Source organism: Schistocerca cancellata, chromosome 8 (genome assembly GCF_023864275.1).
Source record: "Schistocerca cancellata isolate TAMUIC-IGC-003103 chromosome 8, iqSchCanc2.1, whole genome shotgun sequence".
NCBI lineage: Eukaryota > Metazoa > Arthropoda > Insecta > Orthoptera > Acrididae > Schistocerca > Schistocerca cancellata.
The window spans coordinates 561,361,759-561,433,847 of NC_064633.1; positions in this window are offsets into that span (position 1 = coordinate 561,361,759).

Consider the following 72,089-nt stretch of genomic DNA (forward strand, 5'->3'; position numbering starts at 1 on the left):
ATTCGTACGGTCTGTATTGCCACACATATTCGTACATTTGCCTCGGACCCAAACTGATCTTCCCTGATTTCGGCTTCTATTGGTTTTTCTATTCTTCTGTAAATAATTCGCGTCAGCATTTTGTAATGATGACTCATTAAACAGATAATTTGATAATATTCACACATATCAGCATCTGCTTTCTTTGGACTACCATTATTGCATTTTTCTTGATGTCTGCGGCTGTTTCACTCGTCTCAAATATCTTCCAGACCAGGTGGAATATTATTGTCATGGCTGGTTTCACTATCCTCTTTTTGGTCTCCCTGCAGACAGTGTCTACCTTTCCCGAAGTTATGCATGCTTCTACACTCTGGAATTTGTGCTGTAACTATTCCTGCCTATCCATTTTGCACTTTCTGCTATCCCATTGTACAGACATTTGTATTCCTTTCGCCTGCTTCCTTTATTTTATTTTTATATTTCATCTCTCAACGCTATCCATCTGTGTTGTTTCCTAACATACGCAGGTTGGAGAGAAACGGTCTATTAATGTGAAAAGTGATAAATTCTTCTAAATAATCCTTTATTAGTCAAGATATAACACTCCTGTCTGCTACTGCTGTACCATAACATCAAAGCTGGAAGCAGGTTGTGTAATCAAACTATCTTGTTAAAGCAATTATGGTATAAAGCAACAGAGCAGTGTTACCCTCTGGGAGGAATTTTGTTACATTGACCGTGTTGTACCTACCGGAGGTGGCTTATCGGAAATGAAAGTCACAATTGTAAATGTTTGAACAGTAACAAACAAAATTTTGCCTATCTGCACTGCTTAACTGATAAAGAAAAACGGTCGCCAGCCTAACTAGGCAAGAGAATGATTAACATTCTCGTTCAAGAAAATAGTTATTAGTAGCTTTAATGGATAAACACAACCTATACTTTGTCACACGCGAGTGCAGTGAACTCTGACACATACATACGTTTATGGTAAGATTGAAACTAATAGTTAGAGAAGCACAAACTACTTGCAAAATTATAACAGTTACCGAAACACACTATTACTTTCAGGGCTTACACAAACTGAATGGTCTTTATAACATTACTATTAACATTCCCTCCAGGATCATAAATTGGGCATAGGTTAAGTCTCTCTCAGTTAAATACTTTACTATTTGAAATGGAAGTTAATTGGAATCCACTAACAGGTTGCTTCTCACTATCACTTGAATGAAGAAATTATGGTTTTCATAATTAGTGGTCCCTCCATTACCTGTTACCGAGCATTAACACAATAGACAATCTGTGGATCCTTTTATACTATTAATATGCACTTCTAATACACAAGAGAGACAAACACTTAGAAAACATGAGTATATAACGTTTCACAACTGCAGTTTTCCACTTTTACTGCAGTGAGACACAAAATTAACATATATGTAAGATACTGACTCACCTTCTGCGATTTACAATAGGCAGTAATGTGATCATTTACTAAGCAAAACTTTTAAGTCTCAGTCTTAAGAACTTTTAATTTGAAGTTGGCAACAACACGTTAATAATCTGTTTTACTAGGAAAATTATTTTCAGCAAGCATAATTAATTTTAACTCACTCTCTTGCCACATTAACTTTAACTTTCTCTTTACTATGTTCAAGAGGTATCAATTAGCAAAACACTGGTCTTTAAAGTTCTTTCAGTAAGGACACTCGGAAATCACTTTAGTTCAAACGGAGAGGAACCTGAGAGGTGTTATGATAAGGAGAAAAATCAAGGTAGGCACATAAATTCAGTTATAAGTTACCTTATATTTGTGCACATTAAAACATCCAATGAGCCGATCCTTCACTGTACATTATTGTAGCATTCCGATACAGTGATTGCGCAATATGGTGGCAACTGCATGTTGGTAGGTGGATTTTCAGGCAGAAATGCTGGAATCTGTCCCTTCTTGGTGGCGATGGTGAATACCAATTCCAGAATCGTTCCAGCTATATATCCATCCATCCGAGGCATGGGAAAGTGGCAGAAAAAACCTCTCTCGGAACCAGCACAAGCTACAACACTAACATGGCAGTGCACAGTTGGGTAGCTCGTCCCCGACTCCTAGCTCGTCCCCGACTGATTCTTGTTCCACCTTTTCTACCTAGGCCAACCACAATTTGCGCGCAACACAGTTCCGTTCCCGAGGGGAACCACAAAAACCTTTACATACAGAATAACTAAGAACTCTTAGTGAGGATCAGCAGTTTACATAGCAGCAACCAAACACATTAAATAAAACAGAACATTTGCACATATTGACATTTCTACCAAAAATTATTCACACAAAATTACAATTATATGCAGTAAGTTTTGTGCCCTCCAAATGGGACAAAGAATTTAAATGACAGATATATTACATTTCATAGAATCAAGCCATGACATCAAAGTTTTTACAAAGAAAGGAGTATTCAGTTTTATGTTATCGTTCAATCAAACAATATTTCCCGAAGCTCAATGATGTAATATTAAATAAAACAAAAGCAAAATAAATCAGTAGAGTAATAGAGCTATGGTGTTACAAAGACTGCAGAAATTATTTATATAACTAGTTTCGGCAAAACAGCTAGACATCTTCAAATAAACATAAGACAAACATTGTGATGTCTAATCACTAAGCCTTTAGGAGAACCATTGTCATCAATAACTTATACAGGGTGTTACAAAAAGGTACGGACTAACTTTCAGGAAACATTCCTCACACACAAATAAAGAAAATATGTTATGTGGACATGTGTCCGGAAACGCTTAATTTCCATGTTAGAGCTCATTTCTTGTAATTTCTTAAGTTTTAATTTCATGTTAAGCAAATATCTGTTCTTTTGTCATTCTGTTTCAGTAAAAATCGCATTAAGTTTCATATCAATATGTCGCTCTCTCCACGAATTCTCAAACCTAAAAATGAAAGTTACATATTTATATTTCGAGAAGTATTGTAGATGATTCAGTATGCGTGAGGTATAAAGGGTTGGGAGTTTTATCCCTGTAAGGATAAATGTATTCTCACTAGATGAAAATGTATTATTTAGTGAGACGTAATCTTCTATGAAATATTGATAATTTATGACAGATTACTGATATAAATCACCTTGCGCTCTCTAAGAAGACTCCAGGCGATTTTGCTTCTTTAGAGCAGCACTTGACATATTAATATAGGGAATTGATTCCTTCAATGAGCCTGCGATTTGTTAGATACTTTTTGAGTGAAGGTGTCGGGATTGTTTAAAGTATTTTTTGTGTTTATAACATCGTTTCAACTACTATAATCTCACAATAAAAATGCAGAATTTTTAAAGCGACGTTCAATGCCAGTTTCAATAAAACTTGTGACCCTGTTACGCATAAGTTTTTTTTTTTAAACGAAAACTGATGGTGAACATTGTTTTACAAATTCTAAATATTTGACCTGATGAATTTTTGAAAATGTGAAACTGCCTCCGCAGCGGTTTGGCTGACACACGAGTAACACTACCCGGCTCTCTGCCCTGAATGTGTTGAAAGCAGCGAATTCGCTTCCTACTAAAGGCGTGACTCGATCCTGTCATCACATCCCAGTGGTGTATGGCAGCCATTATGATAGATTCAGGACGAAAGGGGTAGCCAAAACTTGCTTATATAAAGGTCGATTACCGGCACAATTAAATATGTATAGTTTCATTAAAATCTAAAGATACGTTAATAACGAAGGTTATACGAATGGACAAAGAAAAAGAGGACTGAAGCAGGTGGCAAATTGGCTAGGCTCGAGATAGTTTTTAGTGGATTGAGAGACAGCACTCGGTTAATAAAGACACTTATAAGTAATGAGAGGAGACGCGCTAATCGTCGAAACGAATCATTGAAATCGAGCAAGAGAGATGAATGTCGTGGTAGTAGAAAGTTGTAGATTACATTAGCGGTGGGATGGAGGAGTCATCGTGAACAACTAGGGAGCAACGATATCGTTAACAGTTGCTCCAACTAACAAGAAATCTTTCGTCGACTAGTTAAACTGTATCAACACGGCGTGAGAAGAACCATTAAAATCTAGCACAAAGAGCTCCTTTACAACGAAAAACGCAATCTTGCCACAAATTACTTGCTGCTGCATTAATTGCAATTACGACCAGCAAACATTATAGGCAATACTTGCGTGCCGCGCGGGATTAGCCGAGAGGTCTGGGCGCTGCACTCGTGGACTGTGAGGCTGGTCCCGGCGGAGGTTCGAGTCCTCCCTCGGGTATGGGTGTGTGCGTTTGTCCTTCGGATAATTTAGGTTGAATAGTGTGTAAGCTTAGGGACTGATGACCTTAGCAGTTAAGTCCCACAAGATTTCACACAATTTGAACATTTTTTTAATACTTGCGTACTGGGCATCATTAATGACTATGTGGTACCTCTCGTACGCCTTAACAACAAACCAAATTACGGTCAAATTTAATTCATATTGTAATGTCATAGCTAGCTGTACTTCTCTTGAGGAGATAACAGTTTGCCGCCTATGGAGAATGTGATATGACAATGGCAGTAGCGGAAAGACGTTATAAACAAGAAATGTATTAAGCGATGTGGACTGTTTTGTTCACAAAATAACAAGACCAGACATTATCCGCAGCTACAGCCAGGGCTGCCGGCCTCTAATGGCGCGACGCGCCGGCCGGGCGACCGCGCCAGGAAACGCCCGCGGGCGTCGCGCCTTAATCAAGTAGCTGAGGCTGGGAGGCGGCCGTGTGTGGCGGGCTGCCTAGCTGCCGGGGCAGACGTCGCCGGCGGCCGACACGGCGCGACATGGCGCCCATTAGCGGCGGCGGGGCCCGGCTGAGCAGCGGGCGGCCTAACGAGACGAGCTCAAGGCGAAGCCTGTCTGTCTGTGCCGGGGTGCCCCCACTTCACCCCGCCTGACATCAAACCTGATCCCAAGTTCTACCGGCCTGCGGGCGTGCGTGGCAGCTGCGTGCTGCTGCAGAAGTCGTCCGTCAAACGAGAGCCCTAATCCAAAATAATGGCAACGGCTTCATTCACTGATGTGATATTTTTGAGGTGTCTCTCCCTTTACGCACAGCTTGAAACGGTCACTGCCAACTGCTTCCTCAATAGTTTCCTTAGGATCAGTGACTATCTCTGCTTACTTGATTGCTGCCCCACTCCAGACTCCTAAAACAGTACTGGCCATTAAAATTGCTACACGACGAAGATGACGTGCTCCAGACGCGAAATTTAACCGACAGGAAGAAGATGCTCTGATATGCAAATGATTAGCTTTTCAAAGCATTCACACAAGGTTGGAGCCGGTGGCGACACCTCCAACGTGCTCACATGAGGAAAGTTTCCAACCGATTTCTCATACACAAACAGCAGTTCACCGGCGTTGCCTGGTGAAACATTGTTTTTGATGCCTCGTGTAAGAAGGAGAAATACGTACCATCACGTTTCCGATTTTGATAAAGGTCGGATTGTAGCCTATCGCAATTGTGGTTAATCGTATCGATAAATTGCTGCTCGCGTTTGGCGGGATCGAATGACTGTTAACAGAATATGGAATCGGTGGGATCAGGAGGGTAATACGGAACGCCGTGCTAGATCCCAACGACCTCGTATCACCAGCATTCGAGATGACAGGCATCTTATCCGTATGGCTGTAACGGATCGTGCAGCCACGTCTCGATCCCTGAGTCAACAGATGGGGACGTTTGCAAGACAACAACCATCTGCACGAACAGTTCGACGACGTTTGCAGCGGCATGGACTATCAGCTCGGAGAACATGTTTGCGGTTACCCTTGACGCTGCATCACAGACAGGAGCCCCTGCGATGGCGTACTCTGCGACGAACCTGGGTGCACGAATGGCAAAACTTCACTTTTCGGATGAATCCAGGTTCTGTTTACAGCATCATGATAGTCGCATCCGTGTTTGGCGACATCGTGGTGAACGCACATTGGAAGCGTGTATTCGTCATCGCCATACTGGCGTATCACCCGGCGTGATGGTATGGCGTGCCATTGGTTACACGTCTCGGTCACCTCTTATTCGCGTTGACGGCACTTTGAACAGTGGACGTTACATTTCAGATGTGTTACGATCCGTGGCTCTACCCTTCATTCGATCCCTGCGAAACCCTACATTTCATCAGGATAATGCACGACCGCATGTTGCAGGTCCTGTACGCGCCTTTCTGAATACAGAAAATGTTCGACTGCTGCGCTGGCCAGCACATTCTCCAGATCTCTCACGAATTGAAAACATCTGGTCAATGGTGGCGGAGCATCTGGCTCGTCACAATACTTCAGTCACCACTCTTGATGACCTGTGGTATCGTGTTGAAGCTCCATGAGCAGCTGTACCTGTACACGCCATACAAGCTCTGTTTGACTCAATGCCCAAGCGTATCAAGGTCGTTATTACGGCCAGAGGTGGTTGTTCTGGGTACTGATTTCTCAAGATCTATGCACCCACATTGCGTGAAAATATAAACACATATCAGTTCTAGTATAATATATTTGTCTAATGAATATCCGTTTATCATCTGCATTTCTTCTTGGTGTAGCAATTTTAATTGGCCAGTAGTGTAGAAAGAGACAGGGCATGACAGTAACAAGTAGCAAAAGCAACTGCAGGACCTCAATAAGTAATACCTCGCTTACCCCTGGTTACTAGTTTTAGATGTATCTTATGACACAGGCAGATCATGGGCAGTTCTGATCAGTCGGTGTTTGAGAACAAGAATCTTACAAATGATTTTAGGCTTTTGGCTTCAAGCCACAAGTGTGTTGGGTCCTCGTGAAGGTTGAATGCAACTGAAACCTCACGCGCCGAAACAACGTTCTGACTTTGCTGTTCGGCTTCTGACAGTTATCGAAATTGATGTTATGTCGCCTGGCGTTGTTCTATGTGATGACAGGCAGATTTTACACTACCGGGCACAGTGAATATACAGAAATGCTGAATCTTGGGTACTGTTTAACCACGTGTCGCCCATGAAGAGCCATTACACTCGCCGTATGTGGCTGTGTGGTGTGGATTCACAAGCACCTTTGTTCTCGATTCGTTCTTCTTCGAAGAGAAAACACCTGTCAGGGGTGCCGCGACCTCTGCACGTTATCGATATCTCCTTGTACAGATGTGATTCCTGCTTTGAAAGAGCGCAGCTCTGTGGAAACCATGCAAAATGGGGCAACAGCTCATGATGCTCGCTCCAGTGAAACATTTGTTTAATGCAACCTCGCACGGATGTCTTATCTCAAGTTTTCCAGATGCATGGCCTGCAAGATCACCTGATCTGAATCCATGTCACTCTTGGCTCTGGCGGTATCTAGAAGAGCGCATTTACCAGGAACACGTTCGGTCTCTACTTCGTCTGAAGGCCAGTGCACAGAAACATGTTGCAAACATTCCACCGGAACTGCTGCGAACAACTGCGGATCACTTGGGTTTACGGTTGCAGCATGTGTCGACGTCTCCGGTTTGTGTAAGTGGTGCTTAATAATAAAATGGACAGTATGCCTTTCTCACTTGTTTGATCTTTTCTGCCTACCGCCCAGTTCCTAATCCATGACACATAGAAACTTTGTTTTTCTCGTATCGTAGAGCCAGATTGGATTTGGTGGCCAAATTTGGAACTAACTTTTTTCAGATATAAATCGGTTCGGCATTAATGCTTTAGAATATCTATGAAGTTTCGCTGTCATACGATAATTACCGCCCACACTGGACCTCTGTTAGTAGCTGCACTTTAATTATAATCACCTGGTACGTTTATAAAGCTGTATCACCATTGTCCTCAGCAGGGACAATCATTTACGCCATGTGATCGTACTTTTGCCCGAATTGAGAAGATGAAAAAGAAGAAAGAATACGTTTCCCCTCCAGAAGAATGGCGTTTTATCGTGTCATCACTATTATGTAAATAATCTGTAGTGAAAGTGCAGTAGAACATTATATTCGATTTTAAATCGCATTTTGGGACATTTTCAATAAGGTGACAAACAATGTCACGAATAATTTACGATGAGTAATATCTCAGACTCATCTATGGAAGGAAGAAGGTGTTCGTATCCACTACTCAGAATACTGTTCTTGGGTTTTTAAGAGCAAGCAAGACCCATTGTTACAAGAGCCTCTGCGTGATTACTCTGCCTCTCAATAACAAGCAATATGGAAATTAATTAAACTTTCAGAAAAGTGTTTACGTCCGTATACTTAAGACCACCGATTTAAAGGTAGTGATGTAGGATCCGACAGTGATGAAACATTGGATGGAGTTTCAACAGTTACTAGGTGTAGATGTTTTGGAAGTTATTACATACGATACATTTAGGATACTTTTGCACTAAAATATAACATGAAATTCCGCTCAAGGGATCTTGTGTTTAACGCGTTGAAAAGAGGAGCGCAAGGAACAGATAGTTCCACCGCACATTTCTTTCTTTTATAGTCCTTACGAACAAGACAAGGGGTAGAAAACACACCGTTGCTCATTTTGGGTTACATCCATGTTGAATGCATATAATTCACGAAATGTTTGTTGAATATACTGATAAATGTTTTTCTCATTTCTCTGAACTTTTTTTGATTATTATCCATTTCTTGCACTCAAGTCTTTAATTACCTACGATAGCACTCTAGTTGTTGTCGTTGCAGATGTTATAATCTTCAGTATGGAGACTGGTGTGACATAGCTCTGCAAGTTAATCTAATCTGTGTGTGCCTCTTTATCTCTACATAACTGCCAGAAACTGACTCCTGAAGGTGTGTCCTATTAGTCGAACACTTATTTTAGTCTAGCTGCGCCATATGTATCGGTTCAGTACCTCCTCTTAGTTAATAGATCTATGAATCTAATCATCAACGTTTTCCTGCAGCAGTACCTTTCGGAAGCTCTACATTATTATTGTTTTAACTGTGTATTACCCGTCTCTCACATCCTAAAGGGCTAAACACAAGACAAATAACTTAAGCAAAATTGTCTAACACTTAAATTTTTATTAGATGTTAACAAATTCCACTTTTCTAGAAATATGTTTTAACAGTTTTATTCATAAATGCTTAGCAACGCAAAGTTTAATTAGACTACATCCTATTACATTCGTTTTAGATGTGATATTACACCTTCTAAGTACACTGCTGGAATGAATAGTGTATTAAAAAGTGATCATACCAACTCCTCTTCCAACTCTTTCGCTGTCAGTAGACGAATTACCTTCTCATCGGAAAACCTTCTAACGTCTTCTCCTTGAACTCTAAATCACCCTTCATTTTTGTCATAGGTTTCCTTTACAGTTTTCCCAATGTATAGCTTGAATGACACATGGGCTAGAATAGAGCCCTTGTGAGCTAATGTTTTGCTTTCATTCCCTGCATAGCTGCAGCCTGGTTTCTGTGCAAGTTGTACATAAGTGTTTACAGTTTTTTGCTAGGAACCACAAAAAAATTCACTGTCAAGTTATAGTTTAACAGCACAGCACTCTGTAGGACGTGTTGGTGGCTAACTCTTCTTACGCCATCGAAATGTTTCCTGACACAATGAATTCAAATATGTATTGCTGGTAACGTCACACAGAATATGTGCTGCATAATCTGCGTCTCAAATGTAATAATGCATGAAAAGGAAGGAACAGCTGCCGGGAAGCTGCAGTACGTCTTTATTTGTCTGTCAGTTTCAACATCATCATCATCTGCTCAGCGTAAATGAGTCATGCTGGTGAACACTGAGTCATTAAACATTCAATAGTTAACCAGATCGTGATAATATAATGGAAACTAGTCGCTGAATAAATTCGAGCCGTAGTGTTGCTTCCCGACGCTCAGCTCTTCAATTTATGCATAGCTGTGGAGCACCACCTGCGCAAAAGATGCGGTATTATAATACGTATAACTCAATACCGTATTTTTGTTTCATTCGGACAGTGCTTGGCACTATCGAATTTGACTTGTTTTTTATACATCTTACAGTGTTTGTATTTACATCTCAGTGCCAAAAATTTTATTACTTTGTGAATGAAAATGAAGACAGACGTACTCCTTATTCTGCTTCCATGATGACCATTTCACCAAGAAATTGGAGAACTGTGTCCAGGCACATTAATTCTTGTGCGCAATGTCTACTGTAAATTACTGTTTTTTCATCATGTTCTGCACCCACTAGGGCCTGTTTACAGAGCATCTATGAAAACAACTACGCGTGTAATCTAATCTAACCTCTATCTAATAAAAGATGTGATTACTTAGAACTGTGTTGCAGGAGTTAGAAGTTGAGGTCATTGCAAAGGAGTCTGATGTTCTGCGACACATATTACGGAGCGACCAGTAGGGCAGCTAGTTGGACTATGAGGTTTTAATAAAGTCTTTGGAAGTGTTGTAATCTTTGATAAATTCAGAGTTCATTGCAAGGTTTACGTGGCTAGTCGTTGGTAGATGTCATTTTATGTTTATCTTCCATTAACATTCTTAGCGTAATCCGTTTCTAGTATGAGTAGTAATAAGGAAGCCATTGTCTCCGAATGCATGGGACCAGCTCACATTCCAGCACAGTTGCGCTGATGATAGATCGCCATGTGGAGACTGTTCCCCAGCAGACTTTCAGCTGACTGTAAACCTAATTCTATCTAAACCTACGTATCTACCAAATAACCGTGAACTATGCAGTTGCCAAATAGCACGGCGGATCTAGAAGGCCTCAGAGTCTGGCACGGTCGCTTCCTCGTTTGTTGTTCTTGTTGTTGTGGTTTTCTGTCCAGAGACTGATTTGATGCAGCTGTCCATGCTTCTCTATTCTGTGCAAGCTTCTTCACCTCCTAGTATCTACTGCAATCTACATCCTTCTGAATCTGCTTAGTGTATTCATCTCTTGGTCTTCATCAACAATTTATCTCTCCACGCTGCCCTCCAATACAAAATTGCTGATCCCTTGATGCCCCGGAATCTATACGGCCAACCGATCCCTTCCCCTAGTCAAGTTGAGTCACAAATTCATCTCCCCAATTCTACTCAGTACCTCCTCATAACTTACGTAATCTACCCATCTGATCTTAAGGATTCTTCTCTAGCACCACATTTCGAAAGCTTCTAACCTCTTCATGTCTAAACTATTTATCGTGTATGTTTTACTTGCCTGACTACACTCCATACAAATACTTTCAGAAAAGACTTCCTAACAGTTAAAACTGTATAAGATGTAAACAAATTTCTATTCATCAGAAACGCTTTCTTTGCCATTGCCAGGTCTACATTTTAAATCCTGTGTACTACGACCATCACCAGGTATTTTGCTCCCCAAATAGCAAAGCTCATCTACTACTTTAAGTGTCTCATTTCCCAATCTAATTCCCTTAGCACCACCTTTGACTTAATTTGACTACATTCGATTATCCTCGTTTTGCCTTTGTTGATGATCATCTCATATCCTCCTTTCAAGACACTGTCCATTCTGTTCAACTGCTCTTCCTGGTCCTTTGCTGTCCCTGAAAGAATTACAATGTCATCGGTGAACCACAGGGTTTTTATTTCTTCTTCATGGATTTTAATTCCTATTCCAAATTTTGTTTCCTTTACTGCTTGCCCAGTATACAGATTGGATAACATCGGGGATAGGCTACAACCCTGTCTCACTCCCTTCCAAACCATTGCTTCCTTTTCATACCCCTCGACTCTTGTAACTGCCATCTGGTTTGTCTGCAAATTGTAAGTAGCCTTTCGCTCCCTTTATTTTACCTCTACAACCTTCAGAATTTGAAAGAGAGTATTCCAGTCAACATTGTCAAAATTTTTCTCTAAGTCTACAAATGCAAGAAACGTAGGTTTGCCTTTCTTTAATATGTCTTCTAAGATAAACAGTAGGGTCAGTATTGCCTCTCACGTTTCAACATTTCCACGGGATCCAAACTAATCTACCCCAAGATCGGCTTCTACCGGTTTATCCATTCGTCTGTAATGAATTGGTGTTAGTATTTTGCAGCCGTGATTTATAAAAGTGACAGTTCGGTGATTTTCACATCTGTCAATACCTGCTATCTTTGGGATTCTTCTTCAAGTCAGAGGATATAAATCTTGCTCACCATATGGAAGATTTTTGTCAGGGTTGGCTCACCCAACTCTATCAGTAGTTCTAATCGAATGTTGTCTACTCCCAGGGCCTTGTTTCGTCTTAGGTCTTTCAGTGCTCTGTCAAACTCTTCACGCAGTATCATACCTCCCATTTCATCTTCATCTACGTCCTCATCCATTTCCATAATATTGCCTCAAGTACATCGCCCTTGTACAGACTCTTTATATAGTTCTTTCATCTTTCTGCTTTCCCTTCTTTGTTTAGAACTGGTTGCCTCATCTGAGCTCTTGGTATTCATACAAGTGGTTCTATTTGCTCCGAAGGTCTCTTTAATTTTCCTGTAGGCAGTATCTATCTTACCCCTAGTGATATATGCCTCTACATCCTTACATTTGTCCTCTAGCCATCCCTGCTTAGCCATTTTGCACTTCCTGTCGATAGCATTTTTGAGACGTTTGTATTCCTTTTTGCCAGCTTCATTTACTGCATTTTAATATTTTCTCCTTACATCCATTAAATTCAATATTTCTCCTGTTACCCAAGGATTTCTACAAGCCCTCGTCTTTTTACCTACTTGATCCTCTGCTGCCTTCACTATTTCATCCCTCAAAGCTACCCGTTCTTCATCTACTATATTTCTTTCCCCCATTCTTGACAATCGTTCCCTAATGCTCTCAATGAAACTCTACAACCTCTGGTTCTGTCAGTTTATCCAGGTCCCATCCCTTTAAATTCCTAAATTTTTGCAGTTTCTTTGGTTTTAATCTACAGTTCATAACCAATAGACTGTGGTCAGAGTCCGCATCTGCCCCCAGAAATGTCTTACAATTTAAAATCTAGTTCCTAAATACCATTATATAATCTATCTGAAACCTTCCAGTGTTTCCAGGCCTCTTCCACGTACACAACCTTCTTTGATGATTCTTGAACCAAGTGTTAGATATGATTGAGTTATGCTCTGTGCTAAATTCTACCAGATGGCTTCCACTTTCATTCCTTACTCCCTTTCCATATTCATCTACTACTTTTCCTTCTCTTCCTTTTCCTAGTATCGAATTCCAGTCACCCATGACTATTAAATTTTCGTCTCCCTTCACTATCTGAATAGTTTATTTTATCTCCTCATACATTTCTTCAATCTCTTCCTCTGCAGATTTAGTAGGTATATATACCTGTACTACTGTGGTAGGCGTGGGTTTCGTGCATATCTTGGCAACAATAATGCGTTTACCATGCTGTTGACAGCAGCTTACCCACGTTCGTATTATTTTATACATTATTGGAACTACTCCAGCGTTACCCCTATTTGATTTGGATTTATAACCCTGTGTTCTCCTGACCGGAAGTCTTGCTTCTCCAGCCACCGAAATTCACTAATTCCCACTGTATCTAACTATAACCTATCCGTTTCCTTTTTTAAATTTTTTAACCCACCTGCCCGATTAAGGGATCTGACATTCCACGCTCCGATCCGTAGAACACCAGTTTTGTTTCTCCTGATAACGACGATCTCCTGAGTATTCTCCACCCGTCCTCCTTACGGCTTCTAAAATGCTCTCCATGTTTCACTCCCTGATGAGTCAGGGCCTCGTTGCAGAAGATAAAGAGGACTGGCGTAGTGGTAACTCTGAATACGGGAATTAATAGAGTTTATGGAAATTGTGTTGTATGAATAATTATCGTATGTACCAAAAAGATTATATTGTGTTTAGCAATACGTAATAATAACATATTTATAAATAACCTAAATTTCAACCATCTGCAGTAGCATGAAAGGAGGAAGGTGATGATCAGGGCCCATTGCTGGGAAGTACACGGGCAATGACCTATGACACTTGTCTTGAAAATCAATGTCAAACATAGCGCAAAAACAGATGAAAACACTCTAAGAAGAAAAAGAGACAGACGACGCACCACAGCACAGCATCCACGGCATTTACAACACAGAAGTAGCTCGACGACATTCTACTACCCGTTTGGTTGCAATTCTTGGCAAGCCATGCTCGACTTACATTTCAGCAAGACAATGCCCGCCCGCACACGGCGAGAGTTTCTTCTGCTTGTCTTCGTGCTTGACAATCCATGCCTTGGCCAGCCAGGACGCTAGATCTCTCTCCAATTAAGAAAGTTTATATAGAATTGGATAGAATTTGGGACCAAATTTCTTCAGGATGACATCCAGGAGCCCTATCAGTCAATGTAAATCCGAATACCTGCCTAATAGCGTCCCGGGGTGGTCCAACGCGTTATTGTCTTGCTCACCCTGTGAAGCTCTTTCCCTTGAATAAATAATCCAATATTTTATGAATTTGTAATCATCTGTTTGTCTGTACACGTGCATCACATCTACCAATTTTCAGCCCATTCGGCTGATTCCTTCGTGGTGAGTGGATTTCCTTGTCTTGGAGTGTAATTAACAGTCCTTAGTCTTCAACACAATGACAGTATGTACTGGCTCGCATTCACTTGAGTATTTTGATTGAGTATTGTCTTAGAAGATACCCAAGAAAGGGAAAGCGTTTGCCAGAGTTGAAAGGAAAGCAATATTTGGAATTGTGATGGTTGTTGTTGCTGTTGTTGTTGTGGTCTTCAGTCCTGAGACTGGTTTGATGCAGCTCTCCATGCTACTGTATCCTGTGCAAGCTTCTTCATCTCCCAGTACTTATTGCAACCTACATCCTTCTGAATCTGCTTAGTGTAATCATCTCTTCGTCTCTCTCTATAATTTTTACCCTCCACACAGCCCTCCAACGCCAAATTTGTGATCCTTTGATGCCTCATAACATGTCCTACCAACCGGTCCCTTCTTCTGGTCAAGTTGTGCCACAAACTCCTCTTCTCCCCAGTTCTATTCAATACCTCCTCATTAGTTATGTGATCTACCCATCTAATCTTCAGCATTCTTCTGTAGCACCGCATTTCGAAAGCTTGTATTCTCTTGTTGTCGAAACTATTTATCGTCCATGTTTCACTTCCATACATGGCTACACTCCATACAAACACTTTCAGAAACGACTTCCTGACACTTAAATCTATACTCGATGTTAACAAATTTCTCTTCTACAGAAACGCTTTTCTTTCCATTGCCATTCTACATTTTATATCCTCTCTACTTCGACCATCATCAGTTATTTTACTCCCCAAATAGCAAAACTCCTTCACTACTTTAAGTGTCTCATTTCCTAATCTAATTCCCCCAGCATCATCCGACTTAATTCGACTACATTCCATTATCCTCGTTTTGCTTTTGTTGATGTTCATCTTATATCCTCCTTTCAAGACACTGTCCATTCCATTCAACTGCTCTTCCAATTCCTTTGCTGTCTCTGACAGAATTACAATGTCATCGGCGAACCTCAAAGTTTTTATTTCTTCTCCATGGATTTTAATACCTACTTCCTTCCCAACTGCTGCTTCCCTTTCATGTCCCTCGACTCTAATAAGTGCCATCTGGCTTCTGTACAAATTATAAATGGCCTTTCGCTCCCTGCATTTTACCCCTGCCACCTTTAGAATTTGAAAGAGAGTATTCCAGTCAACATTGTCAAAATATTTCTCTAAGTCTACAAATGCTAGAAACGTAGGTTTGCCTTTCCTTAGCCCGCATCTCGTGGTCGTGCGGTAGCGTTCTCGCTTCCCACGCCTGGGTTCCCGGGTTCGATTCCCGGCGGGGTCAGGGATTTTCTCTGCCTCGTGATGGCTGGGTGTTGTGTGCTGTCCTTAGGTTAGTTAGGTTTAAGTAGTTCTAAGTTCTAGGGGACTTATGACCACAGCAGTTGAGTCCCATAGTGCTCAGAGCCATTTTGAGCCTTTCCTTAATCTTTCTTCTAAGATAAGTCGTAAGGTCAGTATTGCCTCACGTGTTCCAATATTTCTACGGAATCCAAACTGATCCTCCTCAAGGTTGGCTTCTACCAGTTTTTCCATTCGTCTGTAAAGAATTAGCGTTAGTATTTTGCAGCTGTGGCTTATTAAACTGATTGTTCGGTAATTTTCACATCTGTTGATACCTGCTTTCTTTGGGATTGGAATTATTATATTCTTCATGAAGTCTGAGGGTATTTCGCCTGTCTCATACATCTTGCTCACCAGATGGTAGAGTTTTGTCAGGACTGGCTCTCCCAAGGCCGTCAGTAGTTTTAATGGAATGTTGTCTACTCCCGTGGCCTTGTTTCGACTCAGGTCTTTCAGTGCTCTGTCAAACTCTTCACGCAATATTGTATCTCCCATCCCGTCTTCATCTCTGTCATTTCCAGAATATTGTCCTCAAGTACGTCGCCCTTGTATAGACCCTCTATATACTCCCTCCATCTTTCTGCTTTCCTTTCTTTGCTTAGAACTGGGTTTCCATCTGAGCTCTTCATATTCATAAGAGTGGTTCATATGTGATGGTAGCAACTATATAAAACCAGGAGCCACAGGTTGCCAACAACGTGTACAGAAATCAGACTCCAGTCATAGGAGTCAAAGGACTTAAGAACGAAGTAAAAATTGAGAAAGGAGTAGGCACGACTTCGGTCTGTTAACGATGTTACTCTGTGTGTGCAGTGAGCACATTGTAAAGAAAATCAAGCAGCTATATGGGAAAGGAATTAATCTCCAGGCAAAAGAAATAAAACTTTAAGGTTGAAATGCTGCAATTATGTCAGACACGGCAAAGTACTTGGTAGAGTAGCTGGACGGAATAGATGGTGTATTGAAACATGTTGTAAAGTTATACATTATCTTGTACAGAGGGCAACCGAAGCCACAGGTAGACATTTTGAATAACAATGGATTGGCTGATTTTTTAATAATTTATTTAATGGCCGGTTTCGTACCCTGGATGCCCCACCATCAGGTTAAATATGGGGAATCACAACATGAAATTTGCAACATGTATGGAATCGAACATCCCTTGTCTATTTATTCATAGGAAGCAATGTACTCTCTCATCCACGTTACAACTTTAATGTCGTGATTCACTATGTTTAACCTGAAGACGTGGTTTCTCGGCTACGAAAGCAGTCAAAGTAATTATTTACAAGTGCAACCAAATAGTTATTATTCGAGAGGTTATAAAGGAATATCAACAAAAATAAAACAAAGGTAATGGAATGTAGTCGATTTTAATCAGGCGATTCTGAGACAACTAGAAGAAGAAATGATAGAGTAAAATTAATGGATGAATTTTGTTGCTGAGAACGCAAAATAAGTAGCCATGGTCGAGGCAGAAAGGACATTAAATGTAGACTGTCAACAGCAAGAAAAGTGCTTCCGTTAGAAGAGAAATTTTTAGTGGATGTAGCCTTGTATGGGAACTAAAGAGGGGCAATAAATAGTTACGACAAAAAGTGAATAGGAACTATTGCAGTGTGGTGCTACTGATATATGTTGAAGACTATGTAGGATTGTCAGATATCTAATGTGGATGTATATTATCGAGTTTGTGAAAAAGAAATTTATGACACAATTTGATTGAGAGAAAACATCGCGTTTTCTCGCTGACTGCCTTTAGTTTTGACAAAATGTATTATGCAGAGGAATGCACACATTATTGAGCACGTGCTCTTTCCCAAAAGAAAATTTCGAGGGCATAAAAGTGCTGTGAACTGATTTTTGTGAAGAGAGACAGCATGTTTTAGACATTCTTACATTGTAGTGGAAAGGTTCTTTTATGTCCAAGTACAGACGCCTTTCGTGTGAGTGAATATAGCCCAAGGAATCATAGCCTTCCTTTTAATCAAAAAGCAAACGATGTGTTGGCTGGTATCGATCAATAGGTGTTCGGGCGAGTAGGTTCGAGATATTTATGTCACGGTACTACGACATGAGGGTGGAATATGCTTGCTTATTAAACAGTGGCATGCATGTACAACATAAATTAAGATCGTTTTCTGCCACGACTGCAAGTTTCTAGACTAGGAATATTATTTATGGCTCACACGAAATACCGCAGAATGTTGTGCTACATGTTTTCAACAACCAAAATACCAAAGCTTAACCAAATTGGTGGTGCCGCCGGTGGACAATTTTCTGACGGTAAATACACCGAACTGCCGCTTAGTAAATGTCGTCTTTCAAGGTCGTTCATTCACATTTTCAGTAGAAACCTCGTAATGTGTAACAAGTCATAGTTCACTATGACAAAGAGCCACAGGCGTTACAATAATCCTGGCACTCAGTGCTAACAATTAACAGACCCTGAACATGCACACCATTTGTAATGTATGCCAAAGCCATTAAAGCACAGAAAACGACTGTAGAAGCCGCGCCTCCTGGAGCTTCGCTACGCCACCGCAATAGATGGTCCATTTACGGCTGAGCGCCGTCATTAATCAAGACGACAGCATAGTCCAAGATACGCCACCAGTGTACTGAACGTCTTAGGCAGAATATTATGTCAATTATACTTCAGGTGAAAATACTTGTAAATTTTTTATCAAGCCATACTTTAAAATTAAGAGCTAGTTGTAAATACTCAGATAAATACTCAGACCATGCCTATGGAAATGGATTGTACGAAGTTACGAAAATCTTTATGTCTACAGGGTGGTCCATTGATAGTGACCGGGCCAAATATCTCACGAAATAAGCGTCAAACGAAAAAACTACAAAGAACGAAACTCGTCTAGCTTGAAGGGGGAAACCAGATGGCGCTGTGGTTGGCCCACCAGATGGCGCTGCCATAGGCCAAACGGATATCAACTTTTTTTTTTTTTTTTTAATAGGGACCCCCATTTTTCAATACATAGTGGTGTAGTACGTAAAGAAATATGAATGTTTTAGTTGGACCACTTTTTTCGCTTTGTGATAGTGGTGCTGTAATAGTCGCAAACATATGGCTCACAATTTTAGACGAACATTTGGTAACAGGTAGGTTTTTTAAATTAAAATACAGAACGTAGGTACGTGGACCACCCTGTATATTGTAATGAAATGCACATATATTTTATGCAGTTTAGTTCCGCGTACCTCTTCCTGGAAAAAAAACAAAGAGCTTGGCGTTGTACCAGCGAATGCATTTTCGTCCGCCACAACATATGGTACATTTCATTTATTTATTGTTTCTTTACAAATATGGTCTATATTTTAAAAGCAATTTTGTACATGTAATTCACAATGCGCTGACGAAAAAAAATATTAACAGTAAAAAATTTTTAATGTAAAGTACTGAAATTTCGGGAATACTTTTGTCCACGTTAAATGTGTGAATCATTAACGTTGGAAGATCACAAGTTAATATAAGCGCGAGCTGAGCTACTGCAAATGTGAAATGTTCACAGATTAGTAACCAGTGTATCTGTCAGAATGCTGACTGCAAGCAAGCCAACTTGCATCCATTGTGTTGTACAGGCAGTCGGACAAGACAGATTGTGGGTGACGCTGGAGCTGTCATCTGATGATGTTCATATATGCTCGACTGGACACAAATCTGTTGATCGAGCAGTCCAAGGCAACATATCGGCACTCTGTAGGGTTTGTTGATTTACAACAGCTGTATATGGGCCTGTGTTATTCTGTTGGAAAACACTTCCTTGAATGTCTTTCACGAATGGCACCATAACAGATCAAATCACCATAAATTTGATGTCAGCGTACTCGCGATACCGACAAGTGTGCTGCTGCTGATATACAAAATCGCACCCCAGATGATAACTCCAGGTGTAGGTCCAGTGTGCTTAGAACACAGGTAGGTTGGTTGGTGGCCCTGAAGTGGCCTTCCCTAGCCCAACACCCGACCATCACTGGCACCGATTCAGAATCAGTTCTCATCAGAAAACACAAGAGACTTCAGCCTACCCTCCAATGAACATTGGTTTGGCACCACTGAAGTTGCAAAAGGCTGTGATTTGGGGCTGTGGATCGAAGCTGATCTAATGAACTAATAGTTCGAACATAACGTACTTGAATTAAAACCAATTTGGAGTATTTTTTGCACGTAACTGGCTACCAGTAAAGAGAAATAACTTGATCGTACCCTACCGCCGTTCATAAGAAAACCAGGAGAGAAAATTTAGTATATAGGATATTGATTTCTTGCAGACGCTATGAGACGTATAACGGCGATTAACGGAGTCCACATGATCACCTGATATAATAGAAGGGCTTTAACTTAGCATAATGTAACAGTGAATGCGACTGCAAGTAAAATAAGGCCAATGAATACAGCTAAATGCGACATCAGTACTACATAAAGATATAATGGCTGTTGCCGTTCCACGATCTATCCGAAGATGAATGTGTCGGTATTTGACGTGAGTCCGGCGTACACTATCTGATTAAAAGTGTGGGAATGCCTACTAGTGGCCATTAATGTAGGGCGTGTCCTTCCTTTACCTTTGTGGCGACCTTAACTCCTCTGGGGACATTTTCGTTTAAGGTGTCTAAATGTCCTTCGAGGAATGGCGGCCCATCCGTTCTCATGGGTCGAAACCAGATAAGGTAGTGACGTTGGACGCTGGGGTCTGGAGGTATGTTGACGTTCTGACTCAATCCAGGGGCGTTCAGATGAGTTCATTCCTGGCCCTGGGCGCACCAGTCCACTTCAAAAGTGTTATTTTTCACAAACCATTGCTTCACCGATGCTGCTTTAAGACAGGGGCTTTGCCATGCTGATAAAGAATCATCGTTTCCGAACTATTCCTCCACTGAACGCAGTACGCGATGCTATAAAATTTGTTCGTATCTGTCCACTTTAGCGTTTTGCTAAGCGTAATAGGCGGTACACACTGTAACTACGAAAAACTCCTTGATATCCTAACAGCACCTCCTCTGTACTTCGTTGTTGGCACTAAATGAGAGGCCAGGTTACGTTCTATAAGAACCGGCCATACACAATCTTCTGTTACTTCTTTTCATTTCTTTGATTCTTTGGAAGTGTTATAACAGTTTTTCATCCCTAGTTATAGCAGCTTCCTTCTCTCTCTCTTTCTAGCCTCTTCCTCTCCCCTCTTAGCCTCTTCATCTCTCTTTCTACCCTCTTCCTGAAAGACTAGGAGTCGCTGGAGATCGACTGATGCCAGTTTCCTTGTAATTGTAGGCATACACTAAGTCATCAGTTGAATAACGACTTGCATCCTATTATGACATCTTTAACAAAATACTCACTTAAACAATACTGTGCTCCGTAAAGATATGCCATTCCAAAAAAAAAAGGTCAATATGAAAACTGCTCATCCAGAGTGGTGGGAGGAAACCGTGTCACAGTGTCAACAATCTGCATCACAGTTCTATATGAACTGGCCATACACAATGTTCAAAAAATGGCTCAAATGGCTCTAACCACTATGGGACTGAACATCTGAGGTCATCAGTCCCGTAGACTTAGAACTACACTCCTGGAAATTGAAATAAGAACACCGTGAATTCATTGTCCCAGGAAGGGGAAACTTTATTGACACATTCCTGGGGTCAGATACATCACATGATCACACTGACAGAACCACAGGCACATAGACACAGGCAACAGAGCATGCACAATGTCGGCACTAGTACAGTGTAAATCCACCTTTCGCAGCAATGCAGGCTGCTATTCTCCCATGGAGACGATCGTAGAGATGCTGGATGTAGTCCTGTGGAACGGCTTGCCATGCCATTTCCACCTGGCGCCTCAGTTGGACCTGCGTTCGTGCTGGACGTGCAGACCGCGTGAGACGACGCTTCATCCAGTCCCAAACATGCTCAATGGGGGACAGATCCGGAGATCTTGCTGCCCAGGGTAGTTGACTTACACCTTCTAGAGCACGTTGGATGGCACGGGATACATGCGGACGTGCATTGTCCTGTTGGAACAGCAAGTTCCCTTGCCGGTCTAGGAATGGTAGAACGATGGGTTCGTAGACGGTTTGGATGTACCGTGCACTATTCAGTGTCCCCTCGACGATCACCAGTGGTGTACGGCCAGTGTAGGAGATCGCTCCCCACACCATGATGCCGGGTGTTGGCCCTGTGTGCCTCGGTCGTATGCAGTCCTGATTGTGGCGCTCACCTGCACGGCGCCAAACACGCATACGACCATCATTGGCACCAATGCAGAAGCGACTCTCATCGCTGAAGACGACACGTCTGCATTCGTCCCTCCATTCACGCCTGTCGCGACACCACTGGAGGCGGGCTGCACGATGTTGGGGCGTGAGCGGAAGACGGCCTAACGGTGTGCGGGACCGTAGCGCAGCTTCATGGAGACGGTTGCGAATGGTCCTCGCCGATACCCCAGGAGCAACAGTGTCCCTAATTTGCCGGGAAGTGGCGGTGCGGTCCCCTACGGCACTGTGTAGGATCCTACGGTCTTGGCGTGGATCCGTGCGTCGCTGCGGTCCGGTCCCAGGTGGACGGGCACGTGCACCTTCCGCCGACCACTGGCGACAACATCGATGTACTGTGGAGACCTCACGCCCCACGTGTTGAGCAATTCGGCGGTACGTCCACCCGGCCTCCCGCATGCCCACTATACGCCCTCGCTCAAAGTCCGTCAACTGCACATACGGTTCACGTCCACGCTGTCGCGGCATGGTACCAGTGTTAAAGACTGCGATGGAGCTCCGTATGCCACGGCAAACTGGCTGACACTGACGGCGGCGGTGCACAAATGCTGCGCAGCTAGCGCCATTCGACGGCCAACACCGCGGTTCCTGGTGTGTCCGCTGTGCCGTGCGTGTGATCATTGCTTGTGCAGCCCTCTCGCAGTGTCCGGAGCAAGTTTGGTGGGTCTGACACACCGGTGTCAATGTGTTCTTTTTTCCATTTCCAGGAGTGTACTAAAAAGCAACTAACCGAAGGACATCAGACACATCCATGCCCGAGGCAGGATTCGCACCTGCGACCGTAGCTGCAGCGCGGTTCCGGACTGAAGCACCTAGAACTGCTCGGCTACAGTGGCCGTCCATACACAAAGGCTTCATCTGATTGTAACTGGGTACAGAGTGATTCATCACTGCAAATCACCCCTCATGCACTGTCAAGTGGTGTCGGCCTTTACGTCACCTCAAAAGTCGGTCGACACTGGCCACAGAAATGTGCGGCACACGAAGAGCTGCTCCACCTCTGTGCTACATGGACTGCTGGCAGCGCCTAGGAAGTCACGAATGATGCGTTCCGCAGTTTCCAAGCTACTGTTTACAACTACCCCCCGCAATATGCGTCGGTGTTGGTCGCTGTCCGTCAGTATATGAGGTACGCCTGATCTTGGTTCAGCAGTGTTTGTTGCTTCACCTTTTCACGTCAGAATGACGTTACGAACTGTCGGCTTCGGGAAGGTTTAGAAGCACTGAAATGTCCCTCATGAGTTTGTTACTCAAACGACATCCGATGACTCCGCCCACTTCAGAGTTCAGTAAACTCTTGTGAGCGACCAGCACTCCGTCTTCAGGCCACGAGTGGACTACCGGGACCATTCGCCCGCTGTGTCATCCTCATTGGATGATGCGGATAGGAGGGGCGTGGGGTCAGCACACCGCTCTTCCGATCGTGATGATTGTATTCTTGACCGAAGCCGCTACTATTCGGTCGAGTAGCTCCTAAATTGGCATCACGAAGCCGTGTGCACCCTGAAAAATGGCAGTAGCGCATGGCGGCCTGGATGGTCACCCATCCAAGTGCCGACCACGCCCGACAGTGCTTAACATCGGTGATCTCACGGGAACCGGTGTAACCATTGCGGCAAGGGCGTTGCCGTGAGCGACCAGGCCTGCTGTTATTGCTGGTCTACTGACAACATAGCAATCTCTGCCTCCTTTTATACTTGAATTATTACGGTGAACTTTAATAACTTTTCTGAAGTCTTGACCACTCTATTTGTTATTTCCAAAATAATAAAAAACAGTAAAACAATTTTAGGAAATAAAAATTTGCCAAGACATCAAGAAAGTTATTGAAGTGCATCCAAACGGCCGCCTCGAATCATAGCATTTTCATACAAACTGCAGTTGTTTGGCGTGAAAGGAATGGAAAGGAAACGCCTGGGTAAGAGCTAGGAAGAAAGTAACGACATTCAGCCGCACAAGGAACTGTGGCAATGCGATGGCGACAGTTGAAAATTTGTACCGGAGTGGGATTCGAAATCGAATGCTCCGCCTTTCTAGATCAGTTGTCTTACCCGTCACGGTCATCTCCACAGGCATCCCGTCAGGCGCAAATACGCGACATGCCGCCCGCCGGACCGCATAAATCCCCGCCCATTAACCACTTTGAACCGTAAATTTACGTTTTCAAAATATATTTTTTTTCTTTACTACCGATTCATCAAGTACATTAACACATTTAATCACACTAGGTGAGCGTGGAAGTAGTTGCCAGGAAGTAACTGAGAGAAAATGAAATTACTTTTAACAAATGTGAATTTTAGTCCTAAAAGCTTTTTCAAAACAGATTTAAAAATTTATAAGCAGAAAAGCACCCTCCAAATATCAAGTTACAATTTTATTTAGAGGCAGAAAGAACAATATTAACAGTATGAGCCTTCGGTCTGAGAAGCTTGCCTGCTCCCTTTCAACACTGCCGCAGTTATGACCGCTCACAACAACCTCTGAAAGAGTATACTGGTGCAAATATGCAACACACCAGGTTACTTTAAACAAAAAAATTTTAACAACTCACACGAACACGTAAGCTATGCACCCCGTAAGAGGGATGGAAATGGCACAACACTCAAATTATTTGCCACGGAAGTTCAATTTTCTTTTTTTTTTCTTTTTTTTAAGGACTCTTACGGTGGAAAGGTGGCAACCTTATGACCTAAAATGACTATTTAAATAAAACCCACAAAATGCTGACTTACATAAAATGTACAACATGCTCTACATTACACATATACCATCTCACAAGATGATAGGCAAGGTAAAAACATATTTCAAGAATTCAGCCTTTAAGCAATAAATTCGTTAACACCGAATCAGACAAACATGACACAAGCAGCTACTAACGCACGGCAGACCGACAGACGGGCACTAACTGCCTAACAAATGCGGACGAGAGCCAGACGCAGACTAACTTGGCTGACCAACTGACTAAAATTTAACAAGTAAATGAACACCATATCACCAGTCACTTAACTTCTAATAAACTGCGTTTTCAGGCGAAGACCTGGCGCAGCACCCGCAAAACGCTCTCCCGAACCGTCCGCTGCCAGCCGCTTCAACAGACGCAGGAAGGCGCGTCGATCTCCCATCATACGGCGTCGCAGCTCGCCCCTGCCAGACCGATGTCGTGGGTTGACTCCTGTTGCTCTCGTGTCGGCCGCGAAGCCACTATGCCTCGATATACGGCGCGGCCACTGGACTCACGTGGCGACCTCACATGCGCTGACGCTCCAGGCGGACAAGTCATCTTGTGTCCCAGTGCGCGACCGAACAACCCATCGATCCAACCGCCAATGCCCATTGCCTGAGCAAATTCGAGCAGACTGGCAGCCTATCACACACTAGCACTCCGGGCGGCAGACAGACACTAACCGCCTCACCAATGCGGACGAGAGACACACCCAGACTAACTTGGCTGACCAACTGACCAGACTCGCCCAGACTCAGACTGCCCAGCCTCGCTCCGACTGACCAACCGCCTCCGACTGAGTAACTGACTGCCAGACCGCTCTGTCGAGCTTATAGCGCCCCTGAAATGCACCTGAACAGGCAACCATTCCCCTTTCATACCAGAGGGAGACGACAAATCTGCGATTGCCACAGCGGCGCCTCCGCCAGAAACGAAGTGCGACTGGTTCACACTACGCGCTGCGGCGCGCTCTTAAAAAATGGTTCAAATGGCTCTGAGCACTATGGGACTCAACTTCTGAGGTCATTAGTCCCATAGAACTTAGAACTAGTTAAACCTAACTAACCTAAGGACATCAAACACATCCATGCCCGAGGCAGGATTCGAACCTGCGACCGTAGCGGTCCCGCGGTTCCAGACTGAAGCGCCTAGAACCACACGGCCACTTCGGCCGGCCGCTCTTCAAAACATCAATTTCTGATTTCCGTAGAAGTTCGAAGGTTGGGTGTTCATCTGCACTGGAACCTTTTTCATCAAACAGCTGTTGCGTCCATGTCCAACACAACAGACACCATCCATATCTATAATTCTTTTACACTGCCGGAAATGCAATTAGTACACCATTTTCGAGATTGTCAGCCCACTCAGAGTTTATTGTTGTAAAAGTGCATATGGGGTATATGAAATTATTACATTTACAGATCAATGGAACAATCGGTTCTGAGGTACCATACTGCAACACCCATATTAGTGTGTGGTGTAACCTCCACGGGCAAAGATGCAATTGTTGACTCTGGCATCCACTTGGTCGTACAGATGGCGAATTCTGTCCTGGGATATGTTATGTCACACCTGCTGGACCTGTTCACATAGTTCAGCAAGAGTTATTGGTTGACGAGCCACATGAGTCACTTCTCGTCCCTTCATATCCTAATGTGCTCGATTCAAGACAAGTCTGGAGGTCGTGCTGGCCAGATAAGTTGCTGTACGTCTTGCAAGGCACGTTGAGTTTCACAAGCAGTGTGTGGGCCACCATTATGCTGTTGAAGCAATCCGTCACCGTCCTGTTCCAAGAACGGCAAAAGAACTGGTCCAACAACATTCTGCATGTGCCAAGGCTGGTTAATGTCCCCTCCAGAAACACCAAGCTGCCCGAGAGTTGCAGCTTGTCGCACCCAAGACCATAGGGCCTGGAATGGGGACTGTGTGTGTCTTAGAACGAATACGCTACGCGAGGCAGTGCTCACCGGGTATTGTGTGCTGGCAGAATCCGCTTTCATCATTGAAGACCGAGGCGTGCCATTCCATCTCGCAAGTTAACTAACGCCACCAGTCGAGCCATTGCGCATCGATGCTGTGCGTGCCAGTAGTCTCACTGCTAATACAGGGTTCGCCACAGTTCCTGTTGACACAGTGTGACTGGAAGATAGGCTAGAGGTGTGCGTGGTGTGCCCATACTCGCGATGCTAATAACTGGTCAGAAACAGTTCTTGTTGACATATATGATGCCGGCCGGTGTGGCCGTGCGGTTCTAGGTGCTGCAGTTGGGAACCGTGTGACCGCTACGGTCGCAGGTTCGAATACTGCCTCGGGCATGGTGTGTGATGTCCTTAGGTTAGTTAGGTTTAAGTAGTTCTAAGTTCTAGGGGACTGATGACCTCAGAAGTTAAGTCCCATAGTGCTCAGAGCCATTTGAACCATTTATGACATATATGAGCTCACAGACACAGTATGATTGGAAGATAGACTAGACGTGTGCGTGGTGTGCCCATACTCGCGTTGCTAATAACTGGTCAGAAACAGTTCTTGCTGACACATATGAGCTCACACGTTGTGGCCGCTGTACGGCCTGCCACTGCTGCTCTTGCAGTGTGACCACCCCGGCGAGCCGCTGTGCGGGGTGGACGTCGAGAACCTCGTCTAAGTTTGTGAGAAGGTTCACTTCACCACTGTTACAAACAACGTTGCACAACTGACTAGCACGACCAACTCGTGTGGCAATTGCTCGAAAGGACAATTCCGCCATTCGAAAGGCCCGTCTAAGCGAGGTCAGCTGGGTGTAGGAAGCATAGTGCGTCTGCATGGCATGGTTGCCTGCTTTCATCAGGCCTTTTTCAGCGGACTGAGCCTTCTGGCTATGAGCATCCCCTATTAAATGATAGACACCGATGAGGCTTCGGTAACTATTCCTCAACCTTATCTGTAGGCCCACGACGTTCAAACCATTATTAGTACGTCTACTATCCTGGCATATGCCGTCATCAGATCAAAATAAACGTCGTGTTCCCAGGTGTACAATTTCTTTTGGCAGAAGTCTATGTTGGCGGCTCAGCGACATCAAATAGTCAATTCCGCATTACACAGGGCTGTCCGGATATTTTTTATCAGATCATACACTACTGGCCATCACAATTGCTACACCACAAAGATGACGTGCTACAGATGCGAAATTTAAGCGATAGGAAGAAGATGCTGTGATATGCAAATGATTAGCTTTTCAGGGCATTCACACGAGGATGGGGCCGGTGGCGACACCTACAACGTGCTGACATAACGAAAGTTTCCAACCGATTTCTCATACACAAACAGCAGTTGACCGGCGTTGCCTGGTGAAACGTTGCTGTGATGCCTCGTGTAAGGAGCAGTAATGCGTGCCATCACGTTTCCGACTTTGATAAAGCTCGGATTGTAGCCTATCGCGATTGCGGTTTATCGTATCGCGACATTGCTGCTCGCGTTGGTCGAGATCCAATGACTGTTAGCAGAATATGGGATCGGTGCGTTCAGGAGGGTTATACGGAATGCCGTGCTGGATCCAAACAGCCTCGTATCACTAGCGGTCGAGATGACAGGCATCTTATCCACATGGCTGTAACGGATCGTGCAGCCACGTCTCGATCGCTGAGTTAGCAGATGGGGACGGTTGCAAGGCAACAACCATCTGCACGACAGTTCGACAACGTTTGCAGCAGCATGGACTATCAGCTCGGAGACCATGGCTACGGTTTCCCTTGACGCTGCATCACAGACAGTAGCGCCTGCGATGGTGTACTCAACGACGAACCTGGGTGCACGAATGGCAATACGTCATTTTTTCTGATCAAGCCAGGTTCTGTTTACAGGTTGGTGACATCACGGTGAACGCACGTTGGAAGCGTGTATTCGTTATCACCATACTGGAATATCACCCGGCGTGATGGTTTGCAGTGCCATTGGTTACAAATATCGGTCACCTCTCGTTTGCATTGACTATGATCAGCGGACGTTACATCCCAGATGTGTTACGACCCATGGCTCTACCCTTCATTCGATCCCTGCGAAACCCTACATTTCAGCAGGGTAATGGACGACCGCACGTTGAAGGTCCTGTAAGGGCCTTTCTCGATACAGAAAATGTTCGACTGCTGCCCTGGCCAGCACATTCTCCAGATCTCTCACCAACTGAAAACGTCTGGTCAATGGTGGCCGAGCAACTGGCTCGTCGCAATACGCCAGTCACTACTCTTGATGAACTGTGGTATCGTATTGAAGCTGCATGGGCAGCTGTACCTGTACACGCTATCCAAGATCTGTTTGACTCAATGCCCAGGCGTATCAAGGCCGTTAATACGGCCAATATTCTGTGTACTGAATTCTCAGGATCTATGCACCCAAATTGCGTGAAAATGTAATCACATGTCAGTGCTAGTATAATATATTTGTCCAATGAATACCCAATTATCATCCGCATTTCTTCTTGGTGTAGCAATTTTAATGGCCAGTAGTGTGTTCCTCAACCTTGTATTTTGGCAGCCGACGTTGAAACCATTATTAGTACGTCCACTATCCTGGCATATGCCATCATCAGATCAAAATAGACGTCGTGTTCCCAGGTGTACAATTTATTTTTGCAGCAGTGTATGTTGGTGGCTCCGCTTCCCACGACATCAAGTTGTCAATTCCGCATTACATAGGGTTGTCCGGATATTTTTTATCAAATGATATATTTGTGCAATATTTTAGGATGCCGGCCGCGGTGGTCTAGCGGTTCTGGCGCTGCAGTCCGGAACCGCGGGACTGCTACGGTCGCAGGTTCGAATCCTGCCTCGGGCATGGGTGTGTGTGATGTCCTTAGGTTAGTTAGGTTTAAGTAGTTCTAAGTTCTAGGGGACTTATGACCTAAGATGTTGAGTCCCATAGTGCTCAGAGCCATTTTAGGATGCGTCACATGAGTCTTTTGATTTACTGAATTTGTTTCAGTTGCCTGCTGTAATGGTCGCCTTTTCGTACATATTGCTATAATCGCACTATTTCACTCCCATTTACGGAGCTTGTTAGCACTCGATGTTAGGTTGGCGCCATTAAAATGCATTGTGTCAATCGCTGCTGCTTTCTGGATCACTGCTGTGTCTCGATACTGATGCTGGCTCTAAATCTGGTTGTCTAGGGATAAAAAGATGAGGTCCCGTGTTTTTGATGTGCTTTTGATGATAATTAACGAGCGAAACCAACAAATATTTAAACTTCAAATATTTATTACTCTGGTGGCCATCTTAATTCCACTGTCCACCAAAGACAATGACACAACACGAAGTAGTACTTCCTTTACATGTTCTTTGCATTGTTTATCTACCTCGAACAATAACACACAAACACACTTTACCAAAGTGACATTCCGACTGCGCTCCCGACCCTTCTTGCTGCTTGTATTTATAACCTTTTCAAAGTACTACTAAAAAGAGATATAGTTTATAAGTCACATGTACATCTGTTATCGTAATTTGTGGAGAGAAGTTATTAATTTACATCGAGTGAATTAATTTAACAGGTTATTAAAATGACAGACAGATTTGTTGACTTGAGAAAATAATTCTTTCTTACAAAAAGGCCGTTTTTAGAAGTTTGTCAATTGACTTCTCTAATTTGCATAAATAAGTAAATAACATGAATTATTAAGAATTACATTGGTTTTCGTCTAAAATAGGAGTGTTTACGTGAATACTGAGTGAAAACAGTCCTAGTGAACAAATAGGTTTCACTGGGTGATTTTTGTTTAACGAGATCCAAAATACTTAAGTTGGCCACTATTTTTCGTACTTCATATTAATTATTTAAGATGTACTTAGTGGTTTTACATGATGAGGTTTGCTGTATCAGTGATCAAGTGATATTAACTTTTGTGTGGTGAGTTATTGAGTATAATTTAGTGGATTCACTGTTTACGGAGACATGTTATGCAATCATTGTTAACATACACAATAACTTTTCTATAGTCATAAATACTCGTTAAACTGGTTGAATATCGCATACTTCGGTAAAGTAAAGCCTTTAATAGCTTCCGCTACACTGCGGATGAAGCAAAGTTTGTCACATTCGTTGTTCTACCACAGTCGAACAACATACTATTTTAGAGATTAAAAAGGAATGCAGCAATCAGAAGCTGACAAAGGACTCTGGAAGTAAAAAGAGATTAGAAGACGAGATTAACGCTTCGCGGGACGAGCTCCCGGCACCGAACATCCCGAGAATGTTTCTGTTACGGAGTTTCCGGCGACCTGGACGGAGTTGGCTTTTTTGCACCCCGTGTGCGTGGCTTTTAATTACGGGTCGCTCGAAGTGCGCGCCGGAGGGAGTTGGTCCCGCGCGGAAAGTAATCCGGTGAGGGTGAGGTTAGCTCTGGGGGCGCGACGGAGGAGCCGGGAGGAGCCGAGAACCACCGCGGGGTAGCAGTGGTGGGGGGGCGTGTTACGTAGCGAGGAGCGCCAGAGCGAACAAAGCACGGCGCGGCGCCGAGCGGCGAAAGAAACGGAATGACTGCTGCGAGCGAGACAGTCCGACGGGCTTTGAAGCTGAGAGCGCGGCAGGGACGGCCGACCAATCGCGCGGCATTACCGGCGAAATTACGTCGCCCGCGGCTGTGCACGCTCCGGCTGCGTCTGCGGAGCCCACCTTGCCTCCCTCTTGCCCTCCTACTCCATTATTACCGTCTCTTTCTACCTTTCACGACTCACTCTTTGCATTTTCTGCCAAGGGACGGGGTTGACGTTGCGCAGAAAATCCGGAATACAGGCTCATCTGTCGTCGATTAAGCAACTTCTCGTACTGTCTGCTGACGAGGCGTTGCAAAGTGCGTGGAAAGCGGAATTCCGTACAGTGGCTTCTTTCTTTACTTCTAGAAAATGTCCACTACAGTTCCGCAACGTCAACCACAATACATTTTTAACTAACATGGTAGTTGATCGAAGAACAGTTCGAAACATAAATAAACAGTCGACAGTTATAAGTGTTGTAACTCGGAAAACCCCAATAATGTTATTATGTAATCAATTTTTTCAATTATTTTATTGAACTGTATTTGCAACAAGGCTATATGATTGACATTTCAAAAGAAAAATGATACAAAATTCAATATTGACAAAATAAATTTTGGATGTGTCAATCATTAGAATTTTTTATTTTAAAGTTGTTTTTGACATTAAAATCTTCCCGAAATGAATGCTCGTAAAGTAATTAATCTTTTAGTGTAACTATATTAAATCAATATAAAAATTATAACCCTTCACCTACGTTCTGTTGACTGTTAGCACCCAGAATCGTCTACAAAAGCACACCTACTCTGACAAGTCACGCAATCAAAACGATGGTATATGTCATATTTAAACCACTACCTATCAGATATAATGGATGTTTTACGAATCTGTCTCAGACATGGTCTATTATTGCACTAATTGTATCTTCGTGCCTCCAAAAAGTTTTGTATAAACTAAGGTGTTCACAAAACTGGATCTACATACGAGCATCACTCACACGTATCAATGTGTTTAGTCATAACACCAAGAACAAATTTACATGTAAGCGTTATTTACATAGTGTAGAATCAAAATATAGCCAACAAATTACATAATTTTAGGTTATGAACAAAAGACGTTCCAGCTCGAAGGAGTTAATTGTACAGGTGTCCAAAGAACAAAAGTAACTTCCGCGTGATCCATCACTGCCAAGTACACCACTGGCCATTAAAATTGCTACACCAAGAAGAAATGCAGATTATAAACCGGTATTCATTGGACAAATATATTATACTATAACTGACACGTGATTACATTTTCACGCAATTTGGGTGCATAGATCCTGAGAAATCAGTACCCAGAACAACCACCTATGGCCGTAATAACGGCCTTGATACGCCTGAACATTGAGTCAAATAGAGCTTCGATAGCGTGTACAGGTACAGCTGCCATGCAGCTTCAACACGATACCACAGTTAATCAAGAGTAGTGACTGGCGTATTGTGAAGAGACAGTTCCTCGGCCGCCATTGACCATACGTTTGCAAATGGTGAGAGATCTGGACAATGTGCTGGCCAGGGCAGCAGTCGAACATTTTCCGTATCCAGAAAGGCCCGTACAGGAGCTGCAACATGCGGTCGTGCATTATCCTGGTGAAGTGTAGGGTTTCGCAGGGATCGAATGAAGGGTAGAGCCACGGGTCGTAACACAGCTGAAAAGTAACGTCCACTGTTCAAAGTGCTGTCAATGCGAACAAGAGGTGACCGACACGTGTAACCAATGGCACCCCATACAAACACGCCAGGTGATACGCCAGTATGGCGATGACGAATACACGCTTCCAATGTGCGTTCACCACGCTGTCGCCAAACACGGATGCGACCATCATGATGCTGTAAACAGAACCTGAATTCATCCGAAAAAATGACGTTTTGCCATTCGTGCACCCTGGTTCGTCGTTGGGTACACCATCCCTGGCGCTCCTGTCTGTGATACAGCCTCAAGGGTAACGGCATCCATGGTCTCCGAGCTGTTAGTCCATGCTGCTGCAAACGTCGTCAAACTGTTCGTGCAGATGGTTGTTGTCTTGCGAACGTGCCGATCTGTTGACTCATGGATCGAGACGTGGCTGTACGATCCGTTACAGCCATGAGGATAAGATGCCTGTCTACTCGACTGCTAGTGATACGAGGCCGATGGGATCCAGCACGGCGCTCCGTATTACCCTCCTGAACCCACCGATTCCATATTCTGCTAACAGTCATTGGATCTCGACCAACGCGAGCAGCAACGTCGCGATACGATAAACCGCATTCGCGATAGGCTACAATCCGCCCTTTATCAAAGTCCGCAACATGATGGTACGCATTTCTCCTCCTTACACGAGGCATCACAACAACGTTTCACCAGGCAACGCCGGTCAACTGCTGTTTGTGTATGAGAAATCGGTTTGAAACTTTCCTCATGTCAGCACGTTGTGGGTGTCGCCACCTGCGCCAACCTTTTGTTGATGCTCTGAAAAACTAATCATTTGCATATCACAGCATCTTCTTCCTGTCGGTTAAATTTCGCGTCTGTAGCATGTCATCTTCGTGGTGTAGCAATTGTAATGCCCAGTAGTGGAACATAGCTCGATGAAACTTGGACGATACGTCGAAAGAACTGCTGCGGCACAATACGGAAATTAACTGGATTAACCACTCAATGAGACGAACAGAAATGACACATTTTTATAAAAGAGAATAATTACACTGAAGTCATCCCTACGTAAGGATCACCATGATATTAAAAACGGACATTGTTCGTAATAGGACGTGTGGTAATAATAAACGGCAGTGCGTGCTTTCCAAAGTGCTGTCCACAAGGTTGGTAAGAACTTCTTGTGGGAGGGCGTTCCATTTCTCCAGTGGCGCAGTTGCCAGTATTGCTGCATGCTCGTTGGTGCATGTAGACGCACTGAAAGACGCCAAGTAGTCACCCCAACGCGTCTCACTGTCCTACAATGGGAAAACCAGTCTATTAGTCAAATATCACCTCCTTCCAAGAGGTCCTCTGTTCGCTATGGCCGCTTACTGTTAACCATTATAATGAAAACACGAATATGGCGAGGACGTAGTGTCACAGTAAGGTTATCCAGTGAGTCTACCGTTTTCAAAGATCTAAAGATTAGTACGGCCACTCAACGTGATACATCCTCACAACGTAACACCTGGAGGTCTAGGTCGACAATGTTCCAGGTTGCACAAGAGGGAACGTCCACCATTGTACCTGCTATTAGGTTCTCGGAACGATTGCTGTCACACATCTAAGAAAACGAATTAATTATAAATTTTTAGCTTGTTTTCTACTAAATATATGACGAGAAAAACCAGAGCATTCCGTAATTTTCGCAGTTTGGTTTCTCAAATAGGCAGGAAGAGTCCATAGCGTAAGTCCCGTCAAGTTTTACTGAGACTGATTGAGATTTATTTGCCCTTTCAATTCAACATTGTACTTAGGTACACGAGACAGCGATATTTCGCCAACTTGTCGCTTTTTACATGGGGCGAGTGACATAATCAGTCGTCCTAACTCTGGTTAGCCGAGGCAACCCTCAGCAAGCTAGCATTCGGGTCGAAATTTTCACTGGTTGGTATTGGGCTCTCGCGGTCAGTTGAGCGTACTGTTAGGAAGAGTGGGGGGAAATTGTTCGCTTTTGGAACTGAGCGTGGGGAGACACTTTCGCTGAGGCCTTCGATCTGACCAGATCTGTGTTCTGGTAATCTCTCCTGAATTACGAATTATTGCTCCATCGCTCTGAAAGTTGATATTTCGATTTGCAAATACTCTAGGGTTCAGTTGCTGTAGTATGTCGCAATCACGAAAGTTAGTTTATTGTTTATAAATTGGCATCAAACTGCAGATTTGGATACGCTAGATACGGTATGTCCTTGTTAGTTACGTGTCCTGCCGATCATATGAACTTCATCTTTTAACGAAATGATGTGGAATGATTCAATTTAAAGGATATGAATGCATCGTTATTGTTCACATAGTATTTATAGTCCTACTCATGCAGCTAAATCTATTTGTTTTTTAATGTCATCAGATTTTTAAGTAGACTTTCATCAGTGAAATATACGGAGTTGTTCAGGCGAAATGATTTTAAAATACAATCCTGGAAATTGAAATAAGAACACCGTGAATTCATTGTCCCAGGAAGGGGAAACTTTATTGACACATTCCTGGGGTCAGATACATCACATGATCACACTGACAGAACCACAGGCACATAGACACAGGCAACAGAGCATGCACAATGTCGGCACTAGTACAGTGTATATCCACCTTTCGCAGCAATGCAGGCTGCTATACTCCCATGGAGACGATCGTAGAGATGCTGGATGTAGTCCTGTGGAACGGCTTGCCATGCCATTTCCACCTGGCGCCTCAGTTGGACCAGCGTTCGTGCTGGACGTGCAGACCGCGTGAGACGACGCTTCATCCAGTCCCAAACATGCTCAATGGGGGACAGATCCGGAGATCTTGCTGGCCAGGATAGTTGACTTGCACCTTCTAGAGCACGTTGGTTGGCACGGGATACATGCGGACGTGCATTGTCCTGTTGGAACAGCAAGTTTCCTTGCCGGTCTAGGAATGGTAGAACGATGGGTTCGATGACGGTTTGGATGTACCGTGCCCTATTCAGTGTCCCCTCGACGATCACCAGTGGTGTACGGCCAGTGTAGGAGATCACTCCCCACACCATGATGCCGGGTGTTGGCCCTGTGTGCCTCGGTCGTATGCAGTCCTGATTGTGGCGCTCACCTGCACGGCGCCAAACACGCATACGACCATCATTGGCACCAAGGCAGAAGCGACTCTCATCGCTGAAGACGACACGTCTCCATTCGTCCCTCCATCCACGCCTGTCGCGACACCACTGGAGGCGGGCTGCACGATGTTGGGGCGTGAGCGGAAGACGGCCTAACGGTGTGCGGGACCGTAGCCCAGCTTCATGGAGACGGTTGCGAATGGTCCTCGCCGATATCCCAGGAGCAACAGTGTCCCTAATTTGCTGGGAAGTGGCGGTGCGGTCCCCTACGGCACTGCGTAGGATCCTACGGTCTTGGCGTGCATCCGTGCGTCGCTGCGGTCCGGTCCCAGGTCGACGGGCACGTGCACCTGTCACATCGATGTACTGTGGAGACCTCACGCCCCACGTGTTGAGCAATTCGGCGGTACGTCCACCCGGCCTCCCGCATGCCCACTATACGCCCTCGCTCAAGGTCCGTCAACTGCACATACGGTTCACGTCCACGCTGTTGCGGCATGCTACCAGCGTTAAAGACTGCGATGGAGCTCCGTATGCCACGGCCAACTGGCTGACACTGACGGCGGCGGTGCACAAATGCTGCGCAGCTAGCGCCATTCGACGGCCAACACCGCGGTTCCTGGTGTGTCCGCTGTGCCGTGCGTGTGATCATTGCTTGTACAGCCCTCTCGCAGTGTCCGGAGCAAGTATGGTGGGTCCGACACACCGGTGTCAATGTGTTCTTTTTTCCATTTCCAGGAGTGTAGATTGAAGACTTACTTCGCGGGACCGATGACCGCTGCTGTCTGGTCCCTTAAATCCACAAACCAACCAACCAACTTACTTCGCTACCTGTCAGATATGTTATGTTATTGGGCAAATATCAAAAACTTCTATAGCTTCATATTGCTCTCCTCTACGAGCTACTGACAGCTTTAACAACGGGTAAAATATTTTGGCATACAGTAAAAATAGAGCCTGTACCGATACGATACGTACACAGAACGCACCATCACATCAAAAAACTCATCTCTCAACATAATTACGACGTGACACATCATGAAACACAACCACCACTGCACGCACAAAGTATTGCTCTGTAACATAGGACAAAGGGCTGAAATAGCGCAATTAGAACAAAACTTGAAAAAATAACATAAGAAAAAGTTAATTACGAATACAATTGTTAAGGAATGTGTGGTTTAGAATGTTACATCTACAACTATAATACATTAAAGCAAAAAAGATTATTGCTCCCTTTTCGAGGTTTCCAATTCACACAATATTTCCAGGTTCCACAATACGCAGAACGCACTTCACCCAGCACGAGTCGCGCGGCCGTGACGATGCAGTACAGTCACTCGCTATGGTGAGGCACCGCTCAGCTCCGCCATGGTAGGCAACTCAGGTGGTAGGAGTCAGGGTAATTTGTTTCGGTTCCATGGTTTTTCTTTTCTCATCTGTGATACATATTCATCGTTATCTGGAAAACAATTTGACTGATGAACGGAAAGTAGGAAATCTGTTGGTTTTGGTTTCCTCCTTTTGCTTTTCCAAACACGTCAACTATGAGGCACATTCAAGTTCTAAGGCCTCCGGTTTTTTTTCTCCAGACTGGAAAGAGATAGAAACATGTGCATTGTTTTAAAATCAGGCCACGTTCATTGTCAATATGTCCCAGAGATGGCAGCACCGTACAGCAGACGGAATTTTACCGCCAGCGGCGAGAATGAGAACTGTTTTAAATACTTAAAATGGCGACGTTTTCCTTACTTGAACAGCGTGCAATCATTCGTTTTCTTAATTTGCGTGGTGTGAAACCAACTGAAATTCATCGACAGTTGAAGGAGACATGTGGCGATGGAGTTATGGATGTGTCGAAATTGCGTTCGTGGGTGTGACAGTTTAATGAAGGCAGAACATCGTGTGACAACAAACCGAAACAACCTCGGGATCGCACAAGCCGATCTGACGACATGATCGAGAAAGTGGAGAGAATTGTTTTGGGGGATCGCCGAATGACTGTTGAACAGATCGCCTCCAGAGTTGGCATTTCTGTGGGTTCTGTGCACACAATCCTGCATGACGACCTGAAAATGCGAAAAGTGTCATCCAGGTGGGTGCCACGAATGCAGACGGACGACCACACGGCTGCCCGTGTGGCATGTTGCCAAGCAATGATGACGCGCAGCGACAGCATGAATTGGACTTTCTTTTCGTCGGTTGTGACAATGGATGAGACGTGGATGCCATTTTTCAATCCAGAAACAAAGCGCCAGTCAGCTCAATGGAAGCACACAGATTCACCGCCACCAAAAAAATTTCGGGTAACCGCCAGTGCTGAAAAAATTATGGTGTCCATGTTCTGGGACAGCGAGGGCGTAATCCTTACCCATTGCGTTCCAAAGGGCACTACGGTAACAGGTGCATCCTACGAAAATATTTTGAAGAACAAATTCCTTCCTTCACTGCAACAAGAACGTCCGGGAAGGGCCATGCGTGTGCTGTTTCACCAAAACAACGCACCCGCACATCGAGCTAACGCTACGCAAAAGTTTCTTCGTGATAACAACTTTGAAGTGATTCCTCATGCTCCCTACTCACCTGACCTGGCTCCTAGTGACTTTTGGCTTTTTCCAACAATTAAAGACAGTTCCCGTTACCGCACATTCACCAGCCATGCTGCTATTGCCTCAGCGATTTTCCAGTGGTCAAAACAGACTCCTAAAAAAGCCTTCGCCACTGCCATGGAATCATGGAGTTAGCGTTGTGAAAAACGTGTACGTCTGCAGGGCGATTACGTCGAGAAGTAACGCCAGTTCCATCGATTTCGGGTGAGTAGTTAATTAGAAAAAAATCGGAGGCCTTAGAACTTGAATGCACCTTGTAATTGAATTAAATTCATTTTCTTTTCTATAGTGAAGTTTATGGTTCATTTTTATGTGACCAGTAGTTGTTAAAGTCATGTTCGGTGTCCATTTTAGTGTGAAGAGAACAAAAGGTATTCATAGAACGTGCTATTCATCCCTGAAATTTGTATGTTATGAATGCATTTCGTTGGAAGTACCAGTTTCAAGTCACGTCAGTCGGATGCATTAGGAAGAGGTACTAAATTTAATCCATGAAAGACTTTATTATGCAGTATCAAATTAAATTCGTCTAAACGCGTTATTACAAATAGTTACAAGCAGGAATAATCAGTGCTAAGTGACAGACCTCCAACTGAATGTCACAGGGTCAGATTCATTTCTTTAGGTGCGGTTTTCAGATCCCGGCGCCGGTTTATGAAACATTCAACTTGAGGGGAGTAGTGTAGCATTACACATGTGCACACACATTTAATAAAGTAATGACTCCAACTGGTGTTTCGCAACATTTACAGATCAATAGCATCAGCGGTTCTGAGGTAGCAGGTATCGACCAAAGCTGAAACACATATTGGCACGTGGTCTGGTATCCATGGAGGCTATGCAGGCAATGACTCTGGCCTCCAGCCGATCGTACAAATGGCTAATACTGTCCTAGGATACGTTACGCTACGTCTGATGACTTGCATACGTAATTCTGTAAGAGTTGTTGGTGGACGAGTCGCACGAGTTCCTTCTCGACCCATCATATCCCACATGAGCTCGATTGAAGACAAGTCCGGAGATCGTCCTAGCCAGGGAATTTGCTGCACATCATGCAGAGCACATTGAGTTTCACAGGCAGAGTGCGGGCTAGCACTGTCCTGATGGAACTACACACCACCCTCATGCTGCAAGAACGGCACAAGAGCGAGCGGGTCTAATAACATTCTACAAGAACAGAGTGCATGTTAGCGTCCCCTCCAGAAACACCAAACTCGAACGAGAGTTGTCTCTTATCACACCCCAGACCGTAAGGCCTTGGGTGGGACTTGTGAATCTTGGTCCAATGCGCTCTACGAGACAACGCCCACTAGGTCTACGTCGTACGCACAAACCACAACCACTTGGGTGCAGGCAGAATCTGCTTCTTCGCTGAAGACCACGGCGTGCCATTCCAAGTGATCCTCCGACGGCACCAGTCAAGCCGTTGCACGGCGACGCTGTCAAGTGAGTGGAGGTTGGGCTAGAGATGTGCGTGCTCATAGTCCTGCTGACACGTCTGGGCTCAAAAGCCCTCTTATCTGTCCTGTGGTACTGTACGATTTGCAACTCCTGCCCTTACAATACGACGATCTCGGTGGGCATCTGTGCAGCTTCAATGTCCATACATACCCTCGTCCACGGGTGTTAGAATGTCCAGTGACCACCGATACAAGCATCCTTGCACAACGGACACAGCAAGTCCATCTTGTGTGACAGTTTTCCAAAAGGACCACCCCACAATTTGGAAGACCGCAATTAGACCCCTTTCAAACTCGTTCAGTTGGCTGTAGGAAGCATGAGTGTTTCCTGCTTCCATCACACGTTTGTACTACACAAAGCCTTCTGCTGTGGGCATTCCCTATTAAAGGGCAGACAGAGATAGTGCTCTGGTAGCCATGCCACTAGGCTATCTGTTGGTGAACGACGTTCAAACCATTGTCATTACATGTACTATCCCCCAGGTGGCATATGCCATCATCAGATCAAAATCGACGTATTTCTAGATGTACTTACTTTTCTTCTGCAACTGTATATCAGACTGGCTACCACAAATTTTAATAACAGGTGCAAAGGGAATGAAAGAGTTTTGAATAGGAATTTCTTTTCTATATGGGGTTTAACAAAAGATATGGCTAAATGTCCAGGAATCATTCTTCATACTTGGAAGAAGAATATAGTGTGTGTGCGCGCGCGCGCGCGCGCGCGCGTGTGTGTGTGTGTAGTTTGCAGAAACTGAGAGAGGACAAGTTACCCTCTCACCTATTTTTCGTATACGGGAAGTTATTAAAGATTTTATTACAACCTGACGCACCTTGACCGAGACTCTAGAAAGTTAACGGCCTGAGCAGACATTGATGGAGCCTGGTAGGGCGCTAAAAGCATTAGATATTTTTATAGTTCTTAGATCATAGAGGCAGCATGTTTGGAGTTGAAAGCAATTGGTAGCGAGCCCATCCCACAGTATATTTTGCCAGACACGTCCACAGCCGTAGAGGACAGACGGGGCAGCCCCTTATCAAGACTGGTCTCCAGCAGAACAATGCAGCGATACCTGCATTGGCGCCAGGTGGAGGCTGGCTGGGGGTAGCATACTGAAGGGATGCATTTACACAGAGGAGTCAGGCATTTTGTGCAGAGCCACATGTAATAAAAAAAGCTCAAGTTTTTGTGTTTGCCAATACTGCAAATAGGCCTGTGACCCACTTATATCGGCCACCATGGTTGCATAAGAAACTCCAGCATCTGAGAAACGTATAGAGACAGAATTTTTATTGTACCTCATAGTTAGGACTAACATGCTCCAAGGCACAGGCGATTTAGATAAAGATTTTTGAGATTGATTGCTTGTTGCTGTGGTAAGCAATGCGATTTTGAAGAAAAACATCTTCCCCCTCCACGAAAGCTTAAAAAGCCAGTAGTTGGAGTTTTTTTCCAATGACGCAAGTTACTTAACCCTTGCCCTGGTTCAACAGGAGTTTGTGCTATCATGTGGGAGGGGAGATTTAGCGCCTCTGGAGTTCCGTGATTGGCTCAAGATGGTGTGGAGGCGGTTCCATTAATGCACTTTGTGGGAAAATGTTTTTTTTTCTTTTTTCTGAAGAGGTGCGAAGCACTTGGGTGCTAGACTTTGGTCTGGTAGGTGACTTCTGGTCGATGCTCTGGCGCGAGTGATTAGTGCTTGGAACCTGTCCTGAGGCTGACTTCGCTTGCGATTGATTTATAATGGGGAGCCTGTGGTAAAGTTCTTACTGTACCGACAGTGTGACTTTATAGGCCTTCTCATTTGCCGAGGGCACACTTATTCGTTTTTGGTTTATCAGTCTAGATGTTTGGTATCCTTATGCGCTCTGTCATATGTGAGCCAAATCGGTCCTTGGTACGTCCATCGAAGGGGTGTGTCACATACTGAAATCTACCATGATTTCAGGGCTCTGGTAGAGAGTAAATTGCTATCCGTCTGCCTGATCACTAGACCGTGAGATTTTTGCATTTCTTTCATGGTCCCAATCGATTCACAGGTGCCACCTCACGTCTCACCTCCGCCGCACCTATCTCGCCAACTGGAAGTTACATCGCCACACGAAGCAAAGAGGGTAACATACTGCTGATCCCGCAGTGTCAGCGTGTACAGATCTCAATCGCCACTAGCTCTTAGCTGCACCTATGTAGTGACCCCACAGAATATTTAATCAATCTACGTCTGGCCCGCGTCACATCAATTCAGATTGCGTTATCCAAAATTTAGGGCCAGAGTACTTGACTCGCTTCTGCTGCCCAGGATCCTTGTCCTCCGTATTCTTAAACCAACTGTTAGTTGTTTATGGTATTCAATTAGTAACTTGATTAGCATAATTTATGTCTGTCTTTGTTTTGGGAAAATAAATGTTGTTAGTAAACTAAATTTAGCATACATCCTCAATCATTTTATATAGTCCCCACAGGGTTAACTTTCAAAACGCTTTATCTCCATGCTAGAGCTTAGTTTCTATTTCTCTGCAACACTTTAATCATGGGACCCACGTCTCAACATCGTATCAAACACTTTCCTAAATGAAATGTTCGAAATGCTCTCTGTTAGCAAGAATACATTCATCCGAATGCTGTCGCATTCAATCAATGATGAGATGTCGTATCCATGGAGAACTGTGTATTGCCTCACAGCCTTCCACGTTACAGGCAAGAACACTCTGCACGTCTTCTACTGGGATAACGCACACATCGTTTACCGGCCCAAAAAAAATGAAAGGCAGTGGGTCCGGACAGCGTGCATCCAGAGAGGATGGAGGCCGAGGAACAGGTTCACCTCCGGCTCTCTAATGTGGCGAACGATTGCTTCAGACGTCCTCCTGCTGGGGCACCATCGTTCTGGGCATCTCTTCCGATACAAACGTTGAATGTCACGGCCATTACCATCTGCTAATCAATAAATCAAATGAGCATTTGCCAACTCTAAGTGTGAGTGCACTTCCATTGCACTGCAATAGAAACGAAGTCTGTCAAGAACATTAAACAACTGATACTACGCTCTTGATGCTACCAGAGGAATGAAGTTAATTGAATGTCAAGTAATGAAGTGAACCATGTGTCAACAGTACCTTCGTTCTATTGGAACAAAAAAACACTGATAGTGAACCTAATAATTACAGATTACTGTACAGTCTAACCAAAGGTAAAAAAGAGTGTGTTTTGAACATTTCATGGAAGAAAATGTTTAATGTTATTCTGGTACGTTCTGTTTCTGTGTGATCACCGAACGTGATTATCCGAGAACATGATTATTGTCTCGAGTAAGTATAGCTACTTAAAAGGTCAACTGTTTACTGTACAAGACTTTTGTGAGAAGCAGAAAATGAGCTCTAACATGTAAATAAAGCGTTCTCGGACCCATATCCATGCAGGGTGTTTTGTTTAACCGGAGACAACTAAATACCTCGAAAACGACGCATAGCAGGAAAAAATGTTCTAGGTGAAAAGTTAATATTAGTTCCGTCGGTTCTACAACTGGCCATCAATTAACCATCCCTCCCGCATACGCGGGGTCAACTTTGTATTTTAAGATTGGAACCCTCCATTTTTTAAACTGTCCTACCTAAAATCATCACAAAGAGCCACTCGCTCTTTAGTCAAATTGTGCTTAATGTAAGATATTTAAATGTTGACTGAAAATACCTGTAGAACCAGCTTGTGACAGGTTTTTATCCTACTTCAGTTTGTGTTGGACAAAGTAACACACTCTCACACAATCTTGGAAAGTAACAGATGCAAATATATGGAAACATATGTATATCTGAATGTCTGGATGGCTCAAATGGCTCTGAGCACTATGCGACGTAACTTCTGAGGTCATCAGTCGCCTAGAACTTAGAAATAATTAAACCTAACTAACCTAAGGACATCACACACATCCATGCCCAAGGCAGGATTCGAACCTGCGACCGTAGTGGTCGCAGACTGTAGCGCCTAGAGCCGCTCGGCCACATCGGCCACAGCTATGATTGGTAAAAGGACTTCTGAATAAAATGTGAGACTCAAGTTACCCATAAAGCGATTATTATACTTGGATATTTTCGTAATATAAATCACGTGATGTTTTACCTTTAGTATTTTTCTTGATAGGTAACATTCTATTCTTATACACAATCTCTAATCCTAACACTATTCCTGTTATGTGGTATGGAAGATTTTTAGACTGATTTTGAAACGATATGCGACGAAATTCTGTTTGTTTCTCTTCTTAAGGAATGCAAAATACAGTTCTGACGTCGTTATCGAAGTCTAAGTAATAGTTAGTTAAAGAACTGTTTTCACAGGTTGCAAAACGAAGATGATGGCGTTGTAGAAATTGCTGGAATATTCATCTGTCTCATATGGCATCGTACTCATCAACAGGATGCTTTTTGACGTTGGTACCATGCTTCTGTTTTTGACGATCGCTGGACCATGGCAAGATGGCAGTCGCTATCTTGACAAAAGGAAACTTAATTAATAGAAAAACAAAATTACAGCTGCTTCTCTAACGCATTCTCTCATGGTTGAATGCACACTGTAAACTTTTGGAGCTATTTCCGAATAGGATACAGGACTGGATTATGCCATGATGTTATGCATAGACACAATTTTATAATTTAAGAATGGACGACGGCGTAACTATATATTTTAAAGTGCCATCTCTTTTATTGGTATTCAGTCTTTAATTATTTCAAGCTTTGGTTCTTACACTCGTTAAACTAATTTTCGAAATGTTTACACTCCTAGTTTAATACACGAACGATAGTTACCATCCTCCAGTCGTAACAGATTCCAGACAACTGCTCTAAACATTACAAAAAACAACTCGGTACACTGCTAAGAGAAATCGCGATCTCTTGCTGAGATTGCTTCTGGTTTTATGCAGCTCGATGTACTCTTCGACGCTGCATCTCGATTTCTTCTGTATTGTATCTTGAAACTACTCCTCTCCTGCAATTATTTGTTTTTGTTTTTCTTCTTTTCTTCGAAGTCCTCACCAGTTGTGTAGCCTTTTCTGTGTCGAATTCAGAATTACTCCTCGTCTCGAAGTTCCAGTAATAATTTGCAACACTAACGAAGCAATCGTTTTCAGGAATTTTCTGCGTTCTTCCCGCTTGCTCAGGTTACTACAAGCTGCAACATAGTCGCAGACTAAAGCAATGATCCAGGAAGTGTAAAATAAAATTCTTTTATTCCCGCCAATGATCACAAAACATTGGTCCTTAGACTACAGAATTCGGTTAGCATTCTCCGTCTCCGTACAGCGTCTATACTTTTAAACTAGTTCATTTTAACCAGCATGAAAACTGCTCTGCCTCCCAAGAAAGTTATTAATTTGTCACTAATTAGCCCGACCCTTACGCCTATCAGCCCACGTGTTTGAAATTTCCAACAAAAAATTTGATTCAAATGGCTCTGATCACTATGGGACTTAACATCTATGGTCATCAGTCCCCTAGAACTTAGAACTACTTAAACCTAACTAACCTAAGGACATCACACAACACCCAGTCATCACGAGGCAGAGAAGATCCCTGAGCCCGCCGGGAATCGAACCTGGGAACCCGGGCGCGGGAAGCGAGAACGCTACCGCATGACCACGAGCTGCGGACTTTCCGACAAAGACTGACTATTTTATTTTCCACTTCCAACACTTCAATTTTTTTTTAGATTAAGCGTTCCCTGCCACTGCAGGGCTTTAGAATACACGGAAGTTGCATATGATTGCACTGATGGAATAATATCAAAATTTCATACAACATTTTTCCTGGCGTTTTCACTTACACTAAGACATGAAAGAGATAAAAGAAATTAGAATTATTGGCTAAATACAAATTTACTGTAGAGTCCTGATAAAAATTAGACTGGCGAGAGTCTGTTATGCGAACAAAGAAGGGCCTGGGAATATGTCGGTATTATATCCTCCTGTTAATATATTATTATGAAACCATATATCAAGCTGTTCCGTTGATGGTATTTAATTCATGTGCTCTTACCAAAATCATAAATTAAATCTTCAGACGTGTTTGTGGCAGTCAGAAGACGCAATTGCATAATTTCGAAAATGATCATACGAATGAAATACCGGTCATAATGCAGGTGAATGAAAGCTAGATGTCCGTAAAGTTCCATTCGTTAAGATGAATCTCACCGCAATACGACCATTTTGTTTGATGCTTATCTGTGAGATGAGGCAGTATTAGTTTGGGGAACTAAAATTTACGTAGTAGCCACTTGCCGAACAGTGAGTATTTTCCCTGTGTGTCCTTACGTTACAGTTAGTTGTGCGTTCAGAGCGGTGACTGTAGAGTGTAGAATCGAAGAGCAGCGTAAAGTCCCCACCGAAGGCAATCGTTTCGCTTCGCAACTCACACAGCTGGTGTACGACGTGAGCGACGGGAGCTGAAACAGCGGGAAAGACAAAGGTGGTGCCGTTAATAATAGATAAGCAGCTAATGGACATTTCCAACACGTCCGCTAACTGGCCGGAGCCGACCAGATAAAGCCCCTTTCCTTCCCTTTCCTCCGCTGCCAGGGAGACAGCACGCCGCGGCTACGCGGTATTTTTCTTGCGCTCGCGCGGACTTGTTTGGCTCCTCCGTCAGAGCCAACTCGGGCGCGCCGACTCCCTGCTTTTTTCGCCCGCGCTGCCGCCCTCTTTTTGCACTCTTTATCCTTTCCTCGCAGTGTCCGGGCTTCCTCGGAGCGGCGACTCGCCCTGAATACGCCAGTAGGTCTCGCCCCGCGGCGCGCTAACAGTTTCCAGCGCCGCAGCACAAACACTGATACAGGCTGGCGCCTGGCAGGTAGCTAGCCCCGCAGCACTGCAGCGCGCTGCGGCTGTGACCAAAATGTTAATGCTCGTCATCTTGAGTAAAACAAGAACTCGTTTCTGCAGAGTAATTTGATTTTGTCACTCAAATGTGACTTTCTCAAATGGGATGCAAGCAATCTGTTTCGAAGAAAACTTTGGATTATTCATATGTGTCTCGATACCATTTGCTTTCGCCGGTTTCCACTCCTCAGGGTTATCATCAGAAATACCTTCCTGTTACGAAAGAAACACGTCGAGTAGTCGTCTAGCTCCCAGACTGAGCTGATTTCAAAAGATGGGCACGTGATGACTATTTAGCGCGATACTTTTATTATAAAATCTTTCATTTGATGGCAACATGCAAAAGCCTAAAATAATAAACTGTCACACTCCATGAAATGCGCTAAAAACCGTGTCATCTTATTATTTTAGGTTACATCAGCGATCTGCAAAGAAAAGCACTTTGAGCTTTCTACGTGGTTTCCTGTGTTTTTTCCCTGAAGACGTGGAGATAAGAAGGAAACATATGTGAATAGTATTAGGCATCAACCATGACTTCTCAGACGTGAAGTTTTAACACAAAGGAAAAAAAAGTTTACATGTATGAGAAGAAATAAGTAAATTAGAATACTCTTTGGGTATATATACGTGATGAAAAAGGATTGGTGGATAGCACAGGTCTTCATCTCTAGGGAAAAGAAATTAAAGAGCAGCTGGATCAGAAAAGTTAAAAGATATTTAGAAGTACACAACATAGAATCAGAGGAAGCAGAAGAAGGAGATATTTTCAGGTGAAAAGCGTTAAATTTGGAAAGGTTCCACGGGAGAAGCAGTCTGAAAGCAGCTATCAAGTGGACAGAAGGAAGACATGGGAGGCGTGTCGAAAAGATGGAAGAATTTTGGAAGAAAAGACTAGGTCGAATGAGAAGCAACTCAGATTGTCACGTGGTACCTAGATGGCCAGAACGGCTGTAAAAAATTATTCATTTTACTATCAATACAAAATTTGAATTGTTTCAGTTATTAGCAACGTACTGTTCCATGGCATAAATTTTAGTGTAACAGATGATTCCCTTTAGATGTAAATAATGTAACTAGTAATGGGTAATTTTTGTAGGCCGAATGCTTACTTTCATATTTCCTATCTTCTATGCATGTCCATTGACTATTCTATTGACCCTTCGGGACTACAAGTTACTTGCATAGAAGTTTTCAACGAACTACACTGCACTACTGTAGATGTCTGCAACTTGGAACTATGATTGAATTCCCAGTGTTGCTAGGAATTTCTCCTTGACTGGAGGACTGGAACGGGTTCCGCTCAACCTCGCGATGCCAACTGAGGAGCCGCTGGAATGTGAAGTAGCGGCTCCCAGCTCTGCAAAGCAGACACCGGTTGCGAAAGCCATGTGATGTGTGCTGAGCGTGTTACAGTGGCAGATGGAATCAGCAGAGTGCGGCTGTTGGCGTGGGCAGAGGTGTGATGTTCTTTTCTCTCTGCGTTTGTTATCCTCTATTACGTGTTGTCTCTATACACGGTGCAAAAAATGGTGCGGGAAAACTTGCAAAAACATTCGTCATACGTAGGTATTTTCACTTAGTAATGAAGTATCCTGTGTTAAGCTGAATCTGACTAAATATGTAATGGCAGTTTACGATAATTTTAGTTAGAAAGGTTCGATTACAGCAGTGATTCCCAACCTGGGGGTAACTACCCCTTCTGTGGTAAAATGTAATTTTCTGAGGGGCAAAAATAAAGGGGTTCAGATGTGTTTCTGTTTAAGGCATAATTACTACATCGATATTTGTGAGACTGTGATACTCTTTACGTAAGTTTCCAAGAATTACATTTTTTTTTCAGATTCTAGTATTAATACGTCACACAGTGTGATAGAGGTTACAGCTTATGAAACGAATGAATGAACAACATCTTCCTTACACTGTCCTTTTAATGCACCCATCCTTTGTACTATGACAGTAACATTGTGACATGTACATCACATACGCTTAAATAGTCATGAAAATGCCTCTTCAGCGTTGTAGTTAGTTCCCGCAACCGACGAGAAATTGCCTCACTATAGCTACAACACACACTTAGGTCCTACACTGTACTATTATTATTATTAGCAGTATTAGTATCAATATTATTATTATAAATTTTATTAGTGGCAGAGGTCAGGCACAAAGCATTGGCATCTTGAAGTCTTCGAATTTCTACCTGTTCAGAAGTAAGGAGTCCAGCAATCAAGTGTTTTACAAACACTAGGCCTAATCAGAACAAGCATTTAGTTTGATTTGGGGTGCGGGCAATGTAAGTGATAGTACAGATAGGAGTGGTGCATAGGAATCATATTTTGTAGCAACAGCCTACTCTCACTAAGGAATGTTAGCTTTTTTTCTGAGGAGGAGTTAATGGTATCAATCGAAATGCTCTGAATATTGCTTCATCATTTTGAGAGATACGGAGAACCAACTATGTCACCGACTACAAAAAACAAATACTGTACCATTTATCTTCCGGCATTTTAAACACGAGTGTTCAAGGGAAGTTTAGTTGAGTGCTAATGTTGATTGTGTTGGTGGTGGTAGTGTGTGTGTGTGTGTGTGTGTGTGTGTGTGTGTGTGTGTGTGTGTGGGTTGGGGGGGGGTGGTTGGTGGGAGGGTGGCTGCGTAATACATGATTCCACTCAGCGGGAATGGTCTCAGAAAACTTGGGAATCACTGTATTAGAGCATCATTGAGCACTGATGTACTAAATATATAGGAGGTACACAGAGATCTTGCCGGCCTGGCCGAGCGTTTCTAGGCGCTTCAGTTCGGAACCGCGCTGCTGCTACGGTCGCAGGTTCGAATGCTGCCTCGGGCATGGATATGTGTGATTTCCTTAGGTTAGTTAGGTTTAAGTAGTTCTAAGTCTAGGGGACTGATGACCTGAGATCGTAAGTCCCATAGTGCTTAGAGCCATTTGAACCATTTGAACAGAGCTCTTACGATTTGTGCGTTATAGCCAGACAGGTTTTGGGTTTGGTCATCTTACTCAGTTACAGTAGAAACGTTTCTGACTTTCATCTAAAACGATTCAAACTCAATTAAATTGTTGAAAACTGTGCTAACTAATTCGGTTTCATTTGGAAGGATCAAAGAAAGATAGTTCTTTAACGTTTTAATACTACAGGTGCCGTTCAGATTTACCTGTAGGCCGTGCACCAAGACGCACACAATTATACAGGACGGTCAGAAACAAACTGGAAAGCTTAAAAGGTTGTTGCAGGGGAGGCTACACTGAAAAATAATTATTAAGAAAAGTTAAGTTGCGCCGTTTCAATGTTATTTAGCTTTGAAGTTAGCCAATCAGGTCGCAGTGGGCTTTAATCAAGCATTCCACGCCCTAAAATGTGCTGATCCAGAGACATCTATGGGTCTTTGAGCTACCACTCGTTCAAATGCTCATTACCAGTTAAAATATACCTTTCTCGGAAGTGATAACGAAGACACCAAACGAAGGACACGTTTGGCGACACTCACTCTGGCAGGCTGTTTGAATTTTCGCACAAATATATCTACGAGTAACTACCCAACTTCAATGCTAACTAAATCGGAAACGGCTCATTGTAACTCGTTTTTTTCTTAAGAATTATTTCTCAGCACAACCTACCCCGCAACATCCTTTCAAGCCGGCCGGTGTAGCCGTGTGGTTCTGGGCACTTCTGTCTGGAACCGCGTGACCGCTACGGTCGCAGGTTCGAATCCTGCCTCGGGCATGGATGTGTGTGATGTCCTTAGGTTCGTTAGGTTTAATTAGTTCTAATTTACAGGCGACTAATGACCTCAGAAGTTAAGTCGCATAGTGCTCAGAGCCATTTGAACATCCTTTCAAGCTTTTCAGACTGTCTCTGGCCACACTGTCCATAGCTTATATCTGACATTTTAGCCACTACTCGTATACACTGAAAACAGAATTTGCAAAGGTAGTCATAATACCGATGCTGTTAAGGCCTCACATAATCAAATTAATTATTTTTGATTATGTGTATTAATTACATAATAATTAGCATTTGAGTGCAGATTTTTAACTCATATTTTCTTGACATGCAACAACAACGAAAAAGACATTTCAAATTGCAGATTCGGCTAGCCAGATTTTATCATGGGATTGTCAACAAAACCTGTCACAGTAATGGCTACGTAACAGTAAATCAAGAATAAAATTATACGTAAATGCACTACTGCCAGCGGTGATGTAAGATTCCTGTGACATTGTTAACGGAAGTAATTCACAATTAATTACAACCAAACGCTTATGTGCACCATGTGCACAAGTGCAAGTACAGTATGTCACAGAAATTTTATTTTAATGCAATGCACACATCAAAAAAGTTTTGCACCACTTCTTTTGCTGCGGTCGCAGATTCGAATCCTACCTCGGGCATGGGTGTGTGTGATGTCGTTAGGATTAAGTAGTTGTAAGTCTATGGGACTGATGACCTCAGATATTAAGTCCCATAGTGCTTAGAGCCATTTGAACCATCACTTCAGTTCCGAGAGTTCCGGAATCAGTACAGAAAGTTGGAATAGAGGTCAACATAAACATCCTTTCCGCCCTTTTTATTGCTCATGAAAACCACACATTGCATGTTGTACAATCATACAGCGACATCTTCAGAGGTGGTGCTCCAGGCTACTGTACATACCGATACCTCTAATACCCAGTACCACGTCCTCTTACATTGATCCATGCCTGTATTCGTCGTGGGATACTATCCACAAGATGATAAAGGCACTGTTGGTCTATATTGTCCCACTCCTCAACGGTGATTCGGTGTGAAACATGATAAACCCCTTACGTTATTTGATTTTCAAACAGCTGAGCAAAATCGAACGTACTCAGACATTTCGCTCTTTACTTATTCTGATCAACACTAAACTGCCACACAATATTTTTAACTCAACGCAATCTGACTTTCAATAATCCCTGCAAAAGAATGGCCCTGACTAACAATAACCTATACCTTTCATGAATCACTTACCTCACAAAAATCTTCGTTACTCGAACTACTGCGATACAGCGAGCGCCAATACTGCCAGATAAATAAAAGAGTCTAACTACTGAAGGCACTAACTACTGATAGGCATACTTAGCAAGTGAAAGATTTTGATCGAGAACAAACAATGTATTTACCTTAATAGTGTTCAAAAATCATAATATATATATCAGTTCATGACATCCAGTCTTGCAAATTTACTGTCTCTGATGGACACACGTCCAGATCATCGGCTCTCAAAACTCTGCCTTCTCTCTCCCCACATCCACCACTTCTGGCGGCTCACCTCCAACTGCGCAACGCTACGCGCTGTTCAGATACAACTACCTAACATTAAAATAGCGAATATTACAACAATGCCAACCAGCCACCGACTGCACACAGCACAGCCAGTGATTTTCATAAAGAGCGCTACGTGGCGTTACGAATATAAAAACCTAAACAGCCTACTCACAGGGGTAGATACCTCAGAGCGGTTGGTGGTTACGTCGTCCATCCAGGCATATTCGATAGGGTTCATGTATGGAGAACATGCTGGCCACTCTAGTCGAGCAATGTCGTTATCCTGGAGGAAGTCATTCACACGATGTGCGCGCTGAGGACGCGAGTTGTCGTCGATGAATTCCTCGCCAATATTCTGTCGATATGGTTGTACTATCAGCCTGAGAATGGCACCCACGTATCGTACAGGCATTATGGCGCCTTCCATGACCACCACCGGCGTACGGCGGCCCCACATGATGCCACCCCAAAACAGCAGGGAACTTTCATCTTGATGCCCTCTCTGGACAGTGTGTCTAAGGCGTTCAGCCTGTCGGGGTTGCCTCCAAACACGTCTCCGACGATTGTCTGGTAGAAGCCGTATGTGACACGCATCGGTGAAGAGAACGTGATGCCAATCCTGAGCCATCCTTTCGGCATGTTGTTGGGCCCATCTGTACCGCACTACATGGTGTCGTGGTTGCAAAGATGGACCTCGTCTTGGACGTCCGGGGTGAAGTTGCACATCATGCAGCCTATTGCACACAGTTTGTGTCGTAACACGACGTTCTGTGGCTGCAGGAAAAGCATTATTCAACATGGTGGCGTTGCTGTCATGGTTCCTCCGAGCCATAATCCGTAGGTAGCGGTCATCCACTGCAGTAGTAGCCCTTGGGCGGCCTGAGAGAGGCATGTCATCTACAGTTCCTGTCTCCCTGTATCTCCTCCATGTCCGAACAACATCGCTTTGGTTCACTCCGAGACGCCTGGACACTTCCCTCGCTGAGAGCCCTTTCTGGCACAAAGTAACAATGCGGACGTGATAGAACCGTGTAGGCATTGTTGAACTACAGACAATACGATCCGTCTACCTCCTTCATAGTGGAATGACTGGAACTGATCGACTATCGGAACCCATCCGTCTAATAGGAACTGTTCATATATGGTTGTTTCCATCATTGGGGAGGTTTTGTTCAAATGGCCCTAAGCACTATGGGACTTAACACCTGAGCTCATCAGTCCCCTAGCCTTAGAACTACTTAAACCTAACCTAAGGACATCACACACATCAATGCCTGAGGCAGGATTCGAACCTGCGACCGTAGCAGCAGCGCGGTTTCGGGCTGAAGTGCCTAGAACCGCTTGGCCACGGTGGTCTGCTTGGGCGGGTTTAGTGACATTTCTGTACAGTCAAAGGAACTGTGTCTGTGATACAATATCCACAGTCAATATCTATCTGCAGGTGTTCCGGGACCCGGGGTGATGCAAAACATTTTTTTATGTGTGTATATCGGTTACTTTTAATCGAGGTACGATGATTTCAGTTACGCTTAACAGTACAACATTACCAATTAGTCAGTTCTTCAATAAAAACATAGTGACAATCGAATAACATTTCAGAATATTTTAGGGTAGTTTTACAGGATTTAGGTTGTTAGTTTGAGAGAAATGGAGCATCGGCTGGCAGTCTATTACCGGGGTGATTTCATGCATGTCGTTATCAGGCACTGCCATTACAGCGAGTTGATATTATAAAGACCCGTTGCCTGGGACTCGGCTGTGGCACGTGGCTGCGGCCACAAAGGCGGCAGTATAAAACTGGCCAGGTGCCTATCAGTTATTTCTCTCTCTCACTAGCCCGTTAGTTTACAATTAAAGTTCTGTATGACTTTCCATCGAATGCTAAAATGCCTGACGTCAGACAGAGCACACAGGGGTATGTCTCATGACACCTATTACCGAAATGTTCCACACTAAGAGGACATTATCACTGGCTTTCAACAAAAACTGCTATGGATATCTTACTGCCCAAATCAAACCGTTCATCCATTTATCCGTGAGTGCAGCTCCGAGTGTGTTCAGGGCATTTCCGATCCTTTCCCGTCGGCAACACTATGTGTTTTCCTTGTCATTCCTTTTGACTGATCTGTAACTCACATACCGTGTGTTTTGATTCCCCTTTGTATTGTAGAATAAATGGTAACCGTTTGAGTCGAAATCAGGTTTGTGATGTTTGTGCTGTTGTGTTTGCCCTTAAAGACATCTAATATGCAGATATTTTGGGTGCCCGCTAAGTTGATGAATAAATAAGAATAATCACAATTCTATTACTCATATCAAGGTATCTTATGTCTAGTGTCACACCAACATACAAGGATTCAGAGGGAAGTATGAATACGTGGTTTCGTGGCGATATGAATTAATAAAGTTTTCTCGGGCTCCTGAAGAGATACAACATTTCATCAGTGTTCAGGCCCCCAGCAAAAATCCGACAGCTCATGAGGCCTGTGAAGGATGATTGAGGGCTTAGAACGCCTGGAGTGTACAAGATACCAAATCAGTGTGGCTGTTACTACGTCGGCCAAACAGTACGCACTGTGGTGCAACATCGGACGGAACACTAGAGGTGCTTACGGCTACGCTATCCAGAAAAACCAGCCGTGGCAGAACACACCTTAGAAAATGGGCACCGAATTCTATTCGACGAAACATCTGTCGTTATGAGGACGAAGGGATTTTAGGATAGTGTCATACAAGAAGCTATTGAAATAAAAATCTCCGAAAACACCATCAACAGGGACGGCGGTTTGCAGCTTAGCACAGCCTGGGACCCGGCCGTCGCGAGGTTAAAACAGGCGCGACGGACGTGGGATGGAAACATTACCATACATGGTGAGGAAGAGAGCACCAGTGACGTCACAGGCAGCAGTGCAGCTACATAACGACGCGGCCACGGCGACACAGCAGTCAGTCATACCTGAGTTTCTCCTGGCGTATACAACTTTCAAATAACTTCCGGGAATTCAGCCAGGTAACAGTTTCAGCGACCGCCGATATTTCGGCGGGAGAACACCCCGCCATTTTCAAGGCAAACTGCAACGGACAGGCGGCGTACATGCAAATTTAATACCTCGGTTCTCGGACCGAAGCAGGAAAGATAACACACACACACACACACTGAACACTAATGCCACCAAAGATGACCAAAGTCAGAGCTATCGATAGTGAGACTATGAATTCGCAGGTGAGGCAGCATTGACTCTGTTCCTCTGTTTTTTGACAAGGGAGAGAGCCGGATTCCAAACAGAGTTTAAACAGAAACCTCCATCCCTGTTAACGAGGTTGCTCGCTAATTTAATCTCAACTGCCTCCCTAATGACACTGTCCCAATAGCTGGACGTGCATGCCAATATCTCGGTGTTATTATATAACATGGGGTGACCAGTATCCAAGCAATGTTCGGCAATCGCAGATCTATTTGGATGCTGTAATCCTGTGTGCCGTTTATGCTCAGTACATCTGTCCTCCACGGTCCTGATAGTTTGACCAATATATGCCATGCCGCAGCTACAAGGGATACGATATACACCTGTCTGGCAGCTCTGACTTTGGTCATCTTTGGTGGCACTAGTGTTCAGTGTGTGTGTGTGTGTTATCTTTCCTGCTTCGGTCCGAGAACCGAGGTATTAAATTTGCATGTACGCCGCCTGTCCGTTGCAGTTTGCCTTGAAAATGGCGGGGTGTTCTCCCGCCGAAATATCGGCGGTCGCTGAAAGTGTTACCTGGCTGAATTCCCGGAAGTTATTTGAAAGTCAGTCTTACCACTTGACAGTGACTGAGGAGAGCTCGGTCGAAAGCTCGTGGGATTTTAACCAACTGACGCGGCTGGAAGCCCGAGAAAATTTTATTAATTTAGAGTGAATTTCACTTGCAAAAATCAACAACTGAAAAATTACAGTATTTTAATTAGAGGCCAGGGTGCCATACATGAAAAGAAGAAATGAAGGAAGACCATGAGTTTTGAGGTCTAAGACCCTAACAATGATGATGTTAGTAACAAGGAAGTTGAATAACTTGGGTGGTTGTTAAAGCTTAAAGTCATGTAGACATTTTTTACAAAACAGCGAAGAGTGAATTTTCTAACACTTTCGTTATTAGTTATGACATTAAGGGTTACATCGAAATAAACATTTTACGAAACGTTTATCATTTCTGTAAGCGTCAGTAAGCTTTGACTCCAGGGGAAAGAAGAATTAAATACAAGCTTGGTGACACTAATAAAACTAATCTGATATAAAAGTAAAATAATATAAGAAAAAATACTGTCCTTTGCAAAGTACACATCTGTAGTATAGTTATCTGCTAAAGGGTAACGTCGAATCGGGCATCAATAAGAGTTTTCCGGATATGTGATCCCGGCGTCATGTTGTTTATGAAAGCAACGTTTCAGCTGCAAGTGGCCTTGATCAGGGTGAATGTTCTACTGCCGAGCCAATCTGGTGGGGCCCGGGGCAGGTCAGTGCTTTGTGGGCTGCGGCGCGTATTGCGGACGGTGTCGGCCCGTAGGCGGACTCCTGTTGACAGGCAAGACGATAGAATTACCCAGTCCTATCAAAAGTACCCGGACATCTATTAGGAGGTGCGCATAATCTAGGGGTGTGTGGGTACTTTTGATCACATGGTGTATGAATCGCCGGCCGCGGTGGTCTAGCGGTTCTGGCGCTGCAGTCCGGACCGCGGGACTGCTACGGTCGCAGGTTCGAATCCTGCCTCGGGCATGGGTGTGTGTGATGTCCTTAGGTTAGTTAGGTTTAAGTAGTTCTACGTTCTAGGGGACTTATGACCTAAGATGTTGAGTCCCATAGTGCTCAGAGCCATTTGAACCATATTTGTATGAATCCTTCGTCGCGAATTATGATGGCAGGCTGCTTCACAATCTTATTTGAGGGTCGCATCTTCCTTTTAATAATGTGTTTCTCCTTAGGTTGTTTGCATTCGATTGAAATGTATTATGAACAGCTGAAAATGGGTTACGAGCCGTATCATAACAATACATAATATTAAAACAATACAGCGAACTTAAGAATCCTGATCTACGAATACATCGTTTCGCACCGATATGTAGTGATAAAATTCTGTCGAGCTTCCATCAACGTGTAGTGGTTTAAAATCCAAAAGCTCTCTGCCGAGTACTCATTGGCCATTCCCGAGTCACTTGACGCGACTGGAAGCTCGAGAAAATTTTATCATTAAGCAATCCTTATAATAATAATGATAATAATACATCCAACTGGCTGAGGAAGTCAAGGGCATGTGGCATCAGGATAAAGTTGAGACGGCCGCGGTGGCCGTGCGGTTCTAGCCGCTCCAGTCCGGAGCCGCGCTGCTGCTGCGGTCGCAGGTTCGAATCCTGCCTCGGGCATGGGTGTGTGTGATGCCCTTAGCTTAGTTAGGTTTAAGTAGTTCTAAGTTCTAGGGGACTGATGACCACAGCAGTTGAGTCCCATAGTGCTCAGAGCCATTTGAACCATTTGGTAAAGTTGACATTATACCAATTATACTATCAACTACAGGAGTCATACCACACAATATCCACCAGTACATCAACGCAATACAGATGCATCCAAACTTATATATACAACTACAGAAATCTGTAATTATTGATACTTGTTCAATTACCCGAAAGTTCCTAAATCCAATGTAACGTATTCCGTACAGTTAAAAGGAAGTCACGCTTGATCAAGGTCCGCGTCACTTTCCATTTTTAACCAGACCTAAGGTCTCAGAAAGGAAAGAAGATAATAATAATAATAATAATTCAGATTTATAAGCCACTATCGAGAGTGACATTCGAAGCAGAGCATGTGTTTATAATACTTTTCTCACTTCAAATGACCATCCTCCCCTGCCAGTACCCCAAAAATTGATTTACTGCCTCTACGATTACCTAGAGAACTTATAACACACATACGTCATTAGTCATTTTCTGCACATAGTATGTAATTGTTTCACTGGATAATGATGCTTTCGTGTGTTACCAGTAGTTGGTTTGGAAATACAGGGTTGTTACAAATGATTGAAGCGATTTCACACCTCTACAATAACTTTATTATTTGAGATATTTTCACAGTGCTTTGCACACACATACAAAAACTCAAAAGTTTTTTAGGCATTCACAAATGTTCGATATGTGCCCCTTTAGTGATTCGGCAGACATCAAGCCGATAATCAAGTTCCTCCCACACTCGGCGCAGCATGTCCCCATCAATGAGTTCGAAAGCATCGTTGATGCAAGCTCGCAGTTCTGACACGTTTCTTGGTAGAGGAGGTTTAAACACTGAATCTTTCACATAACCCACAGACAGAAATCGCATGGGGTTAAGTCGGGAGAGCGCGGAGGCCATGACATGAATTGCTGATCATGATCTCCACCACGACCGATCCATCGGTTTTCCAATCTCCTGTTTAAGAAATGCCGAACATCATGATGGAAGTGCGGTGGTGAACCATCCTGTTGAAAGATGAAGTCGGTGCTGTCGGTCTCCAGTTGTGGCATGAGCCAATTTTCCAGCATGTCCAGATACACGTGTCCTGTAACGTTTTTTTCGCAGAAGAAACTGAGGCCGTAAACTTTAAACCGTGAGATTGCACAAAACACGTTAACTTTTGGTGAATTGGGAATTTGCTGCACGAATGCGTGAGGATTCTCTACCGCCCAGATTCGCACATTGTGTCTGTTCACTTCACCAGTACGAAAAAATGTTGCGTCATCACTGAAAACAAGTTTCGCACTAAACGCATCCTCTTCCATGAGCCGTTGCAACCCCGTCGAAAATTCAAAGCGTTTGACTTTGTCATCGGGTGTCAGGGCTTGTAGCAATTGTAAACGGTAAGGCTTCTGCTTTAGCCTTTTCCGTATGATTTTCCAAACCGTCGGCTGTGGTACGCTTAGCTCCCTGCTTGCTTTATTCGTCGACTTCCGCGGGCTACGCGTGAAACTTCCCCGCACGCGTTCAACCGTTTCTTCGCTCACTGCAGGCCGACCCGTTGATTTCCCCTTACAGAGGCATCCAGAAACTTTAAACTGCGCATACTATCGCCGAATGGAGTTAGCAGTTGGTGGATCTTTGTTGAACTTCGTCCTGAAGTGTCGTTGCACTGTTATGATTGACTGATGTGAGTGCATTTCAAGGACGACATACGCTTTCTCGGCTCCTGTCGCTATTTTGTCTCACTGCGCTCTCGAGCGCTCTGGAGGCAGAAACCTGAAGTGCGGCTTCAGCCGAACAAAACTTTACGTGTTTTTCTACGTATCTGTAGTGTGTCGTGACCATATGTCAATGAATGGAGCTACAGTGAATTTATGAAATCGCTTCAATCATTTGTAATAGCCCTGTATATTTCTACGTTTTACTATGTAAACCGTCTGCGACAGCATAAAGGAATGTTTGAATGCTTTGTTCTCTTCGCGGTTAAAAATTAATCTGGTGTAAAACCATCAATGAATAAGAACTTAAATGAGTAAGCAGGAAGTACGAACAATCATCCTAAAGTTTTCGTATATTTCCTGATTGGAACACGAATGCAGAAAACGATATGTGAATTATGAGTTGAATCTTTTAGTTACGATTGTAGCATAATCATAGAAGTATAAATTAGTTAGCAAAAGAAAAAGCACGTAAATAAAATATCGTATTTCGGTTTACAATCATCTAAGCATAATACGAGTAACACAAATTTTAAAGCTCATTAACTTCGGTTGTAAATTTCCGTCTACCTCAATTCATTTGGAAATACGTGTAACGACATTCCCCTCAACAGCGAGTAGTTCGCCTTCCGTAATGTTCGCACATGCATTGACAATGCGCTTACGCATGTTGTCAGACGTTGTCGCTGGATCACGATAGCAAATATCCTTCAACTTTCCCCACAGACAGAAATCCGGGGGCCATCAGATCCGGTGAATGTGCGGGCCGTGTTATGGTGCTTCGACGACCAATCCACCTATCATGAAATATGCTATTCAACACCGCTTCAACTGCACGCGAGTTATGTTCTGGACACTGATAATGTTGGAAGTCCATAGCCATTCCGTCATGCAGTGGAACATCTTGTAGTAACATCGGTAGAACATTACGTAGGAAATCAGCATACATTGCACCATTTAGATTGCCATCGATAAAATGGAGGCCAATTTTCCTTCCTCCCATAATGCCGCACCATACATTAACCCGCCAAGGTCGCTGATGTTCCACTTGTCGCAGCGATCGTGGATTTTCCGTTGCCCAATAGTGCATATTATGCCGGTTTACGTTACCACTGTTGGTGGATGACGCTTCGTCGCTAAACAGAACGCGTGCAAAAAATCTCTCATCGTTCCATAATTTCTCTTGTGCCCAGCGGCAGAACAGTACACGTTGTTAAAAGTCGTCGCCATGCAATTCTTGGTGCATAGAAAAATGGTACAGGTGCAATAGATTTTGATGTAGCATTCTCAACACCGGCGTTTTTCAGATTCCCGATCCTCGCGCAATTTGTCTGCTACTGATGTGCGGATTAGCCGCGACAGCAGCTAAAACACCTACTTGGGCATCATCATTTGTTGCAGGTCGTGGTTGACGTTTCACATGTGGCTGAACACTTCCTGTTTCCTTAAATAACGTAACTATGCGGCGAACGGTCCGGACACTTGGTTGATGTCGCCCAGGATACCGAGCAGCATACATAACACACACCAGTTCGTCATTTTGATCACACTAGCCATACGTCAACACGATATCAACCTTTTCCGCAATTGGCAAATGGTCCATTTTAACACAGGTAATGTATCACGAGGCAAATACCGTCCGAAGTGGCGGAATGTTACGTGATACCACGTTCTTATACGGTTGTGACTATTACAGCGCCATATATCACAAAGCGAAAAAAGTGGTCCAATTAAAACATTCATATTTCTTTACGTACTACACGAATATGTAAAAAAAATAGAGGTTCCTATTTAAAAAAACGCAGTTGATATCCGTTTTATCTAGGGCAGTGCCATCTAACGGGCCGTCAATAGCACCACCTCGTTTCACCCATCAAGCTAGATAAGTTTCGTTCTTTGTAATTTTTTCGTTTGACGCTTATTTTGGGAGATTTGTGGCCCGCGCGACGCCCCGAGTGGCTAAATTCTATGCTAAATAACTCGGGAACGGAGCAACGTATCGAATTTTTTTCTTAACATTTATGTCTCAGTACAACCTGCCCTGTAACATCCCTACAAGCATTTCACACATTTTCTGACTACCCTGTATATATATATATATATATATATATATATATATGTATATATATAGGGCCCCTCCTTTCCATCCTCTCTGACCTTTCCCTCGGCAGGTCCCACCTGGTAGTTTTATTCTTCGTCGTGTGTGCTCCAAGTGGGTCTTAAGTGTGTTGTTTCGGAGTGTTTTTAATACTGTGGCCAACTTTTAACCTGTGCATGAGCATCCAGTGTCTTCTCTGTGTTTTAAGAATCGCCAACTGTGTTTTTTTAACTTTCTGGTGACTTTTTTAACTGTCCCCCATGAACGTCTACATGTCTATGTCTTTTTACCTCCATTTTCACCCCTTACTCTGTTTTATGTTCCCCTTTCTTATCTCCTTATGTATGTATTATTTTATTCTTGTTTTAGTTGTCGTGTCACTCGGCTGAAGAGCGGCGGATTGTGCTGCTAATAGCCCTCCCCTGCCCATATGGGCAGGGGAATGAAATCACAATAAAGAAATATATACTTACTTACTTATCGCGAATGGACCCAGAAGGATCACGCAAAGCTTTCTGACGTCGTTTCTTCCATACTTCTTTCATTCGTTCTCCATGTTTTCTTTTTCTTTCTTCTGTCCATTTTGTTCCTGGTCTCTTTAGTGCTTCCTTCTCCGACAATACAATCCACTTTTCCACCTTATTTGTAAAAGTTTTTCTATCTTTGACATCTTTAAGTTCAATATTTGCTTTTTGTAAATCTAATTTTACTTGGCTAATCCATGGTGTTGTTGATTTGACTTTTTCTATGTAAGTGAGAATTCTGTTGGTGAGTCGTGTGGGGGGAAGTCTAGTGACATGTCCATAAAATTTTAATCTTCGCCTTCTTATGTCTGCTGCCAGGTTTGATATAGTTTCTGTGGTTCTTCTTGATTGTATCCGGTATCCTTCTTCTGTTAATTTTGGACCTAAAATCTTTCTCATAATTTTGCGTTCTTCTTTTAGTATTTTTTCTAAGTCACATTTTGTGTGGAGTGTGAGCGTTTCACTAGCATATAGTGCTGCTGGCTTAATTACTGCGCAGTAGTGTCTAATTTTTGTGTTCGAGGAGATGCATTTTTTAATGTATATTTCATGTGTCGTACCATATGCTCTCTTCATTTTCTGTTGTCTGATCTTCTGTGCAACTTTCTCTCCTCCGGTTGGCTCCAAAATTTCACCTAGGTATTTAAAATGTTTTACTCTATTTATTTTTCCATATTTTGTGTTCAAACTGTGTATATGGAATTTCGTACAGAAAAATTCTGTCTTTTGAAACGAAATTTGTAAACCTACTTTATCCGCGCATTCCTTAAGGATCTCTATTTGTTTGGTGGCGATTTCTTCATCATCTGCAAGTATGGCCAAGTCGTCCGCGAATGCTAAACAAGATACCTCCACGTTGTCTTTGGTTCTACCAAGATGGATTGGTTTCCAGTAGGATTGACTTTTTAATTCTTTTTCCCATACCTTAATGACTTTATCCAGGACTATATTAAACAGAAGTGGAGATAGCCCATCACCTTGACGTACTCCAGTTTTTATGAGAAAAGGTTCAGAGATTTCTCCCCTGAATTTAACTTTAGATACAGTGTCTGTCAGTGATTCTTTGATAAGCCTTAGTGTTTTGGAGTCAAGTCCAAGTTCCTCTAAAATGTTAAACAAAGATTGCCGGTCAATTGAGTCATAGGCTTTCTTAAAATCTACAAATGTACAAATTATGGGGGCATTTCTAATTGCTTTGTGTTTTAATATTGTCTTTAAATTAAATATTTGTTCTATGCATGAGCGACCGGGGCGGAAGCCTGCTTGATAATCACCAATTTGGCGTTCCAGCTGCTCTTGTGTTCTTTTCAGCAGGCATGTTGAGAGAATTTTGTAGGTGACTTGTAAAAATGAGATTCCCCTGTAGTTATTGACATTTGTTCTGTCTCCTTTTTTATGTAACGGGTGAATAAGGGCACATTTCCAATCCTCTGGTAATTTTTCTGTTTCCCATATTTTATTATTTTTGTGAGCTCTTGCAACGTCTTTGGTCCTAGGTTTTTTAATAGCTCTGCAACAATGCCATCTTCGCCAGATGTTCTATTATTTTTTAAGTTTTTAATGTGACATTTGATTTCTTCCTGTGTTGGTGGTAATGAATCCGGTTGAGCGTTGGCACTGACTTCTTTGGGAAACCTTAAACTAGGTTCTGGGCAATTTAGTAGGTTAGAAAAATATTGAGCCAATACTTGACAGTTTTCCTGGTTTGTTAGGGCTAATTTACCATCTGGTTTTCTGAAACACAAATTTTGAGGGATATATCCTCGTATTTTATCTGCGAAAGTTCTGTAGAAGTCTCTTGTATTATAGTTTTGGAAATTTTCTTCTATGACATCCAGTTGTGCCTTTGTGTACTTTCTTTTTGCTTGCCTAATAGATTTTGAAACCTGTTTTCTAACCTCGTTAAATAAATGTAGACTTTCTTGTGATTTTTTACTGTTATATTCTTGAAATGCCTTTTTTCTCCTTTCTAATGCATTTTCACAGTCTGAATCCCACCAAGGGTGTTTGAATATCTTTTTCAAGGGAATAGTTTCCTTAGCTATTCGCGTGATTTTAGAATGAAATTCTTCCCATGTGTTTGCCTTTTCCTTCTCCCATTCTTCTTTTACTTTAGATTCTTTAATCTTCTTGGTGTCATATTTCTGTATTTCTGTTTTCTTCTGATGACTTCTTCGTGCTGTAAACTTGATTTTAATTCTAGTTAGGTAATGGTCTGAATCAATGTTTGCTCCTCTGCGTACTTGGACGTCGTAAATTTCTTTTTGTACTGGGTATGAAATCGCCACATGATCTATTTGAAACTCGCCAATTTGTTGTATAGGAGATCTCCATGTCTTTTGTTTTCTTGGACATTTTCTTAGAGATGTTGACATTATCTTCAGGTTATTCTGCTTACATAGTTCGACGAGCCTTGTACCATTTTTATTGGTAAATTTATGTGCAGGATATTTGCCTACGGTTTTTTGGTGGATTTTCTCTCTACCAATTTGGGCATTAAAATCGCCGAGTAGAACTTTTGTATCATCTTTTGGAATCTTGGCCATTATATTCTCCAAATTTTCCCAGAACTTTTCTGTTTCTATGGGGTTTTTCTTGTTGTCTCCGTTTGTGGGAGCATGAACATTAACCATTGTGTATGTTTTGTTGGCACATTGTAAGCGCATCGTCATTATCCTATTATTTACGGGAGTAACTTCCTTGATGGAGCTGAGCACGCTCTTGTGTATGATAAACGCCATCCCGAGATGGGGGGCTCCTCTTCCGATTCGTTTATCCGTCTTGCTCTTAAAGATCCGATAGTTGCCATAATCTGATGTTTCTTCATCTGTAAAACGTGTCTCCTGTAAAGCTAGTATTACTATCTTTTGCTTTTCAAGTTCTGTTGTAAGGTTTAGAAGTTTTCCTGGTTGGATTAATGTATTTATGTTAAAGGTTCCAATGTATGTAGGTGTTTTAAGTGGAAGTTTGCCAGAGAGCTCCGACTTTCTCTGATGTAATCGTGTAAGTCCAGGTTCCCCAGAATCCGAATTCCTGGTTGCCATCTGTTGATGGGTGGATTGGTTACCACCTGGGGTAATGTTGTTATTACTTGGCACGAGTCATACTTGCTTGTAATCAAGTTGGTCCAGTGTTTCCACTGGGTGTTTAGAACCAGGGATTGTTAGTTCCTGGCGCATTATGACCAGCCGCACATTGTGTGAACAGACGCTGACCAGGATGCCGATGGTTCCCACTTCAGACGCGTCCTGGATTTGGGTGTTGACAGTGCTTATTGTAATGGCGGCACTTACTCGCCATGACACAGCAACGTCTTCGGGTTCTGTGGTTTTTGAATGAGTGTGACCCTTGCCAAAAGTCACCCTCCCACACCCTCGTGATGCTGCCGCCTCGGTCCGGGACTGCTTATTTGGGTTTCCCCTTATTCGCAGCTGTCCACCATATCTGATGGATCGTTCGCTATCCGCCACCTGCGACCCGCCCTGTACCTGAGGCTCGGCTAGGGAAAGAAAAATATATATATATATATATATATATATATATATATATATATATATATATATATATATATATATATACAGGGTGAGTCACCTAACATTACCGCTGGATATATTTCGTAAACCACATCAAATACAGACGAATCGATTCCACAGACCGAACGTGAGGAGCGGGACTAGTGTAATTGGTTAATACAAACCATAAAAAAATGCACGGAAATATGTTATTTAACACAAACCTACGTTTTTAAATGGAACCCCGTTAGTTTTGTTAGCACATATGAACATATAAACAAATACGTAATCAGTGCCGTTTGTTGCATTGTAAAATGTTAATTATATCCGGAGATATTGTAACCTAAAGTTGACGCTTGAGTACCACTCCTCCGCTGTTCGATCGTGTGTATCGGGGAGCACCGAATTACGTAGGGATCCAAAGGAATGGTGATGGTCCTTAGGTACAGAAGAGACTGGAACAGCACATTACGTCCACATGCTAACACCTTTTTATTGGTTTTTTTCACTGACGCACATGTACATTACCATGAGGGGTGAGGTACACGTACACACGTGGTTTCCGTTTTCAATTACGGAGTGGAATAGTGTGTGTCCCGACATGTCAGGCCAATAGATGTTCAATGTGGTGGCCATCATTTACTGCACACAATTGCAATCTCTGGCGTAATGAATGTCGTACACGCCGCAGTACATCTGGTGTAATGTCGCCGCAGGCTGCCACAATACGTTGTTTCATATACTCTGCGGTTGTAGGCACATCACGGTACACATTCTCCTTTAACGTACCCCACAGAAAGAGGTCCAGAGGTGTAAGATCAGGAGAACGGGCTGACCAATTTATGCGTCCTCCACGTCCTATGAAACGCCCGTCGAACATCCTGTCAAGGGTCAGCCTAGTGTTAATTGCGGAATGTGCAGGTGCACCATCATGCTGATACCACATACGTCGACGCGTTTCCAGTGGGACATTTTCGAGCAACGTTGGCAGATCATTCTGTAGAAACGCGATGTATGTTGCAGCTGTTTGGGCCCCTGCAATGAAGTGAGGGCCAATGAGGTGGTCGCCAATGATTCCGCACCATACATTTACAGTCCACGGTCGCTGTCGCTCTACCTGTCTGAGCTAGCGAGGATTGTCCACGGATCATTAATGCATGTTCCGTAGATTCACTGCCCCGTGGTTTGTGAAAGCCGCTTCATCGGTAAACAGGTAGAACTGCAACGCATTCTCTGTTAATGCCCATTGACAGAATTGCACTCTATGATTAAAGTCATCACCACGTAATTGCTGATGTAGCGACACATGAAACGGGTGAAAGCGGTGACGATGCAGTATGCGCATGACACTAATTTGACTCAGTCCACCGGCTCTCGCAATGTCCCGTGTACTCATGTGTGGGTTCATGGCAACAGCAGCCAACACACCAACTGCACCCGCTTCTCCTGTGACGGGCCTGTTACGGACCCGTTTGCGTGCTACGACCATACCTGTTGCATACAGTTGGCGGTAGATGTTTTGCCATGTGCGGCACGTTGGATGCTCTCTGTCCGGGTACCGTTCTGCATACACCCTGCAGGCTTCAGCTGCATTTCGTCGACACTCGCCATAGATGAGTATCATCTCCGCCTTTTCAGAGTTCGAATACACCATGGTCACAGTTCCTACAAAACTACACTGTAACAGACGTCTGGTAACACGGTGTACTACAGTTGGTCTGCGTGCGGAGACGAATGCAGAGTAACAATTGCAGCAAGCGCTACATGCGGCCACTGCGACAGCTAGACCAAACCACAACAGTGCACTACAGCCATACTCGTAAACACGGTCGTCATCGTAAACATGTCCCTGCAGATGCTGCTCGCCGACCGTGGCCCGTGTTTGTTACAACACGCAACTGAACGTCGGAGGTTTCAAGCGTCAACTTTAGGTTAGAATATCTCCGGATGTAATTAACATTTTACAATGCGACAAACGGCACTGATTACGTATTTGCTTATGTGTTCAGATGTGCTAACAAAACTAACGTGGTTCCATTTAAAAAAGACGTAGGTTTGTGTTAAGAAACATACTTCCGTGCATTTTTGTATGGTTTGTACACTCTTGGAAATGGAAAAAAGAACACATTGACACCGGTGTGTCAGACCCACCATACTTGCTCCGGACACTGCGAGAGGGCTGTACAAGCAATGATCACACGCACGGCACAGCGGACACACCAGGAACCGCGGTGTTGGCCGTCGAATGGCGCTAGCTGCGCAGCATTTGAGCACCGCCGCCGTCAGTGTCAGCCAGTTTGCCGTGGCATACGGAGCTCCATCGCAGTCTTTAACACTGGTAGCATGCCGCGACAGCGTGGACGTGAACCGTATGTGCAGTTGACGGACTTTGAGCGAGGGCGTATAGTGGGCATGCGGGAGGCCGGGTGGACGTACCGCCGAATTGCTCAACACGTGGGGCGTGAGGTCTCCACAGTACATCGATGTTGTCGCCAGTGGTCGGCGGAAGGTGCACGTGCCCGTCACCTGGGACCGGACCGCAGCGACGCACGGATGCACGCCAAGACCGTAGGATCCTACGCAGTCCCGTAGGGGACCGCACCGCCACTTCCCAGCAAATTAGGGACACTGTTGCTCCTGGGGTATCGGCGAGGACCATTCGCAACCGTCTCCATGAAGCTGGGCTACGGTCCCGTACACCGTTAGGCCGTCTTCCGCTCACGCCCCAACATCGTGCAGCCCGCCTCCAGTGGTGTCGCGACAGGCGTGAATGGAGGGACGAATGGAGACGTGTCGTCTTCAGCGATGAGAGTCGCTTCTGCCTTGGTGCCAGTGATGGTCGTATGCGTGTTTGGCGCCGTGCAGGTGAGCGCCACAATCAGGACTGCATACGACCGAGGCACACAGGGCCAACACCCGGCATCATGGTGTGGGGAGCGATCTCCTACACTGGCCGTACACCACTGGTGATCGTCGAGGGCACACTGAATAGTGCACGGTACATCCAAACCGTCATCGAACCCATCGTTCTACCATTCCTAGACCGGCAAGGGAACTTGCTGTTCCAACAGGACAATGCACGTCCGCATGTATCCCGTGCCACCCAACGTGCTCTAGAAGGTGTAAGTCAACTATCCTGACCAGCAAGATCTCCGGATCTGTCCCCCATTGAGCATGTTTGTGACTGGATGAAGCGTCGTCTCACGCGGTCTGCACGTCCAGCACGAACGCTGGTCCAACTGAGGCGCCAGGTGGAAATGGCATGGCAAGCCGTTCCACAGGACTACATCCAGCATCTCTACGATCGTCTCCATGGGAGAATAGCAGCCTGCATTGCTGCGAAAGGTGGATATACACTGTACTAGCGCCGACGTTGTGCATGCTCTGTTGCCTGTGTCTATGTGCCTGTGGTTCTGTCAGGGTGATCATGTGATGTATCTGACCCCAGGAATGTGTCAATAAAGTTTCCCCTTCCTGGGACAATGAATTCACGGTGTTCTTATTTCAATTTCCAGGAGTGTATTAAACAATTACACTAGCCCCTCTCCTCATGTTCGGTCTGTGGAATCGGTTCGTCAGTATTTGATGTGGTTTACGAAATATATCCAGCGGTAACGGTAGGTGAGTCACCATGCTTTGAGGAAGGGTGTTTTCAAAGTAACCATCCCAGTATTTGTCGTGAGTGATTTAGGGAAAGCACGAAAACTTAAATGTTGTAAGTGGAGGGGAACTTGTACCACCATAATACCGAGAGCTTATTACAAACGCACAGTCTCATCCTTCCAGTATTAGAAACAAATGTTGGTGAAAAAGTCGTACGTCATTACTGACGATGACTTCAATGTGCAAAAAGCAGTGCATGTCTCGTTGACTATGTGTTCAGTGTTCCGAACTTCAATATTGATTGCACATATCTTATTCTTTCCGTCGATATGCTTCTTCCCGCCTCACATTTCAGTGCAGAATCCGCGGAACGTAACCATCCTGGAATAACTGTTATAAACTGTCCAACAGAATTATCGAGCAAAATTCTATAGAAATTTTATGTGAGGAGCCACTAAACCGATGAAGCCGCCATAAAGTTTCAGCACCCTAAATACTACGGCAGCTCTCCTTGTTGAAAACTCGACACTACAGTCTTGTCACCTTGTCACCCACATTTTGCTACGGCGCTGGTTCACGCGCTGAAATGGTATCGTTCCTCGCTGATTCGAGTGCTGTACTTTATCCGTCCCGCTGCAGACGGAGTGGAGAGAACGAGACTGTGACGTAAGGTGGAGAGGGGAGGAGGGCTGCTGGGAGCTGTTTGTGATGCACGCCCGGCGCTGTCCCGGGGACGGAGCGAAGCAAATTTTCCTTGTCATCAGTTCTGCAGGAACGGGCGGTGGCGGAATGCCAAGTCGCGGTCGGCGACCACTGCGCATGCGCGTGCGCATGCGCTTACGCAGGGTTGGCCGGTTACGCACCAGTGATGTTTTACAATGGGGAAAGGCGTCCGCCGAACGCACTGTAATTTACTCTCCTATCTGGTCTCGTATATCGAAGACTCTCTGAGCACTATGGGACTCAACTGCTGAGGTCATTAGTCCCCTAGAACTTAGAACTAGGTAAACTTAACTAACCTAAGGACATCACAAACATCCATGCCCGAGGCATGATTCGAACCTGTGACCGTAGCGGTCTTGCGGTTCCAGACTGCAGCGCCTTTAACCGCACGGCCACTTCGGCCGGCACCTATCGAAGAACGAGAAGTAAAATTTGACTACATGCGCCAGAGCACACAGTCAATTTAATCTGCAATAACTTTAAAACAATGCTAAATAAGAAAATGGTCACCCTGAAAAACTAGTTCCACATTAATTAGAATCTGTTCAAAGACTATACATTTTTAACTTTGTAAATAATCCCAATTGCATTTGCGAACAACGTATAGAAAACTTCCTGGCAGATTAAAACTGTCTGCCCTACCGAGACTCGATCTCGGGATCTTTCCCTTTCGCGGTCAAGTACTCTACCGACTGAGCTACCCAAACACGACTCAGGTCCCGTCCTCACAGCTTTAACTCCGCCAGAAACTCGTTTCCTGCCTTCCGCACTTCACAGAAGCTCTCCTGCGAACCTTGCAGAAGTAGCACTCCTGGAAGAAAGGATATTGCGGAGACATGGCTTAGCCACAGCCTGGGGGATGTTTCAAGAATGAAATTTTCACTCTACAGCGGAGTCTGCGTTGATATGAAACTTCCTGGCAGATTAAAACTGTGTGCCGGACCGAGACTCGAACTCGGGACCTTTGACTTTCGCGGGCAATTGCTCTCCCGACTGAGCTGTGAAATTTGGAAGGTAGGAGACGAGGTACTGGCGGAATTAAGGCTGTGAGGACGGTGCGTGAGTCTTGCTTGGGTAGCTCAGTCGGTAGAGCACTTGCCCGTGAAAGGCAAAGGTCCTGAGTTCGAGTCTCGGTGCGGCACACAGTTTTAATCTGCCAGGAAGTTTCATATCAGCGCACACTCCGCTGTAGACTTTACATTTCATTCCAACTTATGGAAAAGTTTAATTATCTCGTATTACCGCACTTCTAAAAATTAAGCTTTACCAAATCATATTTCACAGTCCATAATTCTCTGTAATTTTCCTTCTGTGCTCTGCAAGCTATTTCGAGACAACTCAGTAGCATAGCTAACACTCGACACTCTCAGTGGCTTCTCTTAGAATGCTCATGCCAACGACGACGCTACTAGCAACCAAAGATCACAGAGCTTTCATTCGGAACACTTCTGTCGTAACATTTCGGCTCTTCAAAACAACTGCTTGAAAAATCTTTAGTGTACAAGTATGAAGTATGAGGCATACAGTGAAAAATAGAGCTCACATCAGTTTCCTTGAATGCCAAAAATAAACTAGAAACCTTACAAACTTTACTTTTGTTTTCGACTTTAAAAATAATTTCACCGCTCTAGGAAAGACATATTTTACTCTGCCCTTACGCTCAACACATCTTCTTTATCTGAACATCTTTACAAACCTAACATCTTCTGAAACTACAGTTTCTGTCACTCGCGTGAAGCTAGGCTATGTATTGTGAATGTTTAGCGTATGTGCTACCGTAAAACGTAGAAAATTAAGAGAATTAAACGGCACTCACATGTTGTTGTTGTTGTGGTCTTCAGTCCTGAGACTGGTTTGATGCAGCTCTCCATGCTACTCTATCCTGTGCAAGCTTCTTCATCTCCCAGTATCTACTGCAACCTACATCCTTCTGAATCTGCTTAGTGTATTCATCTCTTGGTCTCCCTCTACGATTTTTACCCTCCACACTGCCCTCCAATGCTAAATTTGTGATCCCTTGATGCCTCAATACATGTCCTACCAACCGATCCCTTCTTCTAGTCAAGTTGTGCCACAAACTTCTCTTCTCCCCAATCCTATTCAATACCTCCT